The 72,089-nt window shown below is 40.5% G+C and overlaps 3 protein-coding genes across 3 annotated transcripts in view; 1 reads left to right on the top strand and 2 right to left on the bottom strand.

The window, feature by feature from the left end:
• Positions 1-24,799: 24,799 nt before the first annotated feature.
• rassf9 (Ras association domain family member 9) lies at positions 24,800-36,237 on the bottom strand. Its single transcript, XM_062390892.1, has 2 exons — positions 36,101-36,237; positions 24,800-26,774 (listed from the first exon to the last, which is right to left on the bottom strand). Exons 1-2 carry the CDS (start codon positions 36,145-36,147, stop codon positions 25,511-25,513), a joined length of 1,311 nt encoding a protein of 436 aa, XP_062246876.1. The 5' UTR covers positions 36,148-36,237; the 3' UTR covers positions 24,800-25,510.
• Positions 36,238-40,536: 4,299 nt separating this feature from the next.
• Positions 40,537-46,418, top strand: nts (neurotensin). The gene is made up of 4 exons (XM_062390717.1): positions 40,537-40,823; positions 41,717-41,778; positions 44,982-45,182; positions 46,153-46,418. The coding sequence occupies exons 1-4, from the start codon at positions 40,763-40,765 to the stop codon at positions 46,294-46,296; spliced, it is 468 nt and encodes a 155-aa protein (XP_062246701.1). The 5' UTR covers positions 40,537-40,762; the 3' UTR covers positions 46,297-46,418.
• A 19,058-nt stretch (positions 46,419-65,476) lies between these two features.
• Positions 65,477-72,089, bottom strand: part of mgat4c (mgat4 family member C) — a 6,794-nt gene continuing 181 nt past the window's right edge. Inside the window, exons 2-3 of the mRNA XM_062390330.1 lie at positions 71,295-71,442; positions 65,477-67,570 (exon numbers count right to left, since the gene is read on the bottom strand). Coding sequence (XP_062246314.1) covers positions 66,414-67,570; positions 71,295-71,442 — 1,305 coding nt within the window. The 3' untranslated portion in view covers positions 65,477-66,413. The remainder of the gene's footprint in view (positions 67,571-71,294; positions 71,443-72,089) is intronic.

Here is a 72,089-nt window from a genome sequence, read left to right as displayed (position 1 = left end):
TTCGTGGGCACTCTGTCTTACAGTCTTAATGTGTTAGATGAAGTGACTGATTGGCCAACAGGCTGAAGGATGTGTTGAGGATGTAGCTGTCGAATTAAAACAGATGTGGTCACATGACTACATGCATTTGCAGTGGGCCATATTGATGTGTGACAAATTGCAAATTTGGTTTGAGCACATATGTGCATTTACAAAGGGAAGACTTGTAGTGTAGTCTTATTGCACATGTGATATCACATATTTGAACACAAAGCATATGTTTGCATAAGGAGCTGTACAGCTACAATAAATGGCTCATTTTGAATTAAACATATCTCTAACCCCTAAAATTCCCAGGGGCAACGTAAATCTTGCTGGGCTTTCAGTGCTAAATGTAAGCTAAGTGCATTTTGAAAAACAACCATAACTTTTGACGAATTTCAACTATTAATTAAAGTTATGTTATTCTCTGTTGCACCATTAGAGTTAATCAGTATAGAAAACTTCCATCCAAAAACAGACACGGTTTGCAGTCAGTTGTCAGACATGAGCAAATGATACAATCTGTGTATTAACCTGTGCATATAGTGGCCTACACTGGCAAAATGTGAGGCCACATACCTTGGCAGGATATTGGAAGCTTCTATAGAGCGGTCCCATTTCATTAACAGGTTACAGTTGACCAACTAGTTGCTGGTGGTCAAGAATTCAGCACCGTCATTTAACATTGGACTTTTCAGTGACATGTTCTGCTGTCAACACACCATCAGCATTACACTGTATACTTTTATATTAATTAAAACCGTAAAGTAAAGCACAAACAAAACACTCATGAAGTTCTTGCACGGGACATATGGATTCTAGAGCGTAAATACTGCTCATTCACTTGGGGTGAGGTCGGGCGTTCCAAAACTTAATTGTGGTTATGTTACTTTGCTTTTGATGCGCGTAATAGAAGTTGAAAAAAGCTCAACTTTCCGAGTGGCAGCGCAGGTACCAGCCAATCAATCATATTACTGCTTGACATAAAACATCCAAATAAACCTGGAGAGAAAAGCCAGAGACGGGTGGTGAACCAGGTATTTGCTTAAGATGAAATTCCCTTTAGCATTGCATGGACAGGTGGCATGGCTTTTCAAGAAACCTGATTAGTTGTGTTCCCCGAGCATGAAAATGTGATTGGTTGTTGACAATATGACAATCATGCCAGTACCAAGCAGCACGCTTACCATTAACCTTTAAAGGAACTAGTGCGTATGGTTGCTGTTTAATTTTATTCCTTATCAAATAAAACAATGTCATTGTGGATGATTAGACCAGACAAAAAAACTCACATTTGAATCCCATTACAGCCAAATTTTCATTAACTGCGCAAAGACATTAATTGTATATCTTCTTGTAGTGACAGCTAAGTGCCTGAAATGGAAATGGAATGCAAAATGTGGCATTAAGGGCTATATTAAAATACAGAAGCCCACAGGAAAAGGAAAAAGCTGATGTTTTAATGTGAGGCCAGTCTGTGGGTGTTGGCTAGCTACCATTGGAAAAACAATGGAGGGGGTTTCCTGCTGGAGTCAAAGCACCTCTGCCTTCAGCTTCCTCTGATTACTGAGCGAGTGTGTCTGCAGGGTTGTGTGTGTGTGTGTGTGTGTGTGTGTGTGTGTGTGTGTGTGTGTGAATAGTATGAAGGAGCACTGCTGTTGTCACAGATTGTGTCTAAAGCTGCCGAGGGTGCCTCACTCTGCCATAGTGATTACATACAGTGGGTGTATAAGAGGCAGTTGCACCGTCTCAGATGCGTACACATAAGGGCTGTTTAGGGTCGTGAACCAATCAACTCTCTCCCTGCCTTCATGCGCACATCAACAGGTGCTCCCTACGTGCATCCTGACATCATGTCCCAAAGCGCAGCAGCAGCAGGCTGCACTCCAGCCAAAGAAAGCAGAGAAAAGACAATGTCAGAGTCATAGGTGAACACACGCGGGGTACAATATTAGCGCTTTGAATTTGCAGGCAAAGAGCCAAAATGTTCTTTTATTACTCTGGACAGAATGTGGGCACCTCCTTTTTATTTATTAGTCTCAAGACATTTTTTGCTTGATTGATGGAGATAAAGTAAATTGCATTGTTTTTGTCTCGTAGATAATGCTTCAAGATACCTTTGTGATTAGTAGTTTGCAATGCAGTACAGTTTTTCATACTTTTCCAATGATTGATAGCTTATGGATATACACTCAGAGAATTAACCAATCCATCAGCACAAATCGATAATAATAGGAATTCATGCTCCTTACAATCCAAAAAAATCTGTGTAATTATAAATGTAATTTTACACTTAAAGATGTAAATGCAATTTCTTTATTGTGTAGATCTGGATCTCACAGCACCACCATGTGGCCATAGGATAAAGTGATAGACTGTAAGACTGTATGACATGATAGCTACCCAAAGGTGAAGCCAAAGTAATGGCCCCCTGGTGGCTGGCAGCAGTATAGATAAACCCAGTCTCCTCCATGTTAGTGGTTAGTGGCCTAGTGGTTAGAGTGATGGTTCTCCAACAAGAAGGTTGCTGGTTCAAACCCCACTCTCTCCCGACTGCATACCGAAGTGTCCTTGGCAAGATACTGAACCCCTAAATGGCCCCTCATGAATGTTGAGTGTACTAATTGTAAGTCGCTTTGGACAAAAGCGTCAGCTAAATGACATATAATGTAATAATGTAATAATATCAATGATACCTCACTACTTTGGCTCCACTCCCTCTTTAGCTACTGCACAGACTGTTTGATGCAAGTCTGTATTGTTCGGAACCGTGATAAGTTAGCTTAATTTCTCGATGGCGGGAGAAAAAAATATAATATAATTTTGATAATTTTTTTATTAGTCACGTTATCAGAGCCGTCGATTAAGTTCCAGTTTAAATTCCTCTCTCTGGATGAAAAAAAAAAAATGGTTTAATGCGACTGAAATGAGATTTTCTGGTAACAGGAATGGGTTATGTTTTAAACCTATTGTTCACCAGCAGGCAGCTGGCTCGTATTGTTCTACTGTCAGGGGAGTTCGACATTGTCACTCCGGTGTTTAAATTCCTCCTTTGTGTTATGTTCGGGCCGGCAGAGGAAGTGGTTACGTCTCCTGGACAGTTGGCTTTTTCTACTCTCCATGGTCTTTCTCACTTTTCTGGTTCTGTTTATCGAGCTTCTTTAACCCTCTGACATGAATCTGTTCTGTGTTTCTAAAATTACATCAAATCAATAACAAAATGGCCACTGACTGATATTTGCAGGCACATTAATACAAATTAAGATTTTGGGATGACCAAGCTCTTAAATTATTATATGTAAGAAAGCGATAAAAAACGATACGTGCAGTAATTGCTGTTTATGGTTCGCAGCAGCCATTTCCATGGAGCAATCAACTTTTGTAATGATGCTTCATTCGTTTGTTTACAGTCTGCAGGGGGTTTTCTTCTCCGCTGTGAAATTGCTTCGGCAAAGTGATAATTAAGACGAGAGGTTTTGACTAAAGTCCAAGGGAGGAGGCGCTCAGACAAGGGATGGTGACGTCATCCACCCTGCAGGGGGTGATGTTTACAATATACCATGTCTCCCCGGAGAGAGCTAATGTGACGGTCAGAGCTAATGGAAACACTGAGAACACAACTACATTTAAAATGAGATTATCAGCAGAAATTTGTATTTGGTCTTGTTGCTGTGACAGAGTTGCATCAATATTAAGGGCTATTTTATAATCTAAATTCTTTAATATCAATGGTCATTTAAAGAAAGTGGATGGTACTGTGACATTAGTATGTGGCATTTTTAAAATCCACTACAGATTAATCTAATTCAAGTATTATCCCTTACAGTAGCTACAGTTATACTGCTGATTTTTTGTCATGCTATGTGTCTTTGTAGAATGGTAGGGTTGGTCTGTCTGGTGGTTGTTTTGTTGGTTTGGTCATTCCTTTGGTTGTTTGGTGATTAGTTCACTGGTTAGTTTGTCACTTGGTCACTTGGTGGTTGGTCATTTGGTCAGTTGTATGGTCGGTTTGTTGGTTGGACAGTAATTTCACTAATTTATATATTATATATAAAGTTTATATATTATATTATAAACTATAGATTATATATAAATTGATATATATATATATATATATATATATATATATATATATATATATATATACATATCACTCTATATATATAGAGTGATAAGTATATACAATGATATATAAAGTCAACGATGGGCAACATCAGAATTGGAAAGAAGGGCACCAGCCACAAGATGGTCTGAACCTTGTTTCAAAACTTGTAGATTTATTTTTACCGCTTATCTCTCATATACGGTTTTTAGCCTTTCAAAGATGCACTTCTTGTTCCTCTGAGGTAATTGAATTCCCTGTTCCATTTCCTCCTTAACTACTACAGCTACTGTGAATCCCCCAAAACAGTCATGTCAACAAAGTGAGAGTTTAATCTGCAAACAGCTGAAATGTACAATTAACATTGAGAGACAGACGATATAAACCTGGAAGGCAAAGACTACATGGACTTTACAGACACTGAACATCTACTCTAATTTGTGCTAATGCTATTTGGTGCCAAAAAATTAAAAATAACCCTAACATATATATATATATATATATATATAATAACATAAAATAACCCTAACCATATATATATATATATATTGTTAACACAAATTGTTAACATTTGATGATGAATTCAAAAATAAATAAATGCATTTTTTGTCATAACTGTATATTTGTTCCCATTTATTTGTGTAATTAACCATTTAATTTGTAATTTATTATATGGATCAGTATTTATTTATTTTTCTCTGGTTATTTTTACGTATTTTTAAATTTGACTATGACTTGCAAAATTTTCCACATGGTGGGATACATCTGACACCTCATAGTTTAATCTGAACCAAGTTATGAGATGCATTGCATACCTTGAGATACTTGAAAGCTTAGTTGTAGGGTTAACGTAAAGATTATGGTAGAGACACATTTAGCGGTTAAAATTAGGACCGGGGTCTAGGGAATGCATTATGCCAATGACTGTCCTCAAGTGTGTGTGTGTGTGGGTGTGTGTGTGTGTGGGCGTCTTATCAGTCTTCCACATAAACTTTAACGATGTATTAAAGTGAAACATATAGCCACTTTATATATATATATATATATATGACTTTATATCTTACTTTCTGTGGGAAACAATTCTATAAAAGAAGACTGTGAACAGGCGACTCTGTCCTATGTTCAGTTTGTGCGTACATGTCTCTGCCTCTTGAAATGGCTGATTTACAATGACCCCACTTCAGATAACACAGTTTCCATTGTGAATGCTGACTTCTCCCACTGCATAAACAAGCCACTTCCCTCACTTCCTCTACCACCTGCTACCAGCCTCAATGAAAGTCTGAACTGGGATTTGTTTCAATTCGTGTTACCAAAAAGTTGAGGACAGAAAGTTTTAAAAGTTGGTTACATCTCATTATTAATTTCGTAACTTCACCGGCCAGACTTTGTTTGAAGCCATCAGCCTCTGCTTTTCCCACCCCATTCTCCTACTCAGCCATGCAAATCTGAAAACACATTGAACAAGGACAGTTTCCTTTAAAAATCAGAATATTAACAATTTGCCTTTGTACACTGTAGCAACATTAGTCCCTCTAAAGCAGGGGTCAAAGGGTCGATGTTACGAGTGTTTCAAGAAAGATGGGCGAGAGAAGGGAACAGTTGTTATGTTGTTATAAAGAAAACAATTTAAGTTATAACTATGGATGTAAAGATGTTATAAATGATAGCAGTAAAAATACAACAATAATACCGCTAATAATAATAACATAATTGTTGTTGTTGTCTGAATCCTACAGCTCTGGAGTCAGAGATACCTGACAAAATAAATAAATAAAAATAAAATAAAACCCAAAACCAAACCAGATCATTTTAAGCTTCAATTATTTTATCATCAAAATGAAAAGGAACATACATAATTTTGAAAAGGAACATGAATAATAGTGAAGTAGAACCGGGCCTCCCTTATTGCAATACCCATTGTGGTCTGGTTAACAGGGGCTGTCACACAGGATAGGCCTGATCGTTTCTCCTGTGAAATAGTCATCATCGATCCTCTTATACATGGTCACCATGACGACAAAGGTTCTCTAACCTAGGGCAAGTTAAAGGTGGAGGGTAAGGTGGTGATTCCATGATGGTGAAGTGGTCTGTTTGTCCGCTGCTGGTGCTTCTAATCAATCACTCAATAACAATTTATTTGTATAGCCCATATTCACAAATTACAATTCGTCTCATAGGGCTTTAACATGGTGTGACAACCTCTGTCATTAACCCTCAGCAAGAGTAAGGAAAAACTACTAAAAACCCTTTTAACAGGGTAAAAAAACGTAGAAACCTCAGAGAGAGCCACATGTGAGGGATCCCTCTCCCAGGACGGACAGAAGTGCAAGAGATGTCAAATGTAGGAAAACATCATCAGGATAAAGGTTTTAGCAGCAATGATGAGGGTAAACATTTTGAAGGATAACTTCAATACGATATGTCAAGCAGTCCTGCTGCAGTCTACCATTAGCAAGATCATGATCCACCATCAAGATCGGATGTCACTATGGTCCACAGCCACTTGGTCGTGGTCCACCACTATTATCTGATGCCAATGCAACAGAGGATCCTCCATTCCCACTACAATTCAGCTGGCACATCATAGAATCCAGCACAATGGATCCACCACTGCGTCCACCGACACGGTTGGATAGGGACAAATTACCTAAATGATTGTTATTGTTGGTGGACTTGTTTTTATAAATGAATATAGATTCTCAAGTTAGCTTATATACTAATATTGCTCCAGTCCCTGAAGAAACGAGCCACAATTATTCCTATAATTTTTCAGAAAAGTTTTGTTAAGTGAAGGGCTGTAAAATTATTGTGACTCATGTGGATCTTCAAAAATTGTATGGCTGGCCTGGAGCTGCTACTTGTGAAATTAGCCCCCATCTGTGAGGCTCAGACACAAAGTTACAGATCAATCAGAGGAGTACTTATGTTCTTGGAGGCATACAGAGTTATGTCCAAAATTATTCTCCATTTACTCAACAGTGCTGCAAATTGACCCTTCACGCTTTTATTCATGTGCATGAATTTGTGTGTCAGGGTGAAGTATATGCAGCATACTGACAGAGACAGGAACTAGAGTAGTACACAATGCAAGAAGTGGAGATTAATGCTGTTCGACACAATATCTATCTAATAGGACACAAAATGACTATGATTAGTAAGTGTCACAAGTCCTTGTTTACTTCTTTCTATTGCGCCATGATTGTCTATTCAGTTGAGAATGTGAACGTAGAATGACATTGCACACAGCACTGCTGTTTTGTCACTTTATTGGTCTCAGTAAACATAACGGGACTGGCCCTCGGAGAGCACTTACCTCCACCAAGGCCTATAACAGCCCCCTTATAAAACCACATTCAAACTCTCTGGATTTTGCTTGCATTTGAATCTTCACCAATATGGAAATACAAATAATATTTAGGTTTTCTTTTCATCAAGATCCATAAATTCTTCTCTGAAAAATCACAGAATATCTTGCAAAACATCTCACAATTTTAAAGAATGTGAAAGAAAATTTTAGATGTGGCCCCTGATTGCGATCAACACAAAAAATGTTTTGTGATTTACTACACTCTAACATTAATTGAAGTTCCCCACAGACTGGAACTACTCAAGACAAAAAAAAAAAACATAAACATGACTGTGTCCAAGCTCCCCTCAGACCAGGTCATTTGGTATCTTTCGCATTTCTCCAACAGAGTTAAAAAGGCTCCCCTGAAAGATCTTTTGGATAGGAAACATCACAGGAAACCACTACCCACTACTAGAGCACAGGAGCAACTGGAAAGAGATCCCAGCCCACCAGAACAGACATGACCCTGCTCTGCTCCGTCATACATCCAGAGTTGGAGGAATGCAACTCTGTTAGTGCCCGAGTCAACACGTCAATCTCTGCTGTAAATCCAATACACCCTCTCCATCTGTCAGTGGCGACAGAAAAGCTGCCTAAACAGAACTTTTTATTTAAACTGAAATGAATTCCAGCACCAGATCATCTAGTTTCTCCGAATCTCTCTGAAAGTATTGCATATTTATGATATACAGAAGTATATTTTAAAAGGAAAAACTACATTTTAATCTGTGGATTGAAAGACAGCAGCATGGAGAGACTTTGCTTCAGGGATATCCCAGGAAGTTTGCTGACCTTTTTCCATTGGGACCTTTCCCCTCTTTTAAAATGCACGGATTGACTGCCAAGGTGCTGAGTTTGCTTACAGTTACCATGACAATGAGCATTGAAAGACAGTGGCTGAGGAATGAGGCTTGTAAAAGGGGGTATATGTGTATTTTCTGATTTTGCGTTTGCTTTGCTAATGCCCTTGACATTTAGTTTGAGACGAGTTATCCAAAAGTGGACTTTTGGAACCAACTTTAAGTATGTGTAAGTTTGTTTGTGTTTGTATGTGTGTGTGTGTGTGTGTGTGTGTCTGTTAACACAGTACATTATTTATACAAAGGCTCATTGGGTGTGTTTGTGACAATGACAGGACCCCTCAGGAAATTTGCCACGAATTATATTTATCTCGCACACAGAACAGGGTCTTCAAAGTTCCAGCTCTGGAGGGGAAGTGTGTCTAGATTAGTGCTGTCATCTCGCCTCAGCATGGCACAGGAAACAAGAGAGCCTCTTGCCCATCATCAAAGGTAAAACAGATCTTACGTGGGCCCTGACTACTCTGACTCTTCAAACCCTCCATGAGCCAGGGTTTGTCTTCAAAGTCTCCTTTCTCTTGAGGGATGCTATGAGAGATATATCTGTCTCTATGCTCGAGACAAGAAATGCTTGCATTTTTATGACAACGTTTTTTTTAAGTAGCCTGGGAACCAGACCAATCTATGAGCTTGTCTTTATTTTCTTTAATAAATGCTGAAAGGTCTTCTGAGAGGAAAGGAAAGATACGGTGAGAGTAATTCTATTTGTACAAACATGGCTGGGTATGAACATTTAACATTATGATATCTTTCTAATACCTTACTTTGATGAATGGAAACCGTTTTCTACATATCTCCTATGTTAAAGCTCTTAAAATGCTGTCTAACATAGACCAGTGTACAACATCTTTCTCTGTAGGATATTGTTCTAAAATGACCAAAGAGATTAAGATTAAGATGCATTTATTTGTCCTAAACACATGCACAGACATGCACATGCAGGTAGGGAAATTTAACCTCTGCTTTTGACCCATCTGGTGCAGGACACACAGAGCAGTGAGCAGCCATGTACGGCGCCCGGGGAGCAGATGTTGTGGGAGTAAGGGGCCTTGCTCAGGGGCACTAGACAGGGTAAGGAGAATCCTCTTGGCTTTTTCGACAGATCAATCCAGATTCGTCTTTTTGTTGTTTCTCCGTGGAGTCGAACCAGAGACGAACCAGAGACCTTCTCTGCCCATAGTCCAAGTTTCTGCCACTAGACCACCGCTACTCCTCGAATAGACCTGAGCCAGCATTCAATGCTGTCTCCCTGTACTTGACCGTTTTAGTTGAGGGAAAGATGAACTGAGGTTTGATACCAGTCTTACATTAGAGTGATTATATCTATTATTAATCTTTCTATTCACGGTCACGACTCACCAGTAAAATACACATGGAATGTGAAAAACTGTAAACCACAGGAAAACCGGCCTTATCAGGAATCCTATACAAGAGAATGACGGTGAGAGTGAAAGAGTGACAGGCGTAGGGGGTTGAGTGTAAAGGTGACACAAAATAAATGAATTCCATGTTTACTAAAATAGCTAACAGAGTGCCAGAGGCAATCAGACGTGAGAGTCACCGGCCTGGCCTCTCGTCCTCCTCAGAACCAGAGAAGCTCAAACACCATCATCACCATTATCCTCATATATAGCCTGCTGTGAATAAAATGAATTTGAATGGAGAACCTATGTGTTTCGTGGGAATGTAAAATAAAAGTATGATGATGTCGGCTGCTGTGTGAATCATTTTATTTACTGCACTGTTGAGAATTCATTTTCCTGATCTATGTGAATCAATTTTTCCGCCCTGCTAATGCTGTCATTCGGGGCTAAAGCAAAGTAAAACAGAATCCTGTTTAATGTGATGAAGCATGCGATTAGGTAGGACTAATCTAACTGAGTAAGGCTGGAGGATTCACAACAGACAGACCAAAAAAGAGTTTAAAAAATGCAGCTCAGAATATCGTTTTTTGGGCATGCTCCAGGATGGTGTCTCCAAGGTCATTGAGGTCCTCAAAGCAAGGCACTTAACCCCAAATTTCCCTGCCTATGGACAGCTCCGTTTTTCAAAGGTTGCATTGCAGCCTGATAGAAAATATAGCATTGTCAGATTGCATGGTTATGTTACCTGGATATTTTCTCATTTCTCTCTTAAAATGTTGTATTTCAATTTTCATTCTGTCCTCCACATGGTTTTACAGGGCAGCTGTAATTCACACAAATGGAGAAAAAAAAACAAACACTGTCTCTATGTAATAGGAAGGGAGAAGAAATCCAATACCCAATGGTGTGGATCTGATCCTGACTCACACCAGCTTGAAGAACATCGTTTCAGTAGTTTGTTGATCGGTAATCTTGCCAACAGGCATACAGACAAACGGCAATGAAAACATAACATCCTTGGCTGAGGACATCAAAGATTTGATCCAAAATATGGGTCAAGCTGCAAAAACACAAAACCCTCTCCTTGCCTAATAAATTCCTGTCTCTCAAACCATACACTCGAAAAATAAAATTTTCAATGATGAACTGATTTTGATATGTTTAAAAATCTGTGTTCCACATCAGCAATTTCTTAATGAAGTATCACTTGATAAAGAGGCTGGGAGACATGCCATAAAGCATAATTTCATAAAAATAATTTGACCTCACTGATCAATATTAAGTGATCTGCTTTAAGAACGAACAACATAATACTCCTAGTCAGAATACAGGATTATCATTATATTATTGTGTTTGTGGTGAAATTTGTCATGTGTGGCTGTAGACATCAGAACCCAATAACCATTTTTAAGTGGGACAAAAGGGACAAATTATATATTTGAATGGGAAAAAAATCTTTAAGAAATTGCAGAGAGCAAGCAAATATGAATATCATTGCTTTTATATATTAAATCACCACTTACAGCATTTTATTTAGGTTATTTTTCTTGTCTTACATAGTAGGCTAGTCCAGGCAAAGTAACTAATTTTGGAGCCAAAAGTCGAATTAATTGTAAAATAATTATTTTCAGCATAGATCATTTCTATGAGGTGTCCAGAACAACATACTAACAGTCCTAAGAAATCCTAGTTGAGGAAATATGTATAATTCTCATCAATGTGTGCCAATAATGAATTTGAATATGCAAATGAGCTATACACTAATCGAATATGCCTAAAATACACTCAAATAGGCTTAATATTTTCCTTTACTCCTACCACTATAAAACTTTACATAGTAAAAGTATACATGCAAAGTAACTTCTTTTGTATTACAAGTTTCTTTTGAAATGATTTTGAATATGCACACGAGCTCCACACTTATTGAATAGAAGAACAGTCCTTTCAGTATGACAGCTGCCATTCTTTACATCCGCAGCTTCAGTTCCCAACCTCTGCTTGCCTATTTAGAGGTCCATTAGCCAAACCAACTCTGTGCCATCTCTCCACTAAACTCCGCCAGGAAATAGTGACTTAATTACAATACCATTAGCTTTTTTTAAATTACTTTTAAATAGTTTACACTTGTCTACTCTTGTTTCCCATTTCTTAATTTGTATTTTTAATGTCTTCATTTGTTTTGTCACTGCTGCACAGCTAATTGGTATTAGGGGACAAATAGACTAATTGATTTTTTGCCTCCACCAAGAACATTTTATTTTCACCGCTGCGTTTCTCTTGGTTTGATGTTGGTTGGTTTTTCTGTTTTCCAGCAGGATCATGCTTAACTACAAAACGGATTTCCCCCCATAAAAATTCTTAAATATTGGGAGATGGGTGTTTCACCAATTTCCCGTGAATAAATATTTTAAGGGGGCAGATTTGTTATTAGCGTGAATGATTTGGTATCCAAATATACCTGGATCTAGCTGATTTAATGGTGGTCTCATAAGTGAGTAGTATTTTTTCAGCTGCAGTATGGCTACACAGATTCAATGATGTGGTTTCAATCAAGAAATACAAGTTTATACTGAATGTATTTGTAATAGTTGTGGAACTTTGTTCAAACTAACATAATAGATTGGTTGTGGAATTTAAAGAAACTGTTGGGCATCGGCCGAAGTGTGTACTCTACTCAATTCTTATGACCTACCTAGACTCCATGGAAAATGATATTTTTTGCATTGATGGCTTTGGTTTTTTAATGTATTTTAATGTCATGCATGTAAGCTGGATAAATGTCTTATTTAAACAGTAATAGCACAGATAGTGACCTTTATATATCAACAAGGATAAAGACCTAACCTTGCAGGATAAAGTAGCATATAGAACTGGGATAGTGTCTTAGAAATAAAATAATTTTACTTTTTTTTTCAGATAATGAAAATCCCCCAAGGTAAAACAACACCAGGCATAGTGTGTGCTTAATCTGTCATCATAAATAAGAAAAAACATTGTAATCTTTTTGTCGTTTTCCTCTTAAATCACATAAATTCAAAGTTAGTAAAACCTCCCTCTGTGTATTAGTGTCTTTACTTGCTGTCTCTCTCTCTCTGTGATCAGACTGTCTCTGCCTCGCTGTCTGTCGGTTTGAGGAGCGAAAAAGTGTCTCCACCTAATGAAAGGCTGCGTGACAGTGGAGCGAGGTGCATCAGAGAACACCAGTAGAAACACAAACAGCCTCGTCCAGGACAGCGGCGCTAATAAAGAGGAAAATTAACACCCATGCCAAAATAAAATGTGCTTTCTGGAGCTTACATTGAGGGGAGGTGAAGGGAGGATAAAAGAAAGCAATGGAAGAGTGTGTGGGTGGGTGTGGGTGGGTGTGTGGGTGGGTGGGTGTGTGGGTGTGTGTGGGTGGTCTAGGGATCACTCATGTTGTGGGAACATCAATCTGTTTACACAAACAGATAATGAGGAAACAGCAAATTCACATATCATTAGATTTCAAGGTGAACAGACATTTTTAGGGAAGGTGTAGTTAAAGTTTAGGTGTAGGATTAGCTTCAGGTCAGGGTTAGGGTAAGGTTATGTTTCGGTTTTGGTTAAGGTGCAGGTTTAGATTTGGGTTGAGGTTTACATTTAGGTTTCAGAATTAGGATTTAGGTATAGGTTTAAGTTTGGGTTAAGGTTATAAGTGCAGGTTAGGGTAAAAGGTTTAGATTAATAAATGTTAATTTTTTGCAATGTAATGTCCTCTAAAGTCACGTGTTAGTGTTTACGCTCGAAGCATTACTTTCATCACTACATTTAATTTGAATTTGAGAACGAACTATATTATGTTCAGATATGTAAACACCCACAAAACCCAGATAATTAAAAAAAAAATTCCCATCTTTAAAGCATAAGCCAGCAGGATTCCCCACACACGACTCTCCATGTTCCGCTGTTTGCTTTCTGGTTCCTTCCCTGGCAGCAGGGACAGTTTATTGCTCTCTGTTCTTATATTAAATGATTCATGTTCTTGGATGGGATGGCACTCCAACATTTGCTTTGATTGTGGTTATTAAGCCCAAGGCCCTTGAACTACTTCGACAAGTCCCAACTCATCCCGCTTGAACCCAACTGTGCCTGGGATTGGCTGATGGGACTTTACGCTGTAGCAGGGCCACTACGGAAACATCAGTAAATGTGCTGGATAATTTGGATGCATTTAACCAACCCAGTCTCATCAGAAAACGTTCAGGGGCAACGTTGGTCCACTTGGAACGACGTTACCATCTCACAATCTGGCCTCTCAGAGTGTCAGATGGTAACATTTGGTCAGCCCATTGTTTTGCATTGGCGTGTTCTCACGTCACGTGACTCACAAGCTCCCGTCTGCGGAGAGGAAAACATGGCGGATATTCCTTGTTTTCTCAGATAAAAATATAGTTTTGTAACTTAGTTTGGGCATAAAAATACATTCTGACACCATTTCTAGCGAGAAATGTGCTCTTTGCTTCCACAGTCTTCAGCCAGTTCGTGCTTATGATAAATATTTTAATAGTTATCACAAATGTTTTTATCGTTGCTATGAGGGTTGCTATGACGCTGCCATGCCAGCACTGCGCAGCGTGCTGTTAAAATCACCGTCCCTGCGTGGTGTCCTTCAGTGATCGTGAATGTTATTCACGTTATATAATATTAATATATGAGGCTAGATTACACCTCTAATGCGAAGGATCCTGCGAGACCGTTCATCCCGAAGGGGGACCGACTGCGCCACGGACGGACTGGGTGAGCGGAACTGACGTGTGGCTTTTAGTAAACATCCGGACCTTTAACTCTGGGCTGCGTAATAGCCACCGAGCGCTTGGAAGACAAACAATGTCATCTTCCTTCTGTCAGGTGAGTAGTTTATTGTTTTTAAAGATCGTTACGATCTAGGTTTACAGTCCGAGTGCTGAGACAGCGGATGCGGAGTCCGTTGATACCATAGATATATATAAAGACTAGATGTCTTCCGGCGGAGTCTAGAACGTCATCACTGGCGGCCATCTTGCCACAGGCAGGCTTTCTGGAAGGATCTGTGGTACCTGAGGGAGGGTCAGTGATCTGCTCAAACACTTATACTCTTATCTCTCTGAAATCTTGACGGATTTACAAATGGTTTGGTTTCTTACAAACGTTATTAATGTGGTTATAGTTCTAGATGCTTGAACATGTTGAAATCGCAGCTTTTCTCTCCGAAAAACGACTTAATCGTGCAGCTTAGTTGTGTACCACGGCTAGGCTAGGCTAGTACCGGGTAATTTTATATTTATAGGAGAGGCAGAATTGTTCTTTCTTTTCAATATAACTTAAGCTGCACATGATTTAACTGAGGTTTCACATGATTTCAAATTGGGTTGTTTTTTAAAAAACATCTTGCATTATGATTTCTACAGGAAATTGCTGACTTTATTGCCAGTGGACCCCCCATCTGTCTTTGACTCATATCCCCAGGCCTCAATTCTGTGTTACATTTAAGGTCAGGGATGCAAACTAGTCAGTTTTAACCCCCCCCCCCCCCCCCATGGCAATGAAGTGAATTGTTTGAAATGTGGATTTGTGTCTGCCTTGAGAAGTGCTGCACTGGGAGCATTCACTATTTTCAGCCTATACTATTTGTTTGCATCCCTGCTTTCTTGTGTCCTGTTTTGGCAGAATCATCATAGTAATACAATATTTGCTTTTGAAGGTTCCTCTCTGTCCTGGGCTACATCATAAACATTGACACGTTGCTGGCGATGGTTCCTGTGCTGATTGAAGGACAGCGATATGTCTTGACCTACAGATTCAGCAAGGACCACTTGGAACTGCTCTTTAACTCCATCAGAGCATCCGGTAGTGTTCATAAATTTTATTTACCAACCGCAACACTTGGTGACACAAAGCTTATATTGTTTTCAGTTGGTTGGTCCATATGTTGTTTTTTTCTGAATTGTTTGATAATGTCATTCAACTTAATTTATTTGGAAAGATCATTCAGGGGTGGCTAGTTTTTTTTTTTTTAAGCATCAAACATTTTATATTATATCATATATTGAATATCTGTGTAATATACTTGTATATCTTGTTTTTTTAAGGTGGCTGGAATAACAACCCTAATGCCAGCCAGTTCAAGTAGTTGTTAAACCATGCCGAGGCAATGTGACAACGCAGGATGAGACAGAGTCCCTACCAGCGGTCATCGACACCTCTACAAGCCTATCGGCTGTAGATATGTCCTTTGCAGCAGGAGGAGAAGAAGATCTTCCATCCCCGTTTGCTGACATTCCTGCCCTAGTACATGACCACAGCTACCTTCCCATCCGCTTCGATGGTCTTGTGGACAACGCTCTTGTGTACATTTCCGGTAAAGGCTGACTGAATGTCAATTTTGCCTATAACCGATAGAGCCAATAGTCAAATCTGTGGGAAAACAATCTGACGATAGTCCAAAAAGAGAAATGTCCCCTTTATTTCTCCACGCTTATTATTTATTATTATAAGTTATGATATTATTATCCAACTCAAATTTCAGGACTTGGTGTGCGAAGGGCTCTGAAGAAGCTGTCCTGTGATGTCTGCCGTGCCAGCCTGGTGACAGAGGCTGCATCTGCCATCAAGGACCAGAGCTACCACCTGTTGTCTCTAAGAAACAATGGAGGCCTGGTGATTCCATCAGAGGGCACAGTGAAGGTCGTCAGGGCAGCAGAGTGGGTCATTCGCCAGGCGTCATCGAGTTTCGGACGATCACGGCCCATCAAACTGCTGGAGGTCATGTACATTGTACGGAAGAGGATCGGGTCAGAGGTAGGCCTGTCGCGATATGCAATAAATCAATTAATTGCGCGATAAATTAAAATGAGCGATAATTTTTTGCCGGCTGCAATAAATCGCCGGATGGTGTTTTTTTGCCCCAACTGAATTCTTCAAGGCAGCGCGCAGGGTTAGGCATTCAGTTGGTGATGGTTATTATTTCCTGCAGCGCAGCCTTAAAGGCCGAGCTGAGGGCACAATAAGTTAACCCCCTCGTCACGTCTCAGTCACTTGTAGCATTGGTCTCTATGTGGGAGGCGGAGCCCTGGCGTTGCGCAGTGCAGAGTGCAGCATGAAAGTCCCGAGAGGAGAAGAGAAAAAACATTTGGAAGAATAAAAAGATGGAGTTGGTTTCTAAGCCGAACGCGACAGCTGCCGTGTGGGAGCACTTCGGCTTCAAACCCAACGGCCGGGGCGAACCAAATAACTTATGCGAGCCGACATGTCGCATTTGTTTGAAAACAGTATTGACAAAACGCGGTAATACAACAAACCTGCATCTTCACCTGAAACACAATCACCCGATGCAGTTTTCCCAGCTTGGGAAAAAACAAACAGTTGGGAAGTCTCCGTCTTCCCAACTGGGAAGTCTCCGTCTTCCCAACTGTCCACAATCACTGGGGCGTTTAGTCGGCAAACAAAGTACAAACAGGACAGCGCAAAATGGTGCGCGCTCACTGACTGTGTAGTTGGTATTTCTTGCTCGGAATCTGCAAGACTAAAGAAGCTACAGATTTGCATATGACCTGTTGAGGCATCCGCTTTCAGTCATGTTTTTTGTTGTTAGTTTGCACTTTTTTTGCACAAAGGTCCTAATTGGCAGTTTTGCCTGTATGTCTGAGCCTAATGTTTATTATTTGTTGAAGTGCAATCTGGTTTACATCCTTTTTATTTAGTGTTTAAATTGTATTTATTGTTTTTGGTTGTGTTTGGTTTTTATTCAAGAGCATTTTTGGTTAAAATAATTTTATTTATTGTTTTTGGATGTTTTGTTAATTAATTCTGGATATTTTAAATGTCTTCCAGATGTCCAGTTCCAGTGTTCTTTAAAAATAAAAGTTTATTGATCTTCGAAAGGGTGTACTTGCATTATTATGCCATTATCATTATATAAGTTGAAAATGGTGTCAAAACGGCAATATTATCGCTTATCGCAATAATTTCTGGGGCAATTAATCGCACAGAAAAATGTGTTATCGTGACAGGCCTAGTCAGAGGATGTGTTTGTGCTTGGGGAGCACATCGTCGACACGCAGTATGGCATAGACAGCCACCACCAAACGCTGCTGACATTAGTTGTGTCAGTGTTTTTTAAAATAAGGCTACACCACATCGCTAAAATTACTACACTGAACTTACAGAGCAACAACATGCGACAGCAGCTGAATAAAACAGTCCTTTTCAAAGGGCATTAGCCAAATGTTACCACGGTTTTACCACGTCTCAGTCAGACAGGAAATAGAAAAAATAATGTTCACAAACTTGATGCGACTCACCTAAGAATCACCATTATCATATCATATCAGCGTTTTAGGCATATATCACCAGCCTCTTCAGAGGTTAGTAAATATTATAGATTTTCAATTGATTTCACTGTTTTTTTTGTAATTTGTTATGTCGGTCCTCCATCTGTATACCTCCGAAGTAGTCTAGTTCTCTCTAGAGGGTGGGAATTTTCAACATGCAGCATTTCTTTATGTATATTTGTAAATGGAAATCTTACACCTTTTTTTTACTGCAAATAAATGTCACTTTTATAAAAAGAATGTTACTAATATAATACAATAATTTGAATTATTACTTGTTTAAACTAAACATGTGATAATTCAAATTATTGTATTATATTAGTAATATTGCTATTATAAACGTATACATATATCTCATGTTGCCATTGTGTATGTTGAGTTTAAGTAGCCTATATATTGATTTAACATAAAAACCTTGTGCATGTGTGTATTTATTGCCCCTATCTGTTCTGTTTAATGATATTTCCATATGAAAACCCATGGTTATAATTATAATTAATCATAAGAATACATCTCATTTGTAGAGGGAAATCTTGTACCTATTTTTAAGGACATTATTCTATTTTTTAGAACATAACATCATTATTAATAAGTATGGAGTGTCATAACTACATCTCCAGCATTTATAACAAACTAATCCGTTTAAAAATCGGTTGAAAATTGAGCAAGTTATAGTTAATTAAAAAGTACATGTTCCACTACCAACACAATGTTATGGCTGAGCGAGCAGCCTGTGGCAAGATGGCCGCCATGTGCGGACGTTCGACTCCATTGGCTGGCAACGCGGACGAGACATCTAGTGTTTATATATATCTATGGTTGATACACACAATGCTAATCTTCAGCTAATATGCCATTGTTAGCCACATGCTACAGCCAACCGTAGCCTCTGCTACCTGGGAGGTGAATACAAGGTTGAAACCAGTTTAAGATGCTTAGCTCATCATTGAGGGACGCTACAATATAAATATAAACATGAATTTGATTTATGAATGCTTTAGATTAATAAGGAGTGTATTTCTCTACCATTACTCCAAAATATCAGATAAATTTGGTTTAATGTATAGTATGCAATATGACAATAATGTTTCCATGTTATGGAGTTGCAATTCATTTTATAAAACAATTCCTATGTTCTGTTTTTTAATCAAGGAGGATCCAAGTGAAGCTACAGGAGTTTCATTAACGTCAATAACTTGGACCGAACACTTTGTTTTGCTTGATGAAGAGCAGGAAGGGCAGCCTGGAGAGAAAGAGAAGTCGGGTTGAGCCCACTACCATCATCCACGTACCACGAGGAAGATGAGGGAGAGAAATTATCCTACCATTAAAGAGGTACTTTTAAGTTACATACCAGAAACACCATTTTATATAATATGCCAAATATACATTTTTATAAAATCCCCAAAGTACGCTTGCTGACATACAAGTTAATATCACACTGAAAGAATTTTGATCAATCATGCTTCCCTGCTGTGATTGTTTAACTGGGAAAACAACTTTTTCCACAGGAAGGCAAGTCAATTTAAGGAATACATGTTCAAAGTTTTCCTCTGTTATGTATAATGATGACCCCCATCAAACATAATGTTAGCAATCTTTACACCTTTTAATTTATTCTGATTATTTCTGTCTACATGTGTGAATTTGCCTTCATTAGTTTCAGAAAAGAGCGATGATGTATCGGTCACGGGGCGGCAGCACGAGACTCCGCAAACTAGTCTGTAAGCAAAGTAGACGAAGGCATCAAGGTTGCGGCCTGCCATCATTGTTATTTTGCTTAAGGGACTGAATATGTATCATGTAGAAATATTAGCATTTCCCTTATATCTACCAAAACTGCTTGTTTCACAGACTGCAGTTTTGTTTTGGTCCGATGTGGTGTGCAAATACAACCGTATCGGCAATGGGTTGTGGGGCATTAACATTTGTAACTCTAATTTTGTTTTGACAGACTGTGAAAAGAACGTTGAGAACATCACCACTCTACAGGAAGACACAGTCCAGTAATGGGTGTCAGAAGTTCAGTAGTGAACGACAGGTACTGTGGAAAAATGTGTGTCATTGTTGTACAATGTCCTTTGACTCTGTTTACACAAGGTTAACACAAAAAGGTTTGATTGTAAACTGATATTGGTATGAATTCATGTTATTCTCCTCTTCACAAGAAACAAACAATCCAAATTACCTGCAGAACGCCGTTGATGGACGCTTCAGATGCATCGTCAGACTGGCGAGACAGCAAGATGCCAACTTTAATGGCAATTTATTTGTGTAACATTCTGTGACCAAATGTATAGATAACTTTTTGTAGATTGTAAAAAAAGATAACCCATTTATTTTAAAAAAACTACACTAGAATTACCGCACTGCGTTGTATGACTCCGCTAACCAGCGCAGTGTCCGTCTACATATTTCTACATATTTTCTCTCGTATAAATGACCCTGTGTCTCTTGACAACTGAAACCATAAGATGAGGTCAGTGTGGCCTTGACCTTTTGACTTTAACACAAATACACAGTTAGACAATCCGAAAACATACAGTTATGCCAAAATATCTTTGGTTTCACATACTAGATGGCATAAGCAGAGACATCAACTCAGGAAAAATATTTCTGTAGAAAAGAAAGCCCTGTACGTGTGTATGTATACATCAATCATGCTTCCCTGGAAGCATACGTGTGTATGTTATTCACGTTATTATATAACGTGAATAACATTCACGATCACTGAAGGACACCACACAGGGACGGTGATTTTAACAGCACGCTGCGCCGTGCTGGCATGGCAGCGTCATAGCAACCCTCATAGCAACGATAAAAACATTTGTGATATCTATTAAAATATTTATCATAAGCACGAACTGGCTGAAGACTGTGGAAGCAAAGAGCACATTTCTCGCTAGAAATGGTGTCAGAATGTATTTTTATGCCCAAACTAAGTTACAAAACTATATTTTTATCTGAGAAAACAAGGAATATCCGCCATGTTTTCCTCTCCGCAGACGGGAGCTTGTGAGTCACGTGACGTGAGAACACGCCAATGCAAAACAATGGGCTGACAAAATGTTACCATCTCACACTCTGAGAGGCCAGATTGTGAGATGGTAACGTCGTTCCAAGTGGACCAACGTTGCCACTGAACGTTTTCTGATGAGACTGGGTTGATTTAACATAACTTTCATCCTAGCCCATATCCCAATTATAAATTTTTATTCTGGGTTTGTTAAGTGTGGTGAGGAGTAAAGCAAATATATTTTTTTTATGAATCGTAAAGTTGAGTGTTGGGGCATGTTGTGGGAACGCCACCAAACAAAGATTTACTGCAGGTTTTTTGGCACCAGCACGTGGGAACCATCTGACTGCTCTAGAAGCAGCTGAACATATTCTCTCAATAAACAGATTCTACAGGTGAATATGCAGAATGTGTTGGTGAGGGACAGAATTTGTGGCTTGAAGTCTTCTAGTTTCTGTTTTTAATTTGACCTATCAGGTTAGAGCAGGTTTTGTTAGAGCAGATAGCTGTTAATAGAGAAAGGCCAAAATGTTGTCTGGGCTTAGAAAAGTGCCTCTGGGTTAAAGAAGTAAATCAAACATCTTAATCTCTTCAATCACTTAAAGCTTTTAATAATACATTTATCCCTATAGACAGACACATGGATTGACAGAGAAGTAGCACTAGTTATGGGTAATTATATCTTTAATCCACCTTATTCCTTTAGATTCTCCATGATGACATCCATAAGGTCAGGCAAAATTTGTTTTTAAACTGCCATGCTAATGAACGAATATGCGAGGGATCCAGTTTGCTTTTAAGTAGAGGCTGTTGAAATGTGTTAATTTACAGTTTAACGTTGTCCCTAGCTGATGGTGAAGGCTACCCAACCAGATCAAAAGGTCTTAAGTCACTGCTTCCTTCTGTGCCAAAAGATACAACGTGGGGCCAGAACAAGGTCACATATAATGATGAAAGGCCTCTATTTGCTAGATTTGTCTACAGTCAAACAAGAGTACCCCTTATGTATTATGTTAATTTCTTATATATTTTGGTTAAAATAATACATTTTATTTAAAAAATCTCTACATTGTTCATATTCAGCACTTGACTCATAGCTGACAACAAATTATGGTTTCCTCAAACTGGCCTGTGGTGATGAGTAGTAGGGCTGAGCGACGACACGTTGCAGTCAGTCTAATTGTCATTTGGGTCCACGTAATTATTGTTGTTGGCAAACGCAGTTGCGAGCTGCCTAGTCTTTGAATTGCTGATCTGTGGCAGAGAGAGGAGACAAACATCTGCAGCCTCGCTGGAACCGGGAACTGCAGCAGGGGAACACCAGCTTCTTCGCTGATTCAGTTATAAGACGGCTTCACAAATCTTCCACGCTATGCCCAAGGGTCTCCAGCACTGAATGGTGGTGAGCGCTAATTATCTGTGCAACTTACACCCTGAGCTTTGTTTAATTAGTTTAAGCACTTTAACACTATTGAGGCGCGAAATTGAAAAAATGAAAAAAAAAAAAATAAACAACTAGATAATACCTAAAATAATTATTGTGAGTAAATGCTTAACCTTAAAATACATTTAAGGTAGATAGGTAGTTACAACATAGAATAAATAGCGTTTGGTGATGAAATAGCCTATTTAAAATTATAAATAAATATTTATAAATTTATACATTCAATTACTTCTTTATGTATTTCTAAATGTATTTAATTATAGATTCATTTATGAATTTATTTTTTATGAATTTTTACCTTTCAACATTTATTTATCTCTGTATTTATTTATATGTTAATAACATTGGCGAAATTAATGGTTACAGCTGCTAGTCATTCAAAGTACTGTAAGTCATTGGGTTGGTTGATCTACATGAGATTGAACAGATCGACATTCACTGCTCCCAAAAAACTCTTCAAAAAACTCTTCCAAGGCATCAGCATGAAGCAGATGAGGAGGGTGCCTAAGTGTGTGTACTGTTTTCAATAATTAAATACGTGAACGAATAAATATTGAAATATATGAATAAATGTATAAATATATGTGATTAAATAAATGTGTCTAATAATGTTTGTATTGTCGAGTCATTTATTTGTTTAGTTTTTGTTTCTGAAGCTTCAGCCCTTGAAACAGCTCGTCCTCTTAAAAGTATCTAAGATGATACATAGACTAAAGTTCTTTCTCTTGAAAAAAGGTCCCAAAATTGGTTAATTTCCTCAGTTAAGAACATCAGGTATGTCAACATATCTGTCAATAAAAAAATGAGGTGAAATAAGTATATTTAGATGTTTTTTAAAAGCTTCCCTGTGCTTCTCCTCAAGCTCATCAAGAATACAAAATCAACTGTTTCTCTAAACAAGCCAGGCTCTCAGTGTGTTTTACAGGCTGAACGGGAAGGGAACTCTTTCTGATGAAAAATTGGTCACAGAAATGATGAATGTTCTTTTTAACGGTGCAAATAGTAAAAAGAAATTCATTCCATCTGGTACTTATGTCCTGATAGTGCCTTAAGAACATTTCTTAGATGTTTTGGGAGCAAGAGCACAAAATGTTGGCGTCTGACTTTTTTAAATATTGGACTTAAGCTCTTCTTGCTGCACGAGAAGTAAATTTTCATTTAGAAGAAAGACCCAAGCGTCAGCCCCTATAGGGTCCACACGGCATCTGGTTGAATGATTCAGTCTTTCAACAATCCTTTCCTTAAAACTGCCACTAACTCAAGACAGGTCAAATAAGCATTAGAATATAACTTCCATGAAATGCCCTTTTGTTCCAACTCGGTGTGTGTGTGCCTGTCAGTTGGTCAGAACATGTTAAAAGTACAGTAATTAACCCCGGCTCCATCAACAACGGTGGGGCACCAGTGCGAGATTGTTCACATTGTAAGATCTCTTGGCCTTTCATGCTTGGTGGAGCTACTCAGTGGCTTGTAGCGCCGAGGGAGGAGGTGGGAGCGGCAGATGAGCAATTAGTGTGTGAAACAGATACCCTGCTGTTCCAGCAGCCAGCCTGTTCTGCCCCGAGCACAAAGTGTTAGTCTGTCAGCAGTACCTTGACTGCAGGAGAGCACTCGCTGTTTGTGCCTTCATGGCGACCATCTTGTCTGATTATATGGTGCAGCGATCAGAGAGGGGCTCTCAGGTATCTGTGTCATTTCTTGGGGGTGATTCAAAGGTTTGATGGAACTATGAAACTAAAATCTTTGCATTTGGAGAATTGAGTTTGAGCTTCAACTCTGGATCATCTTTGACTGAAACACAGCAAATCAAACCTGTTTTCGAAAACTGTGAAGACGCACTAGAATGTTCATGTGACTGACACAACCTGAGGTTGTTTATATTTTCAAATGTGTCGAACATTCGGGCAAAGATTACAGACCTTGTGTGAAAAGAACTTAACTCTGTTGCCATGAACCATATTCAACAAACTCAAGAATAACTCTTGTTGACATTTACAGCATTAGTGTTTATTATGAATGTTGAAATGTACAATCTACTTTATTATAGTTTGTGTTTTTAAGCATGTTTACACAGATATTTATCTGTTTATTTTGCAAATATTATTAAATTAGTAATATTTTGGAGCTGAGTGTTTGATCAGATTGAGATAAGATAGAGGTCATTGCCTGAGAGGGGAAACAATCATGTGTGAAATACAATTACATGATGAATAAATATCTTGTCAGTTCTTTTATCAAATTTGGTCCTTATAGATACAGCAGTGTATTTACAGTGTAGTCAACAACACATAACCAATACTACATCCAAACCAGTGAGCTATTTGTTTTAATATAAAACATTGTTAATAGATTATTATTAGTGTGTACAAAGAAGTGCAGCTTCATAAAAAGCTTGAGAACTTTATGAAGGGCCATAAAAATACATTCTAATAATAGTAACAATTATTTTAAGTTACTAAGGCTGGCATACATAAAAAATGTCTGTAATGTTCCTCGCTGGAGGCAAAATGTATGATTAAAAAATGACAATTACAGAGCATTAAACAGTGATAGTGACACAGAGAGTAGTTGACGCATACATGGCTCCAGTTTGTGCCTTCCATGTTTTATCATGACATCCGAGTTGCAGTCTTGAGCATCATTTTGCCATTCAAAAACATAGCATGTCATTTAACGACTCAAGTTCTGCATTAAAAAGAGTAATCCGATCCCTGAAACACTAGAGAATGTGGACAAACAAACACAAAGTGAAATACTCAAATTGCATAATTGTTGACAAACATGCCAAACCGTTTTTACTGAAAAACTACTGAAATATTTAATTGATTATGACAAAACTTATAGACGGTAAATGCATCATTGAATTGTTTCAGATCTAGTAAAAAATCCTTCTTATTTGATGAGGGACGGGCAGAGATATATGAAGGACAACCACATGCTCAGCTGTAACTGTAACACCTGAGAGACACATACTGGGGCTGGTGCACACTGAGCATTAAACTGCAGGGTCAGCTGGGTTCTTCAAACGTCTGTATCCAGTGGGGGAGGGAAGTCCAGACATGGTGACAGCGAGTCCTGACTGTGTGTAGAACTAATCCCGGTGTCTGAGTCTGTGTCTGTAATGTCTAGAGGGGACAGGCTGTGTTTGAGTTTCACTGTCTGTGAGACGCTACACTGAGTCTCACTTTTCAGTGGGGAAAGACTGGGCTTATCCTCCCTGCTGTCCCCGATCTGCAGCGAGCTCAACTGGGCAGCCAGCTGCCAACACTCCTGGTCCTTGGAGACCAGCGCAGTGTCTGAGTACTTCAGCTGCTTTTCCATTTCTGCAGCTTGGTTGTGAAGGGCCACAGCGGCGAAGAGGCTGTGCTTCAGTTCATCCTGCATCCTCTCGAGATCGGCAGTGTAGAATGATTTGTCTGTCTCGGAGGGAATCAGGGAAGCAGCTGCTGCTCCTTCCTGTTCATCCTCGTCACCTTGGTCCAGTGGGAAGGTAGTCCCCCTCAGCTCAGTGTCTATATCCCGGGACAGCTGAAGGATGAGCGCCCGGTGTCTCTGAACCTGCAGCTCAAGATGTTCAATTCCATCGGTGGTGTACAGGTACTCCTGCAGCTGCTCCTCACTGTGCACCTCCAAACTCTGAGCACACGCCTGAGCCAATGCACTCTCGCACTCAGCTTCTCTTTGTGTGAGAAGCTCAAACTCCTCGATGTCCACATCCAGCTCCCTCATGTGTTGGATCTGCTCCCGGATGGTGTGGTCCTGGTTGAGAATAAGCTGCACCATGCGTTCAATCTCCTCTGCGCCCGGGGAGCTCCTGGTCTCATTGTGAAGCTTCTCCAGCTTCCTGAAAGCTTTCTTCACCATACGCTTTTGCTTCTCCACTGGCAGAGACTGGGGGTACTGCGCACGGCTGTGCTCCCATCGCTTTGGCTTGGCCCCCTTCAACGTTAGAGCCTTCTTAGCAGGTTGAGGAACAAAATCACTGGATTTGACAAGAATAAACTGGATGGAGGGTCTCTGGTCCCCCCAGGCATACCACAGCCTCAGGATTCTAGTGAGAGGGGGCAACGCTCTCTCAAAACCCTTCCAGCGCTCAACCAGACAGAAATCTTTGGGTTCCCCATGCAGGAGACACTTGCTCTCGGGGACTGACTTGTGATCCTCCAGTAACGCCTGAATCATATCTGCACAAGTTGTGTGCTTTGTTACTCCACAGACAACCTTTTCCTCTTTGCAGACAGTAACCTGAATCTCCTTTCCTATCACAGGCTCGGCATCTTTTGTCCTGGAGAAGAGACCAAAAGAAAAAACTTACAATTGTGGCTTGAAAATGACACAGTAGTTCTCATCTCTGTTTCCCCTCAAGTGGTTGTTAAGGGGGGGCAGCAAGAGACAAGGACATCAGCAATAATAGAAAACATTTTAACTTGTTTTGTGATTTTTCGAAAAGATAATTTACGTGCCGTCATCATTCCGCAAAAGCTCAGTTTAAAATGTACACATGGGTACACAGAAAAAATACTTTTTGAAAATCAGCACTTTGGTAGGTGTAAAAATGTGAAAAAAATTGACGAGAGGCCCGAACGCAGAGAAAAAACTCTGCATTAGTGTGGACAGGGTTTAAGATTTCACTGAAGCATTACTGTGAGCAGTACAGCAGAGAGGTGACAGGAAACAAGGATTAATGTACAACAGAGGTCACATGTCACTCTCAAACCAGGGGTGATGAGATCTCACAGTAAACCAGTGGTACTGAGATGTCAGGCGGTTGTAGTTAAAAAATGAATGAAAGGATGATTCCTTGTGAATGACCTTGTTTACATCAGTTCTGTTCAAACACTCCACAGGCTACCAAGTCATATTTCTTTTCTTAAACAGATCCTACTTTAGTAATTGCTCATTAGTTCAACGAGCAGAAAACTATGGTCACTCATTTTGTGCTCTCTAGCTAGATCTTATTAGACAGTTAGTCATCCTCTTACTCATCAGAGATGATCACTTAATAGTTGGGTTTTGAGCTATTTAACCCTAAGGCTCTCATTACCTTTTCGTCTGGACCGTAAACGTGTTCCAAAATTGAACTCTGATGGGCTGATGATATTCATTTTTTACATGCTTAATGGACCACCGGTAATATCCAGGACCTAATATCCAGTCGTCAAATGATAGGCACTGGCAATACAGACATCCACAACAAGCATAAGTAATCAAATAAGTAGATAGCATTGCCAGACATTTCAATTTGATTTCAAGATAAATAATGATGTATCATATTATTATATGAAAGATAACAAATTAGGCATATTCTGCAACTCATGCAGTTGATCAGGTTAATGCTGATTTACTGTGGCAAAGAAAGTGACATACATTATACAATACTCGTGCAATTACAGACACTTCACTCTCAAGGAAACCAGAGGGAGATTATCATGTACACTCCTCCAACACTGAACTGCAGACTGACTTTATGAGTGGAAGGAATGTCTGTGTGTGCTTTTACAACCAAACAGGCAATATGTCATTACAATGTTAACAGTAATACATCAAAAATAACTCATGAGGTTCATTTGATTTCAGGATATAATAAAGAGCTGCATTCAGGGCTTGGATCACATAAGCAGATTCTACAGTTTATTTACCCAAATTAATACAAAAGTTGGATGTTGTTTTTAGCCTTGGTGCACAGCAGTGGCTTCAGATCTGAACCTTGCATCTTGTAGATGCTCTGTCTTTATCTGTGTATTTTACACACTGATACCGCCGTTTTTTGGTTCCCACATGGCAGGAGAAACACACATAGCCCATGCATTGTGTAAACTGCTGGTGAATAATGTCTCAGGAATGTGATACGTATGCAACAATGGAGGAGGCTGGTTAATGGTTATGGAGACCCTTGGCGACCAGCGGAGCAGAGCAAACACTGGAGCTATGCACAGGCCAAACAAATCCAGCCATCTCTGGCATTCATAGATGACAGCCATGACGACTTTGACCTCAAGAGTTTCTAACCCGCTCAGGAAATCCCACAAACACTACTGATGCACGTGTAAGGAAAGATTGGGTCGACGCAGAAGAGGCCTGTGTAATATAACTCAGTCTGATGCAACTGCTCTAAAAGTCATGTTTGTACAGCTTTCAGTGTAATAATCAATATTTTTGGGATAACTTTATTTCTATAACTAAGTCAAATTTAAATATTCTGAAAGGTTTATGTGGTAACATGGAGAACATGAGAAGGAACTGTTTCCAAAGTACGTCCCATTAAGACCAGATGCAAAATATGTCTCTTTATGTTCAAGGCCAGGTGTGACGTCAGCATGTTAATCATTTTAGACTTACATGAAACGTGTGCATCTCATCTACGATGACTTCATTTTCAAGACATGTGACTGATGAAATACATTGTGATTCGCTGATATAATCGTGGGAAAGGTGACATGCATTCTAGACATTTACAGTTTGTTGTTAAAGTACAGTTTTGAGGTACTGTATCAATATTACCATTTTACGCTACTTTATACTTCAAGTAGATTTAAAGTACTCATAGGGGAGAGCGGGGTAATGTGAGACATTGGGTAATGTGAGACACCCCCTCTATCTTGGCAACGTATTTGTGGTCATGTGACCATTATGTTTTCAAGTCCCTCCAATTCCCCCCTTGCCATGAGGGAGAAGTTGTTACTGGTGCTGTGGTAAGTGTGTTTTTTCACAAAAATGTGTTTTTTGCATGTAAAAGTACATTTTTTGATGCTTTGAACTTAATCAACTGTTGAGTCAAAACAAATTGAATCAGGTAGAAAAACGTATATCATACATGTTGGTGAACTTCCAACATATAAAACCATGTGATTGATGCTAGCTGAAGATTAGCCTGAATTGCTAAGACATAAAATGTTGGCTTTGGGGTAAAGTGAGACAAATGCTGTGGGGTAAAGTGAGACATGAAGTACAAGTTAGGTTTAGTCTTAAACATATTTTAGTGTAATTATACATTACATATGTTTTTTTTTAATGTCATAAACATTGTAGAAAAGCCATCATGCCAAGAAACTACACCAGGAAGACGACCTGGGGCCAAAAACGCCTCGCAGAGATGGAGACTGCAGCCGCTGAGGTCATGCAAGGAAAGAAGACCTTAAGAAAAGTTGGAAGGGATAGAAATATTGACAAGACAACCCTCAAAAGATTCATAAAGAACAAAGAGAAAGGGAAAGCAAAATCAGTAGCCTGGGGTGCAGTAGCTGATGTAAAGAGAATATTCACAGATGAGATGGAGGAGGAGCTTGCCAAACACTTGAAACAACTAGCTGACCAGTTCCATGGCCTTGCTCCAGTTAAGAACTGGCATTTGAATACGCAGAGAAAAACAATATCCCTATCTCTGCCAAATAGACAGAGAAACAATGTGCAGGTAAGCTAGGGTGTGCAAGAGATCACATGAATCATAATAATAATAAATGTTCTTAATTGACCAATCCCCATGATTCTGTAACTAGTCCGATATTAGATTTGAAATGTGTGGTTGTCAATCTAGCTGTAAGGATTTTAACTATTACAACATGTGTTGTTATGGTAGTTTTAAAGTGGAAAAAGTAAGTGGACCACTTTACCCCTTGATTTATCTGGTCTGTCTCACTTTACCCCTAAGCTGGGGTAAATTGAGACACAAGACCACTTTAAAAAACATATATCATATTTCACTGCCCTTTGTCCTGAAGACATTCTGATCATTTCCATTGCTAGGAAACATCCTGAATTAATGGGAAATGTGTAAATTTGACTGATATCAGTTAAGCACGCCAAGAGTGGAGCAAATGTAAAAAATGTCTCACATTACCCCGCTCTCCCCTACAAATGATACTATTACATTTATTTAACAGCTGTAGTTGTGAACACATTACTGATCACTTTAAAGGCTGCTTTAAACAAACTTCTTCCTCCACTACAGAACTTTGAGGGATCAGAACAGTTTTGGGTTTTTAAGCTGTTACGAGCACAACAGTAAGGTAGCAGTTTTAGGATGCACGGCAAAGCACAGATGGAGGGCTTGAAAGGACAGAAGAGGCCAAAAAGATCAGGTAAGAAGTGAAAACAGGATCATTCAATCCCAAATGTTCTGAATACTTTAAATTGCCTGTGGACTGCACATTTCCAACAAACACTAACACAAAGCATGTGAGAAACATGTGTACATCATCATATCTGCACATGCAGGTGAATAAACACGCTCTCCAGACAATTGGGTATTTCAGAGAGGGTGACCCAAGCCCTCAGCAGTACAGGAAGAGGGTACAGCACAGCCGGGAAACAGCTGCATTTGTTCAGGGCAACAAAAAAACTCACCAATGTTCAGACAACATCCTGCCAACACAGTTCAATGAACAAAGTGTTGACAAGTGCATGGCTGCGAGTGTGTTAGCCATATGTCAAGAGTCTGGAATCTAACCTTTAATGGGAGGCCGTGTTAAAAAAAACATGTCCAGAGGTCGGGCCTGATATAGAAATGACAGTATTGAATTAATCTTCAATGGGATGAAGACCAAACCTGAACAGCTAGTAATAAATGATAAAAAATTTACTAAAAAGCATAGAAAACAAGTAAGTCCGGCTGACAGGCACTGTAGCTACTGTATAGACTAAATTGGGTAATTTGACTTTACAAGGCAGCTACTTACAGTATGCTTACTATATCAATGTCAGTGTGGATTTTACATGTAGCTGTTAGCCAGTGGCTATTCTTTCTCAGTTTTTATGACATGAAGTAGAGAAACACAGGTACCTGTGAGGTTGCCGATAGATTTCTGTAAATGTAAAAGTATTTCTTTATAAACCTAAATTGGACCTAGGCGTATACACCGGAATACACTTTACTCTCAGCTTCAACACTTCCCTTATGGAACATTAATTCATAATAAGAATATAAATTGCACAAAAAATGTAAATATGGGAAATGTCTTTCAGGTTAAATAAATCTGCATTACAGGAAACTTACAAAGCTGGAAAGGGAGACATTGTTGTTATTTTCTGAGGAAGGACATTCGGATGATAATGGTGGTATCAGTCTTTGCAAGTGCCAAAACCACTAGCCTGCGCTGCACGCCCCATCGGCCTGATTACATCGTAGCTAATACACTTATGAGGGCTGTTGCTTTGGGAGCCATTTGAAATTCATGGCTCAGGATGAAGTTGCGTTGGCAGAATCAACGACTGAGGGGGCCCTCAGTGTTCACAGCTGTCTGTTGTTGACTCTGTTGTTGTGATGAAGTCAAACCTGGTCATCAGAGTGGATGGAATGGAATTAAGATGTATGATGATAAACAGTAAACTTTAAAACTTTGTCCCAGTGAGGATGGATGCTGTGCAGTGGATAACAACAATGAACTTTACCCATGCACTTTTCTTAACAGTTACAAAATGCTTATCAGAAAAGAAAAAAGCAAATTACTGTAAAACAAAGCAATGCAAAGAAGTGAAAGAGGTCAAGAGCATCAAGCAGATGCTCTTGACCTCAGCTTGAACTTCAGTCTCTAAATACCCAGTGAGACGTCAGCCACGAGGAAGTAAACCACATGCAATTCACAGGAATTTTAAACCAAGCTCCTGTGTAGGACGATCATGTTGCAGCTGCACAGTGGTGGCACGGCTCTCTTCCATTGTAATACTCATAATGACAACCTTGTAGACATTGACAATTCCCTATTGTGTCATAAATTTGCAAGCTACAAGTTACCACAGAGGACCGCACGCTGGCGTCTGGAGCGAGTCTTAACAAATTATAGCTCTCCGCCGTGTGTTCCCAGATCAATAGTGATGTGATAAGATGCTGCAGATATTTCCAACAGGAACTCAGCTGTGATAGCACAACATTAAATATATATCCTGTAGCCTCTGCTATCAACAGGTAAGATTGTCTCCTGTTTAGTGTTGTGCTGGTATTGAAATCATAGGATTGGTGAAACTGAGAAACAGTACATTGGCTAGTTGGAAATCAGCAGTTAAGTGAAGTAAAACATGTTTATTATGCTATTAATCATTCCTGATTAGACTTCTCAAGGGTTGGTTCACCCAAATGTTTTCCTTCTTCTCCTACACTGTTATTCAGCAATCCAGATAATTCGGGTCCCCACTGACACTTAACTTAACACGGTACCTGTTGATGGATGGATTCATTAGTTTGGATGGCTCTCTATGGAAAGCAGAGGTTCAGTTCATTCAGAGGGGGCATTAACGTATATGCAATTGCATCAAAATCCATCCACATGTCAATTTCACAAATGTCAGCCACTTAGGCGCTTTGAGTGGTCGTCAAGACTATAAAAGCGCTATATAAATACACAACCTTTTAACATTTAACATTTAAGGAAATGTCAGAGGATCACAAAGGTCATTAAGATTCGTCCTCTAGGCAACATGGTTAGCTTCAAAATCCACAACAGTCCATTTAACCGTTGCTGAGAAAAAAGAGATGGATCCACAGAAAAACTTTGCAATGTCTTTTTCCATGGTCTCAGGTTTCAACAAGATACAATTAAGAGTTTTTAAGAGACTAACTGTACACTCCCCCATGACTGAAGATAAAGTTAAGTGCCAGAGTAAAGAAAGACTCAATTATCAGTTCCTTGTTGGTCTTTTTTTGTAGTTTTTTAAAGCGTTATAATATCTGTATCATTAAGAAGGTGACATTTCAAACTATGTATGCTGCAAAAAGTTTTCTCTAACAAAAAGCTAATTTGTAAGCACGATAATATTAAATGAGGTTTAACAAAATTAAGATTAACTTAATATTTTTAAGACCACGTGTGATACTGCAACATATTTAAGACCTTTAAGGCCTAAAATTCAGATGATTAAATTTTATACTTTTTAAGACCAAAGTGCTTGATCATTGTGGGAACTGTTTGGTTTCTCTATAAACCTAAAGTCTTAAAGCCTTATTATGTTATGTTTTGGCTTTTAATTTGTGTTAGGCACTTTGTAACCTAGTTTAAAGCTATTAATATAATTATTGCTATGATTAAAATGCCTGATGTACACACACCACTAACATGACTCATGACATTACAGACACATGCTGTTTTCCACACAGTAAAGGTCTATATCATCAGGCTGCCTAAGATGATAACTTTGTATTAGCCTTTCCTAAATGAATTAAAGCAGCTCTGTTTCGAGACAGACCACCACGCAACTAATTATATAGCCCCTCGTGTTTAGAAAAGATTAGATCTTCCCATTCAGAGTAAGAAACCCTAGCAAGCCATCAAACCGGTCAGGTAAAGTTAAAACATTGAACATCAGACATGTATCTAAAGTGTTTTCTATGTCTGGTTTGTATGTGGGAAGAAAGAGGTAGGGGAGAACGTCCCAGTGCTGGACAGGAGACACTTCCTCTCCTCTCTTATCTGAGAGAGAGGATGAGGGATGGGTGAGGAAATAACATCACTTTTCTCTCTGGATGTTTTGATCTCTGGAAAGATGACTCCCCCGATAGGCATCTGTGAGCAGAGACACAACACACCCCTTCCCCTCTCTTCCTTGCCTCTGTGAAACCAACCACTCCTCTCACAGTACCTACCCACCCCCCAAAGCCAAAAAACAGGGCTTTGCCCAGTGAAAATAAGTGACTTACTCACTCTCTGTAAACATAAATAATAGATTTCTTTCAATTTGATTGAAGTGGCCTGTTAATTTGTGTTATCCTAACATTTCTATAATAATATTCTAATAGGTCAATGGAAGCTAAATTAATTGAGGAGTAATTGTCAGCTACGATATGGGTATCTGAGTAGACATATTGTATATCAGGCAGTCTTGTTTAAAATCATAGTCCCTGATCAGCAGCCACCACGATCAGATGCCACCATAACCCAAAATCCATCATCATGATCCAGTGCCACTATCAAGATCCACCTTTTGGATCCACCGTCACCTGCCACCTCGAGCACGATCCTCCCCCATTTGTGCAACTGTGTTAACTGTGACTCAGAACAAGATATGGTGGAAGTGGTCACTTAATCGCTCTTGTCACTTGTGTCGCTGACTGCAAACCGTTTACTGTCATTTCAAACCCTCTCAGGCCTGTTGTATGCTGTTAACTGGATGACGCCGGTTTGATGTACACGACTCTGCGATGACACTCTACGACTGTTTGATGATATTCCAGCAATATGTCAGCTGCAATCATCGTCACATTTTAGTTTTAGTCAGTTTGCAAAAGGTTTTGACGTTTGAACAGACCGCAGCTTCACATGGGCTTCAGCTTGTCATTCTTCAGCAAACATCCACCTCAATGCCTCAGCATGAGTAACTCTGGATTCAAGCGTTTGACATATCTACACTTCTAAACACTTGACGTAATTATAGGTGCTGCAGCAGTAATTATTACACAACATCAAAAAAAAGCATAGGGCTCATGGAGACAGCTTCAGTCAGACTGTTTGAAGTAACCACAGATAACATAGCTCACGTCAAAATATATTTGTTGTGCTGCCGGGCCACTGGAGAAAGTTGTCAACAGCAGGAGCTGTAAAACAAAACCTCTTTTTTACGTCTGAACTTCATCAAACGCTTTCCCACAGAGTTTGATTGTAATGAGAAGTGTGCTAATGTGTGCTAATGAAGTGTTTTCTAATGAAAAAACTTCATCAGCCACTTTAAAAACCTCTCTGATCCCGGTCTTGGCAACAGGTAACCTGCCTGCACACTGTAAGGGATTGGATCATGACCCAGATAGCTCCAAAATCAAACCTCTGTTTACCAACTCTGCACATCAAATAAATCTGCAGTCGACAGCACCTATAAAATTTCTTCACAAGGATGGCTTGAGGATGGCTTGTGCCTCGGTAAATCTAATTATCACAACTTTTTTTAAAGCAGAGGCCGACGCCAGCTGTAGCCCGAAGCACATCAAAAGGCAGAGCTTCACTTAAGGAAATTGCTGGAGAAAATGATACAGGTGCTGATGACAGGATCTCTCTCAACCTGAAGTGAAACTTTTCTCTGACTCCCACAGTCCCACATGAAACGAGTATTAAATAGAAAATGTCTCTGTAGTCATTACAGAGCAGGAGGAGGTCAAAGCTCCACAGTTTGATATTCAGTGTATTCTGCTCAAACCTTGCATAATGTGGAAATAAATAACGTACTACTATAAAAGGTTTCTTGGTACTCTAGACACACATATGCAACATACATATTTATACTGCCATCACCGAGGTATATCTGTCAAAATGGATGAGTGATCAGCCTGTTCCCAACACTTTATACAGCTTGAAAGGTTATTCTGTGTCATTTAATGGTGCACCTCTTTGTCTCATATCACTCTACGGTAAATTTGTTCATGGTATCATCGTAGATGATGACGCAAAACTGCATTCACACAGTTTAGTTTACTTTGACCGTTGCGCAGTTAAACCATAAATCCAGTGCGCAGTGCGATGTGCGTAATTCTCCTTCCTCAACAGTTCCAAACGGAGAAAGAGAGGCGCGCGCTCACTCACAGAGGAGCGCGCATTTACGCTTCACACGCACGTACACACACACACACACACACACACAAACACACACACGCAGAAACAGGTTTCCCGTCAAGAATGATAACTCTCATTAAGTTACCTGTTTTTCAGACGAGCTTTCAGGAAGTTTTTCCCAAACGGAGCCATGACTCAGGAGCGCGAGGAAACAGGCCACAGTCCTGAGTTAGTTACAGTCCCTGCATGACAGGGCGTCGGACTTTTTGTGTTTCAGGAAAGTTGAGGGTGTCCCGACTGCAACTCTGTCCTACGCCCCATCCCAACCGGGGAGGGAGGTGCTTCACCACACGACAGCTACTGAGAGCTTTTTTTTAGTGAAACTCTGCCCCCTTCCTACTCCAAGTACTTGTGAAACTGCACAGGGGTAAATACTTCTGGCAATTCAGTGAAAGTGGAAAAACTGAGACTTGAACTAAAGAAAGACCACGTCAGGTCTTCTGAATAAAAGAGTGCATGAATGCATTATGGATTTGCAAATTAGAAAGAGACCCAATATCATTCATCATTCACAAACCACAATGGCAGCAGAGCGGATGCTGCTGACAAGGCCTAATAGTCCTCAAACCACATTTAAATTCACTTAATCTAAAATTTTATTAGGATCTGCATCAAAATATCAAACTATATATCATACACATCAGTCCCCTAAACATGTCTGACTGTTTTCATCAGGATCCATGAATTATTCTTTGAGAATTCAAGGAAAATGTAGAAAAACACCCTATGTCACAATGTTAAAGATCATCATAATGAATAACAGTAAAATTGCATTATGTATTACAACATATATAAGGGCCATTCTGCATATTGGTTTCATTATGGGTTCCTCTACAAATAAATCTAATTGTTATTACAGTCTGTCAGCTGCGGTCATATTGAAGACAATTTAAAGTCTTGGCTTTTGCGATCCCATTTAGATTCAAACAAAAAAGACAAAATTCTGACATACAGAGGAATATAACCTGCTTTGTCGCCAGACTCTTTCCCATGCTTCAAATTCTGTTTGCAGAGGACATATGTTTTGAAGTTGTTCTAACTGGGAATTTACTTTATATTAAGGTTATTTATACACAAGATGTTACACATTAATATGGCTGACCAACATCTGGAAATATTGGTGTCATGGTGTCTTGAGGAGCAAATTAAGTCACAGCTTCTCAGTGTTTGTTGCGTGAGCATCTCTGTTCTTGGTATTCGTAGCTGGTCTGGCCACGTGATCATGTTAAATGCACGTGCATCAATATGTTAATGCATGCCTGTAAAATCAATTGGCCCTCTCCACATTGATATAGTAAGATGGCTCCAGCTCCAGTGGTGTAAACATGACAGATATTTTCACTCCTTTCACCTCTTCCGTGCTGCGAGGTCTTTCAGAGCACATAAACACTGAATACACGTCTGTCAATTGCCCACCATGGTGCTGTAAACCAGTAACACATGGAACACTGGATCTGTTGAGCTGGTCTATGAGCTATGTTAACATGTCATTCAGGCCCACTGAGAATTTACCACCCTCAAGGCTGCAATAGTGGCACAGCTCCAACATGTTTTAGGGACACCGTTACCCACTGTGGCTACACACAGAGCTTATCTCACACTCTGCAGTTGTGTATCACCTTATGTGTGGATGCAAAAATTGCATCATGTACATAAATGTCTAAATTCAAGATTATTAATGTGTTTTTTCAAAAATGTTTTGTGCATTCAAAATAAAATAATTGTAAAGAGATATTTTCAAAACTGAGGTTTTAGAAACTTGAAGAGATGGATACACACATTTCCTACCTGAGCAGACAACACGGAAAGCTGTATTTACTCCTGAGCTGACCAGCCCATTGGCTCGTTGCCATTTGACTGTCCATCAGATCGAATCAGAAGTAAGATCATCCAATCTGGGAGAAGAAGACCTGCTCCTACATTGCATTTAACAGGCAAATACCTTCAAGATATTAGCCAACAATAACCTAGCTGAGCTAAAGGGTGCTAGTAAGTCTTCAAATCAAGTATACTGCATTAAATACATGTTGTGAAGTTTGATATTAGCAAATTTACTGCTGGCAATAGCATTAATCAAGGACCTAACTTACAATACTTTACTGAAAACCCTAGCTTACCCTACCTACCTACCTACATATCCTACCCTACCCTACACCCTACCTCCCGACCCTACCTACCCTTATACCCTACTCTACCCATCTCTTACTGAGTAATCCTCTCCTGTCGTCTCATAACTAATAACATTAGCCTAAGCATCGTTGCGGTTGGCAGGAACTCGACAGAGCTTACTTTTACTTTTCATTCCCGGTTTTGCAGCTATTGGACATCAATTCATGTTCATGATCAAATTAAAACTAAACGTAAGTTGAGTTAATCAGTAATCTGGTGTAGATATTAACTTAACGTTTAAAGTTCAAATTGTTATTTGTCAAATATACAGGCCTGTACAATTAAATTCTGACTTTGCCTTCTGCTACAGTGAGTGTTGAACAGTCTGATGGCAGTTGGACAGAAGCTGTTCCCAAGAGGTGTGAACAGTTGTGATGGGGGTTCTTGACAATGGAGCAGGCTCTTCTGTGGACTCTGTGGTGGTAGGTGTCGTGCAGAGAGGGTAGTGATGTCCCTGTTGATCCTCTCAGTACAAGCAAGCGCTTGCAGTCCCCTGCAGTGGAGCTCCCAAACCACACTGTGATACAGTTGGTCAAGATGCTCTCAATGATGCAGATGTAGAAGTTGCTGAGGATCTTTGGTGACATGCTGCATTTCCTCAGCCTCCTCACGAAGTACAGCAGCTGTTGTGCTTTATTGACAAGCTCGGTGGTTTATTTTCCAGGTGAGATCATCACTGGTGTAGACGCCCAGGAATTTGAAACCACTCACCCTCTCCACCTCAAGCCCACGGAGGAACAGATGAGTTCTTGGACTTCCCACCTCATTTCTATAAGCTGCTAAACACACAGTGTTCAGGAGCGGATCAAGCCAACACGTCTGCCACGGTGGGAGCCATGATACATATATAACCAGTCTCGTTCCAAACTTGTTCCTGCTTTAGAAACCTGCTTCTAACATGACATGTTAACAAAGGTTGTGCAATACTGCTCTTGCTGTGCTGTCCCTAATCACATTCAACCCACTAATGTTAGTGCACCAGGGACCTTTAAAAGTTAAAGAGGAAAAACAAACACAGTAACATGACTTGATTATTGAGAGTTGCAAAGCCAATGTTACAGTGTTTGTATCCAAGAGGGGGACAACACTTTGAGTGTTTACGTGATAATCTTGAGATATACTTTCATGTTATGGTTTTATTAACGTGTTTGATCATATCTAGAGCATACGAATATTGTAGACATAAAACAATGAGCCTCATGTATTTGTTAATTTTAAGTTGTCCATAAACTCTGTCACATGATTTATAGTTTTAATGCTCCCATCCCCAGTGCAGTAGACCCTGGGGATGTGCTGGATATCAGCTGTTGCTTTTAAGATCTTTTCCCTTTGTTTCTCATTCCTTTGGAAAGAACACTTCTGAATTTCTTTCTCATTCACTGAAGCAGATCCTCAGCGTGATGACGCACCTGCAACACCTTCACTTGTAGAATCCAAACACTGATATCATGTTGTCTTAAAGATCTCTAAATCACAAGGAAAGTGAAAAGTGAATAGCCTTGATTATTGAAGTACGTTAGTGGAAGCTTGATGACTTTTTGTTATTTTCCTTTTATTAATTATTTTCCTTTGTTACACATTTGCAAATTTTTTTCTGTTGGGGCTGAGACAAATCAGAGGTGGACAGAGCAGTTGTGTTTATTTCAGTTATGCTCATACAGAATTTAGTAATTTCAAATTCCAAAGATGGATTGAATGGTTGAAACTTGAACATCCGCTTTTTATCAGACATGGACACGAAAATAGAAATTTGATCATGACGTTAAATGTTCCAGAACAGAGAAAACATGGACCTTGCGGTGAGAGATTCTCAAATGTAGACAATTAACTGTCTATGTAGTTATGTTATATGAAACAAATAATTATAGATTTTAATACAACAACAAACAGCCATAAAGTAAGTGGTATAGTTTGACTTTACTAACGCATGTCGTTTTCAGGTATTTGTTTAGTCTTGACAATCACTTGTTGATTTGAAAATACAGACAAAGAAAGAGTGAATCTATGTCGTGCATCCTCCCACCTCACCACTGCACCCCCTCCCCAGGAGATGAGAGAAGAACCAAACCTCAGACTGTGTGCATTTACGAGGTGAAATAACTGCATCTCCAAAACCCTGACGCAAAACCGTTCGCCTTGTGATGCTAAAGTGACGTCTGATGAAACAATGACACAGTGAAAGGAAGGGATATGAAGGGAGGAATGGGTGGATGTGTGGAGGGGGCTGAGTTAATGGCTTGGAAGGTGGGTGTGGAGAAGAGGAGCTGGTGGCGGTGGGGGATCCTCTGACATCACGTTGCCTCTTATAAACTGAGGGAATGGAGCCCACCTCACTTCACGTCCAACCAGAAAACTGTGAGGAAGGGGCAACGCTGTTCAGAGCTGGGAGAGAAGAAGACAAGAGGAGGAGGAAGAAGAAGAAGAAGAAGAGGCAGTAGCAGCAGGATCACAACTACACAGTCCACCCCCAGTCTCTTTTAGCTGTCTGGGGCTGACCCTTAACCTTATGGACTAGATTCTTCCCGAGTGAATTCTTCAGATTGGATTCTACTTTGATTTTGTACGTACTTTCATCAAGATGCAGGCACAGCTAGCATTTATGTTCCTTCTCTTTTTCACATGCGGGGGACTTTGTACAGGTAGGCAGTGCCGCTCTTACAACAGAGTGTACGTGTTTGCATCATTTTAGGATTTATCTTTAATCAGAGACTTCATTCATAGCAACAAAATTAGATAAAATGGCACGAGTGCTATTCACAGTTTAGAACTGTCTGTGTGCAACAGGTGTACTTTTTTGGAATTAGATTTTTAATGATGGAAATATGTTTGCAGTTAAAATACATAAGTGCACTTCGAAGATTGTCTTCACCGTTGTGGTTTTCTAACACTGTTTTTCCAAATGAATACCCTGACTTCCAAAAGAACTGTGATGATTACTGCTTTCATTAATGTTGTGTGACTTTGTGTGAGAGGAGACCGATAATGTTATAACCACACACTGAATTACTTTGAATATAAATTTACATTTACTATAACCTCAATTTAAGACATTTGTTCTTTTTATTTTCTCTCCAAATTGTGAGTTGATTCAACAAGCCCTCCCCCCTTCCAAGCTCCTCTAAGCTCCTCTCCCTTAGTGCAAAGCCACTTGGGTCTAATGAGCCATGGAGCAGCGTGTGAGATGGGGAAAATTAATATGAAGCCCTGTTCATGCAGAAAAAATATTATCAACAGAATAAATGATGGATTTGGACAAAGCTTCATTGGGTTGATTACATTCTGTTTCACTCTCAGTAGAGAGAGTTCCATAAATCAATAGCATGTCATCTGTTGAATGCTTGAAGTTTACATCACAATGTCAACATAGCAGATGATGATAAAGTCAGACACCAAACAAATTGATCAAGATCATTCTGGACTTCCACGTCTATTTGACATTTCTCCTGTAGCAAGCAGAAGTAGGGAGGATGGACTGAACTCCTGATTAGATCTGGCTGAAGGTTACATGTCTGTTTTTACCTCTCACTCACAGATGTGGACCAGGAGCAGCGAGCACTGGAGGAGGAGCTGCTCAGCAGTCTCTTCACTTCTAAGGTATGAGCTCTTCTCTTTCTGCGCCTGTACATCAGAGACAGTGTGTCCGAACAGCTTGCACACACCCAGGTCAGTTAGTGATACTGGTCATTTTTCCATCTGACTCCACTCGCAGGTGTTCTTTCATGAAGTCTGGGTCCATGAGTCACATGGACCTCCTATGGAAGAATATACAAGGGACCTCCTCATATATATGTCTATTAGAATCATTTGACATAGTCTATTGTTTTTTACACTTACTTAGTCATGTGAAACAAAAATGCAAGAGGTATTAGAAAGATATAAGACATGTTAAAATATTTTCCCCATGTTGACACAGAACACCCATTTATGATAATAATTTCATGGAAGAAACAGAAAGCTATTCATGGACCTCACCTTGATCCAATAGGGGTGTACAGGGCCCCATTTGAGAACCTCTGGAATAGAAGGGCTCTGAGAGACCGTAAACCTCTGCATAGCCTGGTCACTTTATTACCATATTGCTTTAAAATGTGTTGAGATCAGATACATTCTAGACCATTATCTAGATCTGCACCACATTTCACCTGGTCACAAGTATTGGTACTTTTCATATTCCTGATATTGTTTGCACCAAGATCTCTGCATTATTCATTTAGAAATTCAAGAAAATGGTAAAGAATAAAATCCGCTCCAAAAGTTAGTGGTTCTTTCTTGCCGCATATTCCACCCCTCCACCAAGTTTCAAGACAATCTGTCCATGTTGAGTAATCCTGCAAACCCACAAACAAGCAGACATCAAAGAAGACATAAACTCCTTAATGGACATGGGTCACTCAGGGCCTCATATTTATCTATTATTTATTTTTGGATTGACATTGTGTTTGACTTGAAATTGAATAAAGTCTCACTTTTATTCAGTAAGAGATAGAAAAGTAGATTCTATCAACACAGCCCCGTTTCTGCAGTCAGGTCCTCTGAGATGCGAGGGGAATATGAGAGCTGGGGCTGAGAGAAGTTATTCAGCTGTAACTTCCAGATCTTTATCACATCTGTGTGGTGCTCTGCGCTAAAAGGTCGGACAGAGCTGAGGGAACAAAGGTGAGAGAGGGACTGGAGACGTGAGGAGACAGATTGTCGAGCCTAATATGATTCAGAAGGACCTGACAGCATGGCAACGAGACATCTCCCTCCTCCCTCCCTCTCAGTCAATGATAAATAACTGTGATGCCCGTACGCAGACGTGGAGGTGACGATCAGCTATGTGATTCATTGCTGCGTCTGAGGCTGCTCAGGGGCAATGATTGTAATAATAACTTCCTGGTTGGATGATAGAGTGCTTGAGAGGCTGTCAAGTGCAGCATAGAAGATACTTGTGGCCTTTTCTCAACAATTTACTGTGCGTGATTATTTTTTTCAGTGACAACTAAAGTCATTAACCTGCTTGACAAGGTTTCTTCTGATCAGAGAAGAGTTCCCTTAGTACATATATCTCTATTGAGGATGATTACATTGTTCTATAAGCAGGTCTCATCTGTCACTCTGGGCTGTGTTGATCTTTGTGCTCTCTATCAGCAATGAGTGTGTTTTGTTTATGTCTGGTCTGAGCTTATCAGTGATTTAAAGTTGATACTTGCAAAGATATTAAGTTAGATATTTGAATTATTAAAAGAACAATGCAGAACATACAATTAAGTATGAATCAGAAGTTTGATTTAGCTCTAGCAGTTTATCAATGACAGAAAGTTCAACTGTTAATTAGACAGACAATATTGGGCCTGCCGACTGTGAGAATACTAAAGCCTTGCATTAAGTCTTCATCCCACTCACCAAAGCCCTTTCTTGACCAACACTAAGAGACAATATTCCAATCAAGCGATGTAACAAAACAATCCTTCATCTGAACTTTCTTCACGTTTAAAAACCCTACTCGCACACTTAATTTAAAACAAAATGAAAACCACTGAAATCGTCAACCCATGAATAATTTCAAAATGTCAATGGCTGCTTATGTTTGGTTCCCGGTGGGTTGTTTGTTTGATGTCTCCAGAACCTTTATTCGATGTTTCCCCGCGAGAAACAAAAGGGTCCCATATTCGAAGTGGCAACAGTCTTCACAACATCAGCTGCTCATAATTGATGCATGTAGGGCTCGTGGCCTTTCACAATAACTTTGAAGACAATAATTTCTCCTCAGCGTCTGAATGCTTCCATCATCCTCAGTGACACCCAGAGGTCTTTGTAGCGTTGGCCCACAGGGGACCTTCTCCATCTTAAAGCACACAAACTGGATTATAACACAGCCGGCTGCAGCTAGATGAGGTTAGAAGTGGCACAAGTATCACCCTGGGTCTGTAGTGCCTCACAATGGCTAACAAATAGCACACATAGATCTTAACTGCTGCCCTAACACTCTGCAGCCTGCATCCGTGCTCTCATCGTACCGCAGCATCATCTGTGCCTTTTTAAACGGAGTCGTCCCCAAGCTTTGCTGCTGCAGCAGAACAAACACAGTGAGTGAAGGAAACATACAAAAAGAATTCGGACTGATAAGCAACTTATTAATACTAGTATTTTTTTTTATGAAATCTAAACGGCAAAACTTAACATAGGTAACAGGAGGTTCAGCAAAGTTGATTGGTGGGATTCAGAATTGAGACAAGCAAAACAAACACAGTGTTTTAAGGGTTCTGCATTTATGGCAGAAACATCACTGGTCATTTGAAAATAAAAACTGTCCCCCCATAATCTGTGTGTTTGACTGAGTAACAGCAGAGACTTAGTGATACCAGCACAGTTTTTTTTAAATAATTTATCCAATTATATTATTTCTTCACAGTCACAACCAAACATGAGGATGCGAAGCTACACATGTTGTGGCATGGCTGTTGTTTTAAAATGTATTTAATTGTGTGACAGTTTCCATATTTGTGTTTTTGTCTGAATAAAATCGTCCGAGCAGCACTTTCGTGGCGTTTTCATAAATGTTGAAAAAGAGAAAATAAAAAAAAATCACTTTCCATGCTCCGAAGATCCCGGTCATGTTCTCCAGCTGTGTTTAAATACTCTCCGCTCCCTCCCCCTCTAGGTCTCAAACCAATTTTCACCTCATCTCAATTAAGCCTCAATTAAATCCCATACTTCCAACGCCATTCATCGCCATCCTGGAAAAAACTGTCAATTTTGGACACCTTCTTCAAACCAACACCTCCACCTCCTCATCTTGTGGCCTTTTTTTGCAGATGAGACAGAACAAGCAGAGTGCCCCCTACTGGCGTATGTCCCTGTCTAACCTATGCAGGATGGTGAGCAGCCTGAGGCAGGAGACGTGGAGCGGTGAGGAGAGGGAGGAGGGCGAGCTGAGGGGAGAGAGCCTCCTGATGCTGGAGGAGCTGTACAGCCTGCAGCACATCTGCAGAGCACTGCAGAGCCGAGAGGAGAGGGTGAGACGAGCGCACACACACACACACACACACACAAACACACACACACACACACACACACACACACACACACACACCCTTTAATATAACGAGTTAAAAATAAATAATTCAAACTTACTGCCATATCACTAACTCAAAGACCACAATCGAAATGAATTGTCTCCACATGAATTTTCAAATGCCAACAAACTAATTAAGAAGCTTGTCACCAGTAAACTGTAGCATCCCAAGTTACAACTTTCTGATGTTGGATGCTGCTCTGAAAGTTAAGTAAATTAACTCTTCTTTGTAAATCTTCTTTGAAATAAGGTAAAACATTCATCATTATTAACAATAACAAATCTATGTTTTTCCAACTAGATGCAATATTTAATAAGTTCTTCTAACACAAAATGTCAGTAAAAAGAACTTGACTATATACTTATACTTTGTTATTAGACAGTCAGATATTATTCGTGGGTCTTGCAGAGATTGAGCTGACACAAGGAGTAAAGTAAAATGAAATGAAATAAAAAACAGTAATCAAAAGGTAGTACAACCACACACTTATAAATACGGTGTCTGCTTACACACACACACACACACACACACACAAACACACACACACACAAACACGCACACACAGGGCCCCATCCATCTTCCTTAGCTGTAAACACACCTCATTAAATCTCCTCTCTTTCACCCCTCCTCCGTCTGACGTCCCCTCTCCTCTCCATCATTTTCCTCTCACTCTCTGCTCTTTCTACAGCAGCTTTTCTCTCTTTTTCTCATTGCTCTTTTGATCCGAACACAGTGACTGCAGATCAGCACCTGTTTTCCCATGCATGGGAGCACAGAGCTCGTATAATCACAGCAACACCGGCGTGGCCTCCCATTACCCTGCCACTCAGTGACAAAACATGTGTTTGTCTGCCATTTCCTCCGCATTGTGTGACACTCAACCGCCGCCCCCTCTCTCTGCCCCTCACAGCTACTTCACGACTCTCTAGAATATTTAGAGGAGAACGGTAACACTCTGCTGAAGCGAAAATCTCCCTACATCCTAAAGAGGCAAGCGGCGCACACCACCAAGTCCCGGAGGCCATACATCCTAAAACGGAGTATGGATTACTGACAGCCATCCCAAAGGCCGAGGTGATGTGTAAAGGGACCAGACCATATACTGTACTGTCAGTGGAGATGTGATTGTGTTTATTATATCTCCTTTCTTGTAACTGCTACGTTTATTTACTTTTTTTCATTTCATTGTTGTCTGTCCAGCGTTGAGGCCTGCCTGTATTCTGCTCCTTTCAAACATAGGTCCTGAAAATAAAACCCTGAGCATCAAAAAAAAAGTGTATCATTGAGAAACTATATTTATTTACTCCATATGTCTTTGCTGCACACAACGCCTATTTCATGCAGGATATGATTAAAGGATTCATGATACAATGAATTTGACTTATCTTTTCTTGTTGCGGATCAACCAACTGGTTCTGAAGCACTAAATGCTGACCTCAGGGCTATAGCTATTACTGAGGACATCCTTGTTGTTGTTTGTGAGAATGAAGAGGTTTTACACACATGAGGAATAAACATTATACAAGCTGTTTTTTTTCTTTCTGTTTTTATAAAGTGAAGTGAAAAAACGAGTTAAAAATTCATTAAGTTTATCTCCAACACATTTACTTTAGTTCTAGAAATGTGGGGGTTTGCCTTTCAGAATTTAGACAAATGACCTGAGCTTTCAATAAATATTGTTAATGACACTTACATTGTTAGAGAGCACTGGGTCCTTTTCCCCCAAAATCACATTTCAGAGGAGATAACACTCATAATCTAGAAGGGCGTTCATAGAGTGCCCTATCTCCCAATTTAAGAAAGTGAAGAAAGTGGTTGCGCCCCTGTATCATCCCCAAATGGTAACAGGTTCCTTCTTGGCTCATTCACCACTCCCCATGCAACGAAGTTTGAATACAATCGGTTCAGTAGTTTTGTGTAATCCTGTTCACATAAGACAGACAGACAAACATCAATGAAAATATAATCTACTTGGTGTATACCAAAGCTTCAAGAGTTTCAAAGACCTTCTTGTAGTTGGAGCCCTATAATGAAAGCCTGTGAAAGGATAAGACTGAGGGATTTTCTAGAGTCAATAAAACCCCTGATAAGACCAAAAGCAACACAGAGCTCATCCCACTAATAAGTACAGACAACAGGGGAAAAAGTACATTGATTGTTTTTTGTCTTTTCATGGGATTGGTTGACAATAAGATAAATATAAAATATAAAATAACCCTATTCATCAAAGAAGTATAGATGCTGTACAGCAGTCTTGTGATGTTAAAAATCTTTCCAGCAAATCTTCTTGCAAAAGCTGAAAATAGAAGGAGGAGAAAAGACCTCCAGCTGCTGTCAGTGTGACAGCGATGTTCAACACTACAGTCGCGTCTGGAAGTTGATGCAATACTGATTCCTCGGTGTTAACATTCAGCACATAGCACCCTCAGCTTCGGTCTTATTAGTATGAGCCCTGTTGACATTTTTTCAAAAGGGCGCATGAGGCATTTCAACCTCAGCCGATAAAACAGACTTTGACCGCGAGGAACGAGAGTCTTGGCCTTAATAAATAGCAGTTTTTATCTGCAAATCCAAGTGCGCTGGTTTCCTCCTTTGAAACTCGCCTCTTAACCCTGACAACCAAAGATCCTGGATGAAGTGCAACACACAGACAGACATACCCCTTCAGAACATTCTCATTCTGCTGCTCTACAGAAACTTATCTATGGCCATTCCTGCCCAACAGAGGTCTGCTTCATTGTGGGTTTGACTTCACACATTCACTGCTACATGCCCAGGTTAAACAGGTGAGGTTGAATAGGGTTAGAAAAAGGAGGAAGCTAAATGGTGCCACAAGGTTTTCTAGTGATCGCAACCTTTTCTCTACATATAAATCTTTGGTAACACTCATCAAAATGGCTGAAGTGATGAATCAATAGGCATAAAAAGCTAGATCTGACTCACACTTTGATCAGACCTTCAAAAACAGATATAACAGTGGTTATCTGAGGTGATAATCAAATGTTTATCAAGTATTCTACATTTTTTTAAACCAAACTTAACTACCACTTCCATCTTGCTGTAGGGTGTAGCCTATTGTCTAATCCAACATTTTACTTCATCATTACCTGTGCTTACTGCATATTTTGTTTAATAAAATACAGCCTCAGTCATATGAAAATAAATGTGGCAGAGGATGCAACTGGTAAGACTTGCTATTTTAATTGTCGGTGGTGGTCTCAACCAAATCCATTTCTAGTATTTCATGACCAGTGATGTGGATCTACCTACCTCTCCTGGAACCGTCACCTTATCGTGGTGGAGAGGTTTGCGTGTCCCTATGAACCTGAGGGCTGTGTTGTCTGAAGCCTTGTGCTCCTGGTAGAGTCTCTCATGGCAGAGTGGTCTCAGGTGAGGGGCCAGACTAAGAATGGTTCAAAAAACCTCAATGAATAACGAAAAAAGAGGAGATGTGACCCGGCCCCGGGCCCCGTCTGGAGCTAGGCCCAGACGGAGGGCTCGATGGCGAGCGCCTGGTGGCAAACCCGGGGGATGCCAAACTTCGTGGCACCCCCCCTCTCTTCATCCCATGGGCCCACCACCTGTGGGAAGACCCGTTGGGGTCGGGTGCGCAGCCACATGGGTGGCAGCGCAGGTCAGGGGTCTCGACGGACCAGACCCGGGCGGCAGAAGCTGGCTCTGGGGACGTGGAACGTCACCTCGCTGTGGGGAAAGGAACCGGAGCTTGTGAGGGAGGTGGAGCACTATCAGTTAGATCTGGTGGGGCTTACCTCCACGCACAGTCTCAGCTCTGGTACCGTACTCCTGGATAAGAGTTGGACTCTATTCTTCTCCGGAGTTGCCGAGGGCGTGAGGCGCCGGGCGGGTGTGGGGATACTCATAAATCCCCGGCTGATGGAGTTTACCCCAGTAGACGAGAGGGTCGCCTCCCTGCGCCTAAGGGTTGTAGGGGGGAAAACTCTGACTGTTGTTTGTGCGTATGCACCAAACAGCAGCTCAGAGTACTCGGCCTTCTTGGAGACCCTGAATGGAGTCCTGTATGGGGCTCCAGTAGGGGACTCCGTAGTTCTGCTGGGTGACTTCAAAGCCCACGTGGGCAACGATGGAGACACCTGGAGAGGCGTGGTGGGGAGGAACGGCCTCCCTGATCTAAACCCGAGCGGTCGTTTGTTATTGGACTTCTGTGCTAGTCATGGATTATCCATAACAAACACCATGTTCGAACATAAGGTTGCTCATAAGTGTACCTGGTACCAGAGTACCCTAGGCCGAAGATCAATGATCGATTTTGTGATTGTGTCATCTGATCTGAGGCCGCATGTTTTGGACACCCGAGTGTCCAAAACATGCGGCGGAGGCTAAGCAGCGGGTGTGGGAGAAGTTCGGAGAGGCCATGGAGAAGGACTTTCGGTCGGCACCAAAGTGTTTCTGGAAGACTATCCGGCACCTCAGGAGGGGGAAACAGGGAACCATCCAAGCTGTGTACAGTAAGGATGGGACTCTGTTGACCTCAACTGAGGAGGTCGTCGGACGTTGGAAGGAACACTTTGAGGAACTCCTGAATCCGAATAACACGCCCTCTATGTTGGAGGCAGAGCTCGAGGTTGATGGTGTTTCATCGTCAATTTCCCTGGTGGAGGTCACTGAGGTAGTCAAACATCTCTGCAGTGGCAAGGCCCCAGGGATTGATGAGATCCAGCCAGAAATGCTAAAGGCTCTGGGTGTTGAGGGGCTGTCATGGTTGACACGCCTATTCAACATCGCGTGGGAGTCGGGTGCAGTGCCAAAGGAGTGGCAAACCGGGGTGGTGGTTCCCCTGTTCAAAAAGGGGGACCAGAGAGTGTGTACCAATTACCGGGGTATCACACTTCTCAGCCTCCCTGGTAAAGTCTACTCCAAGGTGCTGGAAAGGAGGGTTCGGCCGATCGTCGAACCTCAGATTGAAAAGAAACAATGCGGTTTTCGCCCCGGACGTGGAACTACGGACCAGCTCTTCACTCTCGCAAGGATCCTGGAGAGTATGCCCATCCGGTCCACTTGTGTTTTGTGGATCTGGAGAAGGCGTATGACTGGGTCCCCCGGGAGAAACTGTGGGAGGTGCTGCGGGAGTATGGGGTAAGGGGGTCTCTCCTCAGGGCCATCCAATCTCTGTACTCCCAAAGCGAGAGCTGTGTTCGGGTCCTCGGCAGCCAGTCAGTTTCGTTCTCAGTGGGTGCTGGTCTCCGCCAGGGCTGCGCCTTGTCACCAATCCTGTTTGTGATATACATGGACAGGATATCGAGGCGTAGTCGTGGTGGGGAGGGGTTGCAGTTCGGTGGTCTGAGGATCTCGTCACTGCTTTTTGCGGATGATGTGGTCCTCATTGGATCATCGGCTTGTGACCTTCAGCACTCACTGGATCGGCTGGCGGCCGAGTGTGAAGCGGCTGGGATGAGGATCAGCACCGCTAAATCTGAGGCCATGACTCTTAGCAGGAAACCGATGGATTGCTTACTCCGGGTAGGAAATGAGGCCTTAGCCCAAGTGAAGGAGTTCAAGTACCTCGGGGTCTTGTTCGCGAGTGAGGGTACTATGGAGCGTGACATTGGCCAGAGTATCGGAGCAGCGGGGGCGGTATTGCGTTCGCTTTACCGCACCGTTGTAACGAAAAGGCAAAGCTCTCGATCTACCGGTCGATCTTCGTTCCTATCCTCACCTATGGTCATGAGGGCTGGGTGATGACCGAAAGGACGAGATCGTGGGTACGGGTTTTCTCAGAAGGGTGGCTGGCGTCTCCCTTAGGGATAGGGTGAGAAGCTCAGTCATCCGTGAGGAACTCGGATTAGTGCCGCTGCTCCTTTACTTAGAAAGGAGTCAGCTGAGGTGGTTCGGGCATCTGGTAAGGATGCCCACAGGGCGCCTCCCTTGGGAGGTTTTCCAGGCACGTCCAGTGGGGAGGAGACCTCTGGGAAGACCCAGGACTAGGTGGAGAGATTATATCTCAACACTGGCCTGGGAACGCCTCGGGATCCCCCCGTCAGAGCTGGTCAATGTGGCCCGGGAAAGGGAAGTCTGGGGCCCCCTGCTTGAGCTTCTCCCCCCGCGACCCGACCCTGGATAAGCGGATGACGATGAGTGAGTGATGAGTGAGTGATGTGGATCTAATGTCTAATGGCAACTGCCGACTAGAAAGGTCAGGATTTAGATGGCAGTTCATTTAGTTTATCTGCTTCTTGTTTGAAGTGAACTTGCATAATAATTAGGTTCTCTTCATTATATATTATTGATACAGGATTTGTACAGTTAAATTTTATTTCTGTTTTTTAATTGGTAACATGTTATAATTGGATTTAATAATTTACTCATATTCATATAGGCTAACAGAATGGTTTCTATATATATCTTTTAAAAGGATATAAACCAATGTGAACATGAACAAACCACTACAAATCTGAAAAAATATAACTGGGGTCACTTGAATCAGAGTTTTATTTTGCAAGACTCTCTGCTTCAAGATTTGGTAAAAAGACCAAAAAAAAAGGGCCAGAACAATGCTTTGGGTTGGGTTTTTTTTGTCTCCAGAAACAATATTCTCGTATTGTTAATAACCACAGAGCTGACTGTGAACAGATTACACTGGTGCTATTTCTTTGGTTGGAGAAGGTTAAAATGAAAACTTTTCATTTCTTTGAGCAGCAGAAAAGAAAACGACATTCACCCCCAATGCTCTGGGGTGACTGCAGACAGCTCCGAGACAGATAGCTTGAAACATCAGCAGGGGAAACTCAATCTAAGTGCCTTTGAAGACACTGCTGGATTTTAGGAGAATCCAGCCTTTAAAATGAAAAGGCTTTTTTCTTGATCCTGTATCAAATCAATCTTATCTGTTTTCTTGTGAATATGAAGCAAAAAGCTAAGATGAGCTTAGAGAGTTTGTGGTTCAAGCAATATTCAAGTCGGTGAGTGTCGGCACACTTAAATCTCATTTAACTCTACCTCTTCAGATCAACCTTCAATACTTTGATAGGATTAACATTATCTGTAGCGCTGCTTTTGAAACTCTCCCTCAGCTTCATTATGCAGGGGCCTGTGGACATTTTTGTAACTAACAGCTCCAGGAAGCTTTGTGTGTCCAATGAAGAGGCCAAACGGTGTCAATATATGGGCTGAAAATGTGACCACCAGTGGTGTATATGCCCATCACAGGCAGTGGATGGCAGTGTTGTTTAACTAGTTTCTTGGCCTGATGTGGCGTGTGAGTGTAGCAGTACAGTACCTGTGGCAAAAGAAGAGCTTATTGAAGGGACAAAACAGGCAACTGAGTCAGAAGAAATCAATTCCAGGGAAAACCCTCAAACAATAACAGATAGTAAAGACAAATAAGATTTTGTTTTGGGGTTTCTTGGGTGCAGTGTCTATTCTTACAGTTAATTAGAAATAGATATATTTTCTCTCTGCAAAGGCTTCAAACTTCTAGAAGAAGTGAAGCGCAGCAACAGTCTTATAATGTTTGTCTCTGCAACAGTTCAGAGTTATTGTACCTTGCTCGAAATTATGCCAGTGAAAATGTAATCTGCAGCTACAATTTTATATTTGTCAGATGATAAAATAACTGAGTGAGACCTTTAGATTCATTTCCTTTGTGCATATATATACATAGCTTTGTTGTTAAAAGGTATACGGTATGGTATGTCCTCCTTTGTCCTCTGGCTGCACTGCACCAAAAGATAATTCATATATAATAAGTATGAAATATTATTATATTTAATTTAAATTTTAGTGCGAACATTTTATCAAAATGTATTGATTGGTTGGTTGAATTATTTGAAAAAGTGAATACCTAAACCATCAAAATATCTGAGAGTTACAAATTTGAATCTTAAAGACCCCACAGGGCGGATGTCAGAAGAATACTTAAACACGTTTCTGTTTGTGTGTGTGTGCTTGTGGATACAAAATTATATCTGGCTATGCAGTGAAGTTTTCTTTTAGTAATATGTTAACATTAGAAATGGGAGTTTCAACAGCTCTGTAAATCAAACCCTTCGTGATCTGTTAACTACCAGCAGGTGGCAGTATAATACAAAACTACTGTTTTGTAGATAAACTCTGTTTAGGTTTGATCAAAGCCCCACATCATTAAATATTAAATTGTTTCTTGTTCAATCACAGTGGGATCTTCAAAAAAGCTGAGACAATTAAAATTTTTAACAAATAGTCATATTTATTGTTTTTGCTCATGCACTTCAGGGGCCAATCACATTTCAGCCTGTGCCCCCCTGGATCCATCCCTGCACCTGTATCACACATTCAATGGCAGACTATTCAAAATGTTACTGTAAATGTAAATTAATTTGAACATACATCTACATGGACTAAAGATAACTCTATCAATTAACATTTAGAAAATGAAGCAGAAAATCACAGCGTATCAGAAGTTATTCACACGTTGATAGCTGTAATACCCTTCCCTGGGTGAGAACACAACTCTGGCTTCACAACAGGCGTCACGTTGGAGGAAAGCAATCTATCATGATCTCGACATCAGAGCAGTTCTGTCAGTTTTTGCAAATTTGTAGGCAGCCTCAGCAGATGTCTATCGATATAACAACTCCTGTGACCCTGAAAAGTTCATGCTTAGTACGCCTCCCACATCCACGGGACAAATTATACCCTGCTTGAATTAATTCAACTCCATTAAAAACCTTCATCGACATCTGCCGCTGCGTTGCTTCAGTCTGCTTGTCTTGGCCTTTCTCCAGCCGGACGCCTCTTTAATTAAACTCCAATTTGGAGTTGGTGGATGTAGGTTGACAGTTTGAAACTTCTCGGTGGGATGCTGATGAGCGTCTTCACTCCTGCTAAAGGAAAGTCTTTCTCTCATTTAGACTTGTGAATTGCACAAAAAGCCAGTCCGATCAAGATAATGGCTTGTGAAGGGATGAGATTAGCTTCCTTTGTGAGAAATCTGATTGTGTGGATGGAACAGTGGCATAACAAATGCGACCTTGTTGCAGGGCCCAGCCGAGAAGTAATTAGGCCTCACATATGGGCAGCATTTCTGAGTGGCTCAGTGTTGGCAATGCAGGGACGAGCTACGTCAGAGCTGTTTACTGTCACACAGGTATGCCTGGTATTGTCAAATTGTTTCAATTCCAAAATGACATCAAAACTATGTGATGCCTGGTGATGTCAGCTTTCAATGTCAACATCAACACTGAGAAGGGTCTTATGAGTAACCTCTAACATGTCAACATGTCACACAGATCCTCTAACAGGCTCTTTGGGCCACCAAATTTCTGTAAGGTTTGAAGTGGACATGCAAATGTTTCACCTAAAATCTCTTCAAAGATAAAAGCCATGTTAACAACATGTACAACATCTGAGTATGTTAGTTTAGTTTATACTTGTGAAGCTAGATAAGTGCATTTTGATCTGCTTATTACAGTTTTTAACGACTGCTGATATATTACCACACAGACTACTACATATCAAAATATCCACACACGTATATTGGATTGTGAGAGAAAGATGTGTGCCTGACCTCAGAATTCTTGTGTGAAGGTTTGATTATGTGTTAGCCTATATGCACTATATGGCACAAAATTCAAATCATGAAGATCTTAAAACTTGACCCTCGGGAATACTAAGTAATTTTTATAACAGCTTACAACAAATTATAATGATACACAAATCTACAATAGGGAGAGTGACATGTCTGTCACCCAGTTCACACTGGAGGACTGGAACTGCACTATGTAACGCTGGTATAACTTGCTGGAACATTACAACCTGCCTTACAATATACGTCACACACCAATCTGAGTTGGAGCCGCCAAGTGCAAATGTTTGGGGGATTAGCACATCCGTTATATCCCAAAATATTTAACAGAACCACATGTACGTGCTTGTTAGTTTACCATGTAAACTCGTTTTGATCAAGATTTAGCCAAACATTTCAATGTGATTTGTTACACATGAGGGTAAGGATAGAATTGTCAGGTTTAGATCACAACTCGTATTTATGACAGTAATTACGCATCCCAATTGTATGGGGGGGGGGGGGCATATCATAGGCAGACATTTTGTGTACCTTTAAAGTTGAGACTCTTGTTGAGTAAGACTTTCTTTTCTGAACAATTTTTTTTTTTTCGCTTTACTTTTGAGGTTAACTGGTGCCCAGTTGATCCAGCCTCACTCATTTGCTCCAAGGATAACACACTACCAGGGTCAGGCAGGTAAAGTCTTCAATAAATCCTCTTGATTATTTGTTTTTAAGTTAATTAAACACAGCCACTCCTTTGCTTCTCTGTTAACTCCTGATGTTAAAACACTGGTAATGCCCTCTAAGTAATCCGTTGCAGAGAAACAATTGACCCTGGTGGAGATATTCATATTGCATTATGGAGATCTTCGCCTCATCTCGTACATCTCATCATCATGACACCTTGTCATATGTTATTACTCATTACACATGCAAACTGTCACTGTATACACTAACTGTCATCCCATGTACACTGGCATGCTGTACGATACTTAGCCTTGTTGTTGACTCAAAATAACTTTGACTCTGACTGACATTTCTATCACTATTAAAGAAGGTCAATCCTCTCCTGACAGGAGCTAACAAGAGAGCAGCACCAGGCCAAATCAATGATTGAAACTGCCTCAACTGTATTTCAGAAATGAGCACACCTTAAATGTGTCATCGTATGCCCATTTTACCACAAGTTGATATGGTTCCTTGGGGTCTTAATGAAATGTCTGTAACATACCTTTGTCAAAATACCACATCATTTAGAACAGCCCTCCTCAGATTGACCTGTTTTGAGTGTCGCAGGATCCGAGCTTCACCCTAATGCTCCGTCGGCGCAATCTCCCCGGTGAGATGATGACTACGACGTATTTTTGGGTCGTAATCCAATTCGACGCCATCTAGCGTATCGTTTCTGACATAGAGAGTTTTTGGGACGGTAGACATGCCAGATACCCAAATTAACGTGTAGAAGCACTACAAAAGTGGAATTTTCATAATATCTCATTTTCGTGCTGGAATTTTCATAATATGTCCCCTTTAACACTATACAGTCATTTTGGCTAAAGAAATGTAAAGTGAATAGGGCAATGATTAGATACATCCGATCTTGCCACAGAGTGAATATACTGCATGTGAAACACTGCATTGATTTTCTACTAGCCTGGACATATTTCTGGATATTGCAGCTGTTTCCACCTAGGTGCACTCTTTCAGTGTTCTTACGTTGAAAATCCCATATTGGAGGTGTACAGAAAGAGCATCATTACAGACCTTTTAGACCATCTTCTTTACGACCATGAAAGGCTCTGTCTGATGTAAACCTACTCTCGGTCTGAACGTACAGTACATGCCATGCATTGTAGTGTGTGAGGATGGCTGTTTCCCTGTACTCTTGATGCGATGACATTATAAACAGACTTCATGATGGTAAAGTGTCTCAGTAATTGTTGGAACGGTTGATTGTATGTCACGATTCTTCTTTGGGATCGATCCATTTGTCGAACTAGACCTACCATCAAGATTCTTGTCTCAGGTTTTTTTCAGCTGCTGCTTCCCTGCCCTCTTATGCTTCATCCACGCAATACGTTTTGTATAAAAGTACATCAATTCTGTAGCCTGACACTGTCATACTCATAATTCTTAGTCAGAATAGGAGTCTGATACTGCTCCATTGGGCTGTGATTATAGGGTGTGTTTCAACCGAACCAGGAAAAAAAATGCCTCTTCACTCAATTGGATAGACCTACAACCAATCAGAGCACAAGTATGTGACGTATGTTAAGAGACGCATAGTTGTTGTCAACAGAACTCAACTGCACGCACGCTGGAAGAAGTAGAAGAAGAAGATCAGTCAAAACGTTTTTTGGCGGTGTTTTAAAAATAATTTAAGGATTCACGGAGAACTTACCAACACGATCAGCATTTTTGAGAGGAACAGTAACGCCGGGTTCACACCTGAGGCGACGCCAAAGCGCCGCGCTAATCCCTAGGGAATTCAAAGAATGGGATGCATATTGATAATTTATATCATATAAAATATGTCATCAATATTGTTTAAGACCCTTTTTCATTGTGTTTCCTGTCGCGATACGCTTGTGTGAAGTGCAAAAAAGACTCAAAGCCGAAGCGATCGCTGCACAGCGTTAGGCAGCCTTTGGGCAGCGCGGCGCTTCAACCTCCGGTGTGACCCGCACAAAGGTTTAACATGGGAGTGGATGGGAGTCACCTGTTATTTAAGGCTTGGCGCTGCGCTGAAGTGTCGCTTCAGCATCCAGTGTGAACCCGGCTTAAAGGTGAATGCACGTACGAACAAGTTCTCCGTTTAGGATTACAACTCCACAACACATCAAAGAAATCGTATCGCATTTGTCGGTCCTGTAAGAACTTAATAACTAGGTTGGAAAGCGACATTCCCGTGTTTAAAAAATGGACATAGGGTAAGGGTTAGGGTTAGGGTTAGGGGTTAGGGTTAGGGTTAGGGTTCATCTGAGGCATCAGAGAAAAGAGACCGGGGGCCCAAGCGCTCTTTGGTTATGTGGTTGATTACATTACTGTTGATCATCTGTCCATCATCGTATAAAGCCCGCCCTGACAATTTGATTGGTGCAAACAGCTTCTGTTCGGGCATAGTTCTCCCTAGCTGAGCGATGCCAGACCGAACTTCCCGACCTCAAATGTTGTGGGCGGGGCTAAGTTCGTCTGGCATCCAGGCTATCAATTCTGCCTACAACTCCCAAAATTTAGATAAGCTAAAATGGGGATGGCGATGATGCTTGAGTCTGTACGGACATAATCTCACGCTCACAACTGCTTATTGAGCTGTTTCGGTCACAACATAGCTTTGCTAATTTATCAGGCTCCTATCACATGACCCTTTCAGAAGAACACTAAAGGTACTAGTGTTGGCTACCAGTGTAGTGGATAGTCCATTACAAGCACTGTTGTCCATGTTGTCTTTGCTAACAGCTGTCGTCTAGTAAGACTCTGCATTTTACAATCGCACAACTGCTGACATATGTAGGACACACACTGATATTCAAGCATGTCTTATGCTACCTGCATGCACTGACCTGTTTTCTGCAATGCTGCCTGTGTGTCCGTCTCCTTACTAATCCATCCATCTGTCTGTGAGCTTTGTCCTCTCCAGCATATCGATTACACTTCCTCTACTGCACCTGCCTACCTGTGTGTCTGGCTTCTCCACCAGCCCTAACACTGTGCCTCTTTACCTGCCTGTGATAATTAAAAAGACTCAACCTCCCCCAGTTCCCAGTCACAGCAGAGGCATTGATATGGCAGCAGCAGAGCTGTTATTGCTTGCCCTTCAGCTGGAAGGATCCCGTTGGCAAGAGAGCCGAGGGCTTTTGTCCTGAAAGCTGAAAAATCTGGTGTCCAGCCTATGTGGTTATGAGCAATGCGCCCTGGGAAATGAGTTATCTAAAAAGTGCATGCAAGAAACCTGACAGTAATCTTTAATTAAGGCCTTTAGAATTTTGAGTCTGAGAGCTACTGTATAGATATGAAAAGTGAGCAGTGAAGAGGGTCAGGCAATATGTTGTGGTGAGCTCATTCTGTCTCATCAGTCAAGATTCAGTTGATCTGCCAACACATTGCCTGGCACCTGTTCTCAGCTGTTTGGCTGATCATGAGACACACTGTCAGGTGAGCACGGACAAAGGAATTATATTTATTTGATCCTTTTATGAAAAATATAAACCTAAAAATAGAGGTACTGTCATGGTTGTGAAACAGGCACTATGACTGTCTTGTCTTCAACACGACGATCAGGATTGTGATTGTGTGAACAGATCAAAGTGGCTGCTTTTCCTTCACTCATTTCACACTTCTCTTCTGCTTTTTCTCCTTCTGAGTTTTGGCGTAATTGCTTGTTGATCTCTTGTTGAAAGAGCCATGTGATACACCTGCTGGTAAAACCAGTGTGCCCCTGAAGCTTCTCTTGTGTTGTGACAGCTGCTGCCTGTGTGATGTTCGACAAAAAAAACACAACCTGTTTCATTCTGGCTGAAGATTCACATGAAAAAAGACTCCAGTCTCCTATGAAACAAAATGGGTCTTGTGTAATTGTTTTGATTACCTCTCTCCCTGTTCCCAGTTGGTTAAAGGATTTACAAAGCTGAAACTGGAGGGTTTAGGGAAGAAGGGACATAGGAAGAAGTAGCAGCACACTTCCCTGCGGCGAGATTTGTTCACAGGCAACAATGAGACAGATGGGAGGGTGGTGGTGGTAGCAGGAGTTGGTGAGGGGGGTGGGGTCACACCTTTGTGAGGCAAAGCAATTGGGAGCGATTAAACTCTCATTCGCCGTAGGAACTGGAGCTGGCTCCAGCAGCGCCTCCAGCACCACCGCTTTTATCTCCACTTCTCATGAAGACCCTTTAAATGCCATGGGAGTAGTTAAAGCGAGGCACGCAGCGTTCTGCTGGGCTGCTCCGCTATTAATGTTGAACATACTGACAGCAAATGAAAAGAATTCTTTAACTCGTCTGCACCAGTGCAACGGATCATCTATACAATTAGAGCACAGTTTAAACCGTGTAATTAAAACTTGTGACCTACACAGTTATGCCTCATCCCTTTTTACCACATGAAACCACCACACTGCATATGTCCAGGCGCCTTTCTACATAGCTTTGATTCGTCCCAGTGTGAAAATAAAGGATAATGCACCTCTAACCTCAGTTGATCCAATGCTAGATTTGGCAGGTTAGAATATATCCTATTAATTTTCCATCATGAAACTGGTTCAATACCCTGTGGTGCAGACAGGCACAGGCCTCCTGGTTTCCACTGCAACTGGCTACTCATCAGCCCGAGTGCACCTGAACACTGAGGAGACCTCTCAATCACAGGTAGACAGACAATCACAAGTTCCTACCTGGGTTATTACAAATCATTCATCCCCTGCACCTGCTTCGTGTTTCCAAGCCTTCAGCTTCACTTCAACAGCTTTGTTGTTAACCATTCGTTTGCTCATTGCACTTCTTTGCAGCTCCCCTCCTCCATTTCTCAGCCCCACATCAGCCTGTGAACCTGCCTGATGTGGGCATGTGCTGAAAACGCAAAATAATCGCACACAGTGTGAAATGTTTTACTTAAACGCTGTTGAGAAGGTTTGATGCTGCACTGGGGTGTGCTTGAAAACATATTATGCCTGCACCTTAAGAGAAGAAGCTACGAAGAAAGAATAAATAAAATGAGCCGTGTGCATTGTTCTTTTGATTCGCTCAGTGCCTCATTGCTCAGTGCTTGCTCAGTGCTGCTCCTTCTTAATGGTCGGATGAGAAATGTGGGGTGGAATTAGAAATCCCTCCACAGAGGCTGATTCCCAGAGGTGCAAGAGGAAGACAGATCAAAAGGCAAAAGGGGAAATCTGCACTATCCATTCCAGCCTGGTATCATGTGGGGTTTGCCCTCCTGTGTGGGTAGCACCATGGCAACCAGAGTAATTTATTGTCTGATGTCTCCCGCTGTGCACAGTGCAGGTCTTGTTATGTGGGATATTGGCTTTTTACTTGCTACCCCGGCCCCTTCATGGTGTGCATTAGCTGTGGTCTTGCAGGTAGTCAGTCGTCATTTACGCTTTCCTTCCATTTGGTTCTGGACGACTTTGAAGGGTAAGATATGGAGAGAGGCGGGGACGACTGTGACAAAAATGCTCAATGTCTCTGAAATGGATGAGGTACTGTGAAAGCCTGAAGGTGAAACTCGACTGAATTTTAAAAACTAGTCTTTAACAAACCTCAAATTAAACCTGTGATAATTGTAATTTAGTTTATTGATCCTGTACAACCTTCCTCTAATAAACCTCTGAATTGTAACTAACATGTGAAAAACTTTAATTTTTAAATGTATTCTATGACAGTATTTTTTTTTTCTATTTTTTTGTAAGAGATCTATTAACTTGACTGGCTGCTTCTTTGCTCAATGAGGCATTTTCATTGGTTCCTTTTTTGTTTTTTAAATGCATTTACTTTAAAAAAAGTAAATATATCCTTTACACTTAGAACAGCTTTGATTCCTTTCACGTCATCTTATTCATTCAAACACATTCAGCAGCTTCTTTATTGTGCCAAGAATTGTCAAAGAATTCGAGATGTGCTTTTAAGTGTAAGGCACCATCAGACAGGAAACATTTGCTAAACTCACATCAACAGCGATAACTTCTTTGCTTGTCTAATTTAAATCTACCTGTTGTGGATTATATTTACATTCTGTTTTGGTTTATAAGTGGACTTAGTATTTTTGCCATTTTATGTGGTTTATTCACCTGTTTTCTTTTTTAATTTCTGCTTAGAGCCATTGAGTGTGTTTCCTGTTGATGTTATAGTGTTGGTCTGTGTTAATGCTTCAGAGCAACTTCATAATTTTACCTCATCATTATTGACTCAGTTGAAACAGTTATACAATATACATTCACTTTTTTATTGTTTGCATGCTGGATTGTGTGTGCAGAGCTTTTTATAAACAGTCTATGGTGCAGACTCAAACTTGTGTTAGTCCTACCCTGGTAATTTGGGTTAGGGTTAGGGTTAGGGTTAACCCTAACCCTAAGATTTTATATATATATTTATATGTCACTGTTTTTCATAAAATTATTTTAGTTAGTCGGTAGATTCTTTAACGTCCATGTTTAATGTTTAAAACAAGATTGTATTTATCCTCTTATTGAATTTAACATAAAAAATGTCTTCTTTTTCAATTCACTGCTTTAACATTTTTGTAATTTGCAACATTCCAGATGTTCTTTATGTAAAACCTGATGGTCAATGACAATTAGCTGGACACTTTGTATTCCCAGTCTGTTTAATTAACAGATAATATGCCCCTTCTCTAAACCTCTTGAATGCATGAAACCAAATGTAATGTTTGGTAATATATTGACATTTTACTTTCTTTCCATAACATTTGGACATTATAATATAATAACATTATAAAGCTAATAAAAAGCACTTTAAATTTCTGACTGTTTTATTTTACCGACCCTAAAAGCCATGTTTTTGTGTGTGCCTTAGTAAATCTGAGCGTTCACTTATTTATGAGACGAATAAGAAATGGTGTGATTTTTATAGTTGTGTAAAAATGCTCTTGGCATCTGAGATTAGACAAGCAGTTTTGATACTGAGCCTCATGTGTCTTTACACAAACAATGATAACATCTAGAGTAACTTTCATTAAATAAACCAGAATGTGTTATTAGATGTTTTCCTTGTCAGCCATATTCCCAGTCGTCTTAACAGTGTTTCACTTTGTATATGAAAATGTATGACCCTCTCTTTACAAATCCACCAAGAGCATGAGGCGTCATTCAGTACAACATCCCCTTAAGCATGACCCCCATACCTTCATTAAGCATGCAGTTTAAAAAAAAGTTTTTGCTTTCAGCTACGGCAAGATCTGAGTCAAAGAAGCCTGCAACTTTCAGGTAACTGCAAATGTCAGTTATCTTTTTCTCAATTTTAAATGCAGTCCATAAGTGTATGCTCTGCTTTTATTCTAAACCCTGAAATAAAACAGGCAAAGACAGAGGTGCTGACAATTGGAATTTGGGGCTGATGTAAACAGAGTTTTGTTTTCCTCAAGGCTTTCAAACCAATATTCAAGCACTAACTCCACAGACACGTATTCAATATTCTCTGGTCACTTGAGCTCTCTGGCACACAGCTCTATGTCAACAGGCAATGCACCACAGACTCTGGCATTCATTTGTTTAATCTAATTTCATTTAAGTACAATATATACAATACAACATTTGAAACAATACGTGTAAAAAAATATATGTCATTTTACAATACGTACCATTTAGAGAACAATGGAAAGTAAAACGGACACAGAAACAACATCTTAACACACTTGCTCCACTTAACGATATACAGCACATGTGAACCTGTAGTAAGGTAGCGTTGGCTTCTACGTACAAACCCAGTACAATTTCATTAGCAGAAGCTGAACAGTAATTCATAGATCCTGGTGTACAAAGGAGTTGTTTTATCCACTGAAGATGCTTTTGTTCATGCACTTTGTACATGCTCTACCGGAAGACAACTCACATTTCAAATAAGTCAGGACCCATCATATTCACATTTGTCAGTTGAACTTCGGGGCTCGGACCCTTGCAGCCTTTATAATAAAACAAACTCTGACAGTTACCTTTATTCAAGTGATCAACACACCTCTGCCGGCCCATACAGCTATTGTCGTATTCCTGATAAATGGACAGTTAAGATAGCCACTTATTGTTGTAAGTACCAAATCAGAGAACATTACAGTTGTTAAGTATTTCGATAATGGTTTTGGTCAAAACTTGCTGCCAATGGCAAATAATTTATGCAGCTTTTGTTGTTATCTTCAGGATGTAAATCCATCCATAAATCTGCAACGTGCAGCTAGTTTAAGCCAGATCATTTTCCCTCCAGATACATCTTGCCTCTTAACACCGTTGCTCTACTTGGGCAGGAGGCGTATCAAATCCATCTATTACACTTGTAAAGCAGCTGCCCAGTGGTGACATCATGTGTTTATAGCTCATAAGCAGGTAATACTAGGCTGAATTGGCAACATGGTGCGCATTGTAAAGAATACCACACACGCCGCATATTGGAGATTCTGAGCATCATCCATTCAAAAACAGGTTCCCCTCCAAGGAGATGATACATGCAGGTCACAGAATCATTCACCAAAATGAATAGCTGCATTCCCATGGGAAATGGTGGGGAAAAACAATAAGCCGTATTTTGAGGGGGTGGCCATTCTAATTTCATCTCAGATAGCACAGGGGGGATTTGCTGAGGAAGGATTTCGAGGCGGTGCTACGAGCCAATCTGCGAAATGTCTCGACACTGAGCGAGACCTTGAGAGAAAACATAGAACAGGTGGCTATCGCAACAGCAGAACAACACTTAACAAAATTGTCGCAGCATGCTTTATGAACACGATCTGTTTAGCACGTCACGTCCCTAAATAACATCAGTGTTATGTAAACATTTACCTCTGTATTGCATTGTTGAGTGATTCCTTGACGCCATTTCAATGAGGAAACCAATCTGTCACTGAACCTCGCTCAACGACATATTATAATTACGTGAACATGGAAAATGACAAGGCTATTTGTAAAGCATAGTTGTGAATTGCTTTGAGGATCACGGTGATGATGAGTTACAATTTGCAGATGTCTACTGTGTAACATAGATTAGGATGTGGACTTAGGAAAAGATCTTCATGGCAAAAGCCAACCGATTTTTCCCAAAGCAGCAGCAGACAGCGTGAGCCGAGAGGAAAGCTCACATAGAGGCAACCGTGTAGGGGGGGAACACCGTAGTTGTGTGAGCGCAAGATTGGGGAAAGAACAAATTGAGATCCTATAGCTCCGGGGGAGATGTTGTTTTGCTGGTGTAGAGAGTGAGGAAAACACAGAGCAATTTACTAGGTGAAAATTGTGCTGTGGTGGGAAAAAAAAAAGAGATCTAAGAGCACACCTTGACCATTCTTCACTGTGCAATCTAATCTCATCTCTTTGAGCCGATGGGTGAAAACAGACATTGTTCTCCTGTCAGCAGCCTGGACGAAACATACAGTGCTGGTAAGAGAGCTCAGCCAACTTCCACGCCCTCCTCCACCACAATAGAGGAGACAATTACAGCAGGGGGCAACATTTGAAACTGGAAAAAGTTGGGTGTTACATTATGAATATCGAAGGAAGCAATGACCTCTGGAACTTTCCTGGTGGGGTTTCAAGGAGGAAAATAATTAAGGGCCAAATGGCGACATTCTCAGAGAGAAATCCCAGGGCTGCACTTCTGCAGGTTTCATTTCAGTCATGAAAAATTGCATGAGACACGATAGTTGTAATTGGATGAGAAGTGTTTCTTAAAAACACATAATTGCATTTCCTATCAGGTTTCTGCTCATGTTTAAACACAGAGTTCTTCAAAATGTTTATACAAAGCAACAGAACTGTAAAAGTGAGACTTGCAGCAGCTTTCTGAGGAGCCTGCAAAAATATTCTATCAGTAAACAGTAAATCAATCAAATCAACCACTTATGACATAAAGTATAATACACTATCAAGTCAGGGTGAGCTGATGTGGTTGAAAAACCATGATACTGAATAATAAAACATTTCATTTGACAATGAAGTTTTAGAAATATAAATACATTATGATATGACAAATTATGCAAATTATATGAAAAAAACCCTTTTTCATACTATGCTTAATGATTAACATTTGATTAAATGCATAAAACAAAAAACCTTCAATAACTTCTGGTAACTTTCTGTTTGGCGAATTATTCTACACACTTGTTACTGTCAACTAATACCATGAAAAGAATAAAACAAATAATATATTAGTCTATTGCTCAGTACATTCTGACCTGCCCACACTGTCTGTGGCATTCAGCCCCGAGCCCATTCATTCCTATTAAAAGACATGAATGTTGGAAAATGGGTCACAAATAATATGTTTCATTAGAAAAATACAGACCTTTGAGGAAATGTTACTTAAGATAAATTTAAGTAGGCTACCACATTAGTTGAACACCATTTTCAAAAGTGGATTAATGCAGATGAAAGGTACATCACGGGATGTCTCAAAATAAATAACAGTGTGTGTATGTTCCTGGTTTAGGAGGGACGTGTTTTTTAGGGTATGGCTACATGGCACAAAAGAATATAGAAGAATGAGATTTATGAGACTTTGGCTACACAATGATCAAATGAAAAATGGATTTAGTCTATTTGTAGGATTTGTTGATGGTAAAAAGAGAGAATGTTGTAAGCCTCATCTTGGATAAAAAACAATAACAATGTGATTGTTTTATTAGAATATAATAGTTCATAAAAAACATAATACTGACTTATCAGCCACATATATGCTGAAAAGGACTATGGACTATCGAAAAGACCTATGCTGATGGACAATGAAGTTAGTTGAACAGTCCTTAAAGACTGGTATGATGTCCCATTAAGGTTACAACTTGCAGGTATAAAAACTATTGATTGATTTAACAATCAAAATGAGTATTAATAAATACATACAAAATTAATAAATAATCCTGAAAATTCACACATTAACAAATCATAATCATAGTAAAAACCCTAGTCTAAACGACAAACTAAGAGTCTTTGTGTATAGTCTTCATTGGCTGGGAGGTTGTGTAGTCCATAAACTTATACTCCTAATAATAAGCCATTCTTTCTGACTGGCCGTCACAACGATGCGTACACACTCAATTTCAAAGGCAATCTTGTGGTCTACATCTTGAACCTCAATGTTGCCATTTTTAAACTCCCCTAATGTGATATAAGATGAACACTGTTTTCCTTTTTTAGTCCCAACCAGCTTCTCTCCCACTTCCACAGCTCCGTGGTGAAGAAAGTCATTCTGCCGGTCGTCAGAACCAGTGGCAATCTTAATTTTACTGATTTTGGTAGATTTGTTAAAGACTATGACAAAGAAGTCTCCAGTGGATGGAGGCTTCCCCCAAAAGTATTCGTCCACTGTGCTGTAAGCCTTGGTTGCGTCATAGTTTTCAAAGACGTTGATGTTGGTGTAAAGGCTGGCAGGGGGGTTGTCAGGAATGTCTATGGAGTCTTCCTCAAAGTCGTCGTCCTTCAGTTTGTTCTCCGCTCCTTTGTAAGATGAGTAGTAGCCCATGTGCTGGAAAAGCGAGGGCTTGAAGCGGATCACGTCCTTCTGGGCCAGCAGACCCCTGAAGTGGATGAGGAGCCAGTCACAGGGCATCTCCTGGTAGAACATGAGCAGGAAATGAGCCAGACGTGGCAGGTCTCTGGAGTGGTACAGCTTCCCGATGTAGCCCAGCTTGGAAAACTCCAGCATCACCCAGTAGGAGCCTTCTCTGGAGTTGATCACCTTCTTCAGCACTGTCAGGAAGTTCCTGGAGCAGCGCACGTCGTCCTCTAACATCATGTAGAAGTGAGAAAGGTTTGTGCAGAAGTTGAGGAGGAACGCGTAGTCGACGTTCTGCTTCGAGCGGAAACGGACACGGTCCTCCGGGTCGTTATAGTTCCTTTTCAATCCATCCAGCGACGGGTAATACTCCTCTTGTGCCTGGATCACCAGGAGGCGTCCGGATATGATGTGGTGAGCAAACTTCCTGGTGATTTCCTGAACCAGGTTCTCACACCAGACCAGGTCAAAGTCGGCCAGGTGGACCACAACGATTATCTCTTTCAGTTCCTCGTAACTGGACTGATCGAAAATGGATTTGATGGTCTCAAGAAGATAATTCCCTCTTTTCCTTTTCACTGAAGACAATCCAATGGTAAGATACTCTGTGGAAAAAATATGAAGATTTCATATTAATAAACTTATGATTCCATAATGGCTTTATATTATTTTAAGCTCAAGGAAGTTCTGCAGAAAGTGAACTTAAATAAACTAGCCTAAGTTTCCTCCATATTGAAGGTATGAACATGACAATTGAGCAAAGTCTATCTGCTGCTGAAAACCATTTGATTTGGCATGAAGCTCCGGAAAAATCCCTAAAGTTAAGATTATAATGTCAACTCATCGATGTATGATATGAGAAATTGTAACAGAGGTCAGTGGCTGATTGAAATTTTTTTTTAATCTGGGGCCACAATTTAGTAGGGAGGCCAATAAGAGGCCGGAGTGAACGCTGATGCAACTAGCTGCTGTCACTTGTCTGAAGATCAGTCTACTTGATGACAGTTGATAAATTCAGTATTGTCGATCTAACAATTTAGCTGTTCGGTGTCTCATAGCCTTGTCCCCTCACCCCTCAGGACTACTTCCTTACCCTGGAGTCTCACTGTAGCAAAAATGCCGGTCAACCAGCCGCTGACACAGCTTACATTCAACAATCTCTACGATCTTCTCAACAATCATACGCTTGATTTCTTAATGGAAAGATTCCTCCTGGGTTTGGTTACATCGGTCAACCCTGTGTTACCGGTCGAGGGGGTGGTCTTGTGATACTTCACAATGAGAAGTGGAAAGTTTCCTCTGTGAATGTTCCTGTGCATGTTTCATTTGGACATATTGCCTTACAGATAAATGGGCCAATCCCCACTATTTTAGCTGCTGTCTATCGCCCACCTAAAGCCAACACTGATTTTGAAATACATTTTCTGCCTTTTTAACCCTCCTATGTTCCAAGAACCTATTGTAATTCTTTTAGGCTATTTTAATCTGCTTACGGACAACAATATGAACAAACTCACAAGGGATTTCACATCATGTCTTGACAGTTTTGTACCAACTTCTCATACCAAAGGCCACGTTCTCGATCTCGTCTGCTGTTCTGGTATAACCCCCCTTCAGTGTGCTGCATCCGATCTGTCAATATCCGACCATAAATTGGTGTCTTCTAATGTCAATTGGCCAATTTCCAAAATTCACCCATCTCGTTCCATCACTGCTCTCTCAAATAGACAGGACAGCCTCCCCTGCCATATTAACCTATTTACTCCGGATGACCTGGTTTCTGAGTATAACAAAAAAACTATATTCTGGTCAGACTTCCTACACTACACTAGACTCGGACTGTTCGCTTCCCTTACTCTGGTTTACCCCTGAACTTCATCAACTAAAAACTAAAGGTCGTCGTCTGGATGTCCTTCATAGAAAAGTTGGTCTCACTATCCATAAAGACATGCACAATGATTACATATAAATGTGCTCTTTCAATAATAAAATTGAACCAATCCATCAGCAGCTGTCCTCTGTGAAACAAACCTCTTCTGGTCCACTTCATCCATTCTCCTATTATCCCTCCTTCTTTCCTTTCTCCAGCTTTCAACTTCCATCCTATCAAATACTGCACCGACTTCAAGATTCTCCTCCTAACATTCAAGGCTCTCCACATCATGGCTCCTCCTTACCTCACTGACCTCCTTCACAACTACATACCCACCCGTACTCTCCGCACTTCCTCCTCCATGCTCCTCACCACACCTCCTGCCCGGCTGTCTTCCATGGGGTCAACGGCCTTCAGCCGAGCAGCCCCCGTCTCTGGAACTCTCTCCCACAAGCCATCAGTGAAACTGACTCTCTCCCCACCTTCAAATCCCGTTTAAAAACTCTCCTCTTCCAATTGGCGTATTCAGTATACTTTTTTAGTATTTACTTGTTCTTTTATTAATCTGTTGTATATTGATTGTATTCATGTTTTTATTGTTTTTATTGTTGTGTAATTTAAGTAATCTGTAAATTGTTTAAAATGTGTCACGATCATATTAGTCGAGTTGCTTCATTCTTTAATGGTTTATTTGTCACAGTTCCTCTGTGCCTCCAGTGCCCCTCCCCTCTCGTTTCTCCTTTTCCACAGGTGCTGTACATCCCGGTGATGACCCGGCTCTCCAGGGGCACCTGCACCGATCAACTCCGGGCTTTATCTGCCCTGGCTGTGCTGCGAGTCATAGCCAGTTCGTCCTCGTTACTACAGTGGTAGTTATTCGTTCTCGGCTCAGTTAACTATCTCTGGATTAGAACCCTGTATTCTAACCCCCGTGTCTTTCCCTCTGTGCGTCAGGAATTAACCCTTGGACCCTCGTGTCTTCCTTAACCCTGAAGATCTCACGGAGCTCTCAGCCGTCCTGACTACCACCACCCTGAAGATCTCACGGAGCTCTCAGCGGTCTCGTCTACCACCACCCTGAAGATCTCACGGAGCTCTCAGCGGTCTTGTCTACCACCACCCTGAAGATCTCACGGAGCTCTCAGCGGTCTTGTCTACCACCACGCTGAAGACCTCACGGAGCCATCAGCGGACCCGCAATTCTGTTCTCTCCTACGATCAATAAACATCCTTGAACGCACCACCACCGTGCTCTGTGTTTTGACTCTGTTCCAGGGTCCCTCTCGAGACCTCAGGTGTCACATTATTTTCATTTTTGAGTTAGTTCAGAGTGTTGCAGCAAGCTAGCAAACATGTATTAAGTTTGCTAGCTTGTGTCCGTCATTTTGTGTCCTGAAGAATGCCTTCTGAACTTTGTATTTTTTTTGTTAGGCATGTGACCAAATGATGAATGTTTTCTGTTCTTTTGCTGAACCTCTGAACAGGTATGTTTTGTTGCATAAGACTTGTGTTGATTTTGGAAATATAAGATTTGATTATTTTAATGATGTGTTTGATTGAATGTGAGACATTCAAAGGTAATTGTAAATTATAGTTTTGTTGTTTATTTTTATGAATACTCTGACTATATTGGAACTTATTATTTCTTATATAGGTCTTTTTGGTTTTATTAGACACAAGAATGTTCTAGATCTGGCTGAGACCGGCATGTGACCAAATGATTGTTTTCTGTTCTTTTGCTGAACCTCTGAACAGACACAACGCAAAGAAAATCACCACCAGAGAGAGACCGATTACATACACGTGAGTTTGAGTGTCATGAAAGGCATTCATAAATAAAATGCATAATAATTATTATCATTATTATGTCCAACATCCATGAACAATTCCAGATTCAGTAAGGCGCAAATTTATGACATTCCATGTTATTTATTTTGATTCAAAACCACACAACATTGAATATATTTCGAAAATAGTTCCTTGTTCAAGAACATTGTGTTGTTCAAAAACCTAATATGGTAAATTCTTAAACGATTCTCACGTTAATTGTTAGTATTGGTAGTAAGTGACTGACAGGACAGGGCAATATTCGGGGCAAATCATATTTGAGCTTGGGCCAATGCCCCCTTCTGGCTCCACCCCAACAGGAATTATAAATACATGGTTTAAATGTCTCTTTGTCTATCAGCAATACAAATATGAAATGTAGTTGCATTTGAAACAGAAATAAACGTTTTGTGAATGAAGCCCTGTGCACAGGAGAAGAGCTATTTAGTCGGATGTACAAAATCTCTGTGGAGAAGTTACATTTTATGATTGTGCTTTAAATCCCAACACCACAGATTTTTTTGTTTTAGTTCTATCCTCATTCATGTGCACTGAGTGGGACTCCACAAAGCTCATGATGAAAAAAAACTTGTCAATGTAATTTCCTCCTAAAGAAACACTAAACTTACTCTTGCGGTTCAGCGGGGTTCCAGCAAGATAACGATACGTGACATTAATGGTTCCAGAGAAATTACTAAGGTCTCTGAAAGTGTGAATGTATCGTTCTGAGCTCGGTGGGTGGACTGATGCTTCCCTGAGCTGCCTCTTATCCTCTTCCTGGAACACAACAAGAGAAACACAATATTACTGAACAGTATAAACAAAAGCAGGGGGCATAGTAAAATGGGTACAAGTTGTCATAACCACTGCAGAAAAGGAACAGGAAAGTCATCTTGAAAATATTTACTTCTACTGTGAATAATTCAGATGAGGGGAAAACCAGACTTTTGTCGTTTTAAAGTTGTCATTTAAATATTGTACAAACTTGAGATAATTTGTGTTTTGATGTGGCTGAGCTAACCCCCATCGTTTGCAAAAGGAATCCTAAAACCCCTCCAGGCAGTTTGCACAGCCGAGTAAATGGACTTGAGAAGAGCACCAGAGAGCTGCAAATGTGGACTCCCCCTTAATAATTAAATAACAAACACAGATAATGCATTGTGTTCACCAAGTTCTGATGGCCTCATGAATAAAACATTAATCATCTGGATCATCTCAACTTTGGTCCATGTTATGAACATTCTAACATGTTTCCTTTAAAAATAAGCATTACAGAAAAGAACAACACGGGTGGAGTCAACAAATAAAAGAATATGTTTGGTTCTAAAGTCATATTTGTTTTACCAGACATCAAGATGGTCTACAAGTACTAGGTTTTTAAACTCAATTTCCAAAGAAATTTGGAAAAAGCTTGCTACTAACAG

Source organism: Platichthys flesus, chromosome 6 (genome assembly GCF_949316205.1).
Source record: "Platichthys flesus chromosome 6, fPlaFle2.1, whole genome shotgun sequence".
NCBI classification, from domain to species: domain Eukaryota; kingdom Metazoa; phylum Chordata; class Actinopteri; order Pleuronectiformes; family Pleuronectidae; genus Platichthys; species Platichthys flesus.
The sequence above is the reverse complement of the archived record's forward strand: the minus strand, read 5'-3'. Positions and strand labels throughout refer to the sequence as shown.

Excerpts from the sequence above, each read along its gene's own strand:
- rassf9 (XM_062390892.1), bottom strand. The coding sequence starts at position 36,147 with ATGGCTCCGTTTGGGAAAAACTTCCTGAAAGCTCGTCTGAAAAACAG. Across the intron at positions 26,775-36,100 it reads AAAGCTCGTCTGAAAAACAG|GACAAAAGATGCCGAGCCTG; the intron begins GTAACTTAATGA and ends TCTCTTCTCCAG.
- nts (XM_062390717.1), top strand. The coding sequence starts at position 40,763 with ATGCAGGCACAGCTAGCATTTATGTTCCTTCTCTTTTTCACATGCGGG. Across the intron at positions 40,824-41,716 it reads ATGCGGGGGACTTTGTACAG|ATGTGGACCAGGAGCAGCGA; the intron begins GTAGGCAGTGCC and ends TCTCACTCACAG. Across the intron at positions 45,183-46,152 it reads TGCAGAGCCGAGAGGAGAGG|CTACTTCACGACTCTCTAGA; the intron begins GTGAGACGAGCG and ends TGCCCCTCACAG.